Raw genomic sequence first — 72089 nt, forward strand, 5'->3', positions numbered from 1 at the left:
TTTTTTTTTTTTTTTTAATACTGAACACCAAGGGTCACTTAACCACTGAGCCACATCCACAGCCCTTTTTATTGTTTTGAGACAGTATCTCACTAAGTTGCTTAGGGCCTTGCTAAATTGCTGAGACCGGGCTTGAACTTGTGATCCTCGTACCTCAGTCTCCTGTGTTGCTGGGATTACAGGTGTGTGCCACCTCATTTGGCTCATTTTTTTTCTTTTTAAGTAATAAACCACATACTCTCTCTTGAATCTCTGATCCATCAGTATAATAAATTGTAAATGCATATACAGAACTGAAAAGTTTTAAAAAGACCACACAATAACAATATTTTCCATGTATCTCATATGTTCTGGTAATGAACTTTTGCATGCTGGTTAGGACAGAGGTGGATATATACAATGTTCCACATGTTTCCTGGATGGTACTGCCAGGCCACTATATCTGAATTATCATATAAAATATGATGACTCAGTTCTTTCACAAATTTCTCCTTCCAAGTATTGTTCAGCATTTGTTTGTATAGTTTGAGATAAATTAATTTAACTTTCAGATGACCTATGTGCTCATTCCCATGCTAGGTCTGCCTCAACCCTTTCCTCATTAGCCTGCTCCAGCTGAGTGTATTACTGCATGCTGCCATTTTCATGAGACCATGTTTAAACCTCTCAGTTTATTCAGTAACTCAAGAAACTAGTTTTAGACCATGAAAATGTCTTTCAATTCTATCATTGCAAATCTCAATATTTGTCATCTATAATAGTTAAAATAAGTTACTTAAATACAATAGCACATATGGAATGTTAAGCGTATGTCAACTCAAGTGCATCTGCTAGCACATAGAAGTAAAATATTGTCTTTTCAAATGTCAGTTGATTATAATCTGATTACTAACAGCAGTGCAAAAATGCATGCACAGGAATTAGTGATGTTTTGTCAGTATTATCCAGATTGGCCAAGAATATGTCTGTTGTTTCTTTTAAAAAGTATCAATCAGAAACGAATGAAATAGTAAGATAATCTTTCAAGATTTTTAAGGTATTTGAGATCTTACCTCCCTCTCTGACACACACCTGCCATACATCTCTGGATAAAAGCACTTTTCCCAGTTTGAGGACCACTGTGCTCTAGCTCTGTCCTACTTTTCCACACAGGGAACAAAGACAATCTGGATTGGGACTGGGTGGAGAAAACAGTCCTGTTATCCACCTCTTGACGGATCTTTCATCTACTGCTGGCAAGGAATTTGGGGCTGAGCATGGGATCCATGGTCTGTATGTGTTCAGAGCTCTTCATCAACCACATCAGGGAGATGTTTCTCTCTAAGTAAATTCTTTCTGGGGCTTTCCAATCTCCACTTGATTGATACCGACCTTCCAGATTACCTTTCCCCTAGTTCATACTGTGGCTTGAGGCCCTTTTTTTTTTCCTGTTGCAAGATAAAGCTTGCTATAAAAGATAAATGAGAAAGCCATAAGAATGATTGTATTGGGCATGATCTCATAAATGTACTTCCCTGCTGTGTTACTCACCTAGGTGGCAGAAGTGCCAGAAATGTGTTTGTTTCTAGTTATTTCCGTGAGATTCAGTATTGGTATATTGAAGGGATAGTATCCCCTTAAAATACGATTTCTTTTCAAATTAATATATAGTTAGCAAAATGTACACAAAATTAACTTTTTCTTCTTTATCTCTGCCTCTTCTTTTTCTGCTCCTCTTGCTTTTTTCTGTCATGTATCTTTTCAGCTACCTCTTTGACTTGGAAGTGTAATACAGATATGTCCTTCAGCTGGTGAAAACGGTTAGAGGAAGAACTGCGACTGTGTAATTTTAATGGATAAAATTAGTGGGTGACTAGAACCTTAGATTTCTTTATCCTCATGCTCCTATTTATAAAACCCAACTTGGAGATTGTTTCTATGACTGCACTGCTTCCCTTTCCACTCATGGTCACCTGGAGTTAGGTTGTCCCTGGATATTTTTCCTGACACACTTGCACAAAGCAAGTCTTTCTCTTTTTATTTTTGGAGGTTGTTTTGTTTGTTTTGCATTCCAAGTCTGTTTGTCTATACTGTCTGTCGCTCAGTCTTCTTTAAGTTATGCCACACATGCCTCAGTGGATCCATGTTAGGGCTTCTTTAGGCAATGACCCAGTTTGTTGATTCTCTAACTTGAATTTTTTAGGAAATGGAGAAAGAAATTGAAATAAAGCTGTAAGTGATATAAAAAAAAATAGTGGGTGAAAGTTTGAGGAGCAACAGGAGATTAGCATAGGCTCAAAGTGTCTCCCTGAAGGTACTTATCAATTATAAAGGGAGAAACAATACCTATCACTCATTAAAAGTGTTAAGATCATGAAAGACAAGAAAAGACTGAGAATGGTCACAGATTGGAGGAGACTGAGGATACTGTTTCAATGTGGGAAACTGGAACAGAAAAAGAACATTGTGGGAAAAACTAGAGAAACACAAATAAAATCTGTTGTTTAGTCAATAGTGCACCAATATTAGTTTTCTGGTTTTGATAATTATTCTGTGATTATACAGCATGTTGATATTAGAAGAAGCTGGGTATATGGAAATTCTTTTTACTATTTTTGCAACTCATTGTCAAGTCTAAAATTACTCAAAGTTAAAATGTTAAGAAACAGTAAGAGATATACCCAGGACAGATTTTCTCCTCTTAAGAAGAGAGGAAATATTTAAAATCTTTAGGACCAATTTTAAAGGACAAGCTACATCCTCAGGATAAAGCTCTTTGAGAATATGAGGATATTATATTTTGTGTGAGAAATTATATTGATTTTACTTTGCCCTTCCTTTCCCATTCTCTACCAAAATATTTTGCTTTTCCTTGAAAAGAATACTTTGAAAATTGTGTCTTAAGGGGTTTTGTTATAAAAATCTGAGCATACAATATTTCCTTTAGGGAACTCGTTTCCAACTTTATAAGCAGATAAAATGATTCTTGATTCCTACCAGTTTTCTGTGTAGTCTGTATTCAGGGTCTGCATCTTTGGAATGAGTTACTGTTATGCAAAATCTGATCAAATTGACCAATCAGAGAGTATCTACTTACTGCTTACTGAGATCTCAGTACATAGCTTCTATCTCCATAAACACATAATCTCTTTGGAGAAACAGGTGAGCATAGAGAAATCAGGGCAAAATTCGAAGGTTAGCCCTGAATGAAATCATGGTACAAAATTTAAATGCTAAGGGAAGAGAAGGGGTTGGGGAAATTGCATAGTTACAGTAATTTAAGAAATTATTTGAACTCAGTCTTGAATCATGGGCATAATTCCATAGATGATGAGAAAGGAAAAAATTCAGATAAGGAGTAATCAAGCTACTACTTGTGTGGTCAATGACAGGAACAACAAGAATGAACAGAGGGTGTGGACCTGAGATCGAATACATAGAGTGGGGATAGGGGAGACTGGATTATGGAGACTTCTAGCAATTAGTTAAATGATCTTAGACTATAAGCCTGCAGCAGATAAGAGAATCTTTGCAAGCTTGAGAATAGGGAAGATGTTGTGATAATCCAGATAGAACCTGAGTCCTTGCTAAGGTTTGTGTGTTGACAGTAGGGATGGAGAAATGGATATGAAATGGAATATGATAGGAAAAATTCAAGATTTGATAAATATGAGGGAAATGGAGAGAAGTCAAAGAAGACTTGAAGATTTTAAGCTCAAGCGGATAGACGCTGATACCATCAACTGCAGAAGATTCAGGAGGCAAAGAAATTTTGGGAAAAAAATGCATCATTTTGGTCTAAAGTATGAAATGCTGCAAGTGATTCAAATGAAAAGGCCTACTAATAGTTTCATAAACTCATTAACTCAACAAGCATTTATTCCCTGCTTTGTGCTGGGACTGGTGCTAGGTGGATCTTGTTCTGGGGAGTCAGTAGAAGAAGAGCCATGTCTGGCAGATAGCCTGTGATTGGGGGAGGATACAAAGCTTTGGAAACACAAAGGAGGGAAATATTTCCCAGGGGGTTAGGAATATGGGACCACAGGTCAGGCAAATACAGATCTGAAAATTTATGAGTCATTAGCAAAAAGTGGCAGTGGAACCCGTAGGTGATTAAACCCAATTTTAATGAAAGAAAAAAGGCAAGGAAGTCAAGGTGAGAGGATAGGAGGAAGTCAGTGACTGAAAAGAAGAAAGTACAGGACCATAGGAGGAAAACCTGTAGTAATGATGCCACAGACCCTGCAGAGGAGGGGAATTTGCAAGTAACTGTTTGAAACAGTTTCAAGGGGATTGGTTCAGTGGAGTGGAAAGGGCAGGTAACTAGACAGGAAATAAAAGCATTGAGCTTCTGTTTGGAAAGTGTGGTCATGAAAGATGCCCCAAAGTAGGAAGTTAGGAGGGGGCACCAGAAGTGAGTGAAGTAGACTCTTCTCCACTCACTCATTCAATTCAACACACACTGATTCAGTTGCTCTGCACCGTGAAGGGTGCTGCATGCATATTTTCCCAGTGCTCATAACTTTCTGTGTGGTTGTGATTTTTCAGCAAACATTTATTGGGAGCCTAGTCGGTACCAAATAGTGTTTCAGGCAAGGACCATACAATAGCTGGCAAAAAATAAACAATCTCTGCCCTCTTGCTTCTTATCGTCTAAAGGAAGAATTGACATTAATCAAATTATGTCACGTATCATGTAGAATTGTAAGAGGAAGAAAGTGGACTCTTGTGGCATTTGTGATCATTGAAATAGGCCTGTGTTCAAGTCACCTTTGTCCTGTGAAAACAAGTGTTTGATAAGCAAATTAATCAAGGAAAGTTCATGACATTTAATTCAGAACATTCCCATTTGCAAAGAAGCGTGTAAATGGCAGGTGTGCTGGGTGTGCTATAACCTCCAGGGCCACTCTGATTGTGGGCATTGAGTGTACATAACTTCAGGTGGAAACTTGGCTCTGATGCTCCCCTTCAAAGTCCAGAATGATGCCAGAAGTGTGCTCTGTAAGTGTGAGAGCTGGTATTTAGCACTGAACCTGGGGACCTGGCTTAGGTTGCCCAAAAGTCCCCTCCATCCTAACTTCCCTGGGGCAGCTGAGAATTTGGAATCTGCAGACACTTCTGCAGACCATGGAGTTTCCAGACAATTCCCCCCTTCAGCCTCTGTACTTTCCCACTTGGTCTTGACACCCTCTTTCTGTTCACCAGAGCTTCTGGTCATTTTCCCTTTTTGCTCTGCCCCTGCTCTTTGTTTTTAACTGAGACAGATTTGAAATCACCTCTGACTAGTTTCTTGTTTCTAAGGTTGTTTCTTAGAAGGTTAAGAGTCTGATCATTGTGATAAATTTCATGTTTTTCTCTGCCCATCATCTAGGAGGCAGGTAACTTGCAATTTCCAGGGTATTACAGATTGTCTTTAAAACAGATTGACCTTTAAGCTTAGTTTGAGTGACCTGTTATGGTAATTAGCTCAGAGTCATCTTGGAGAGGCTCTGAAGAATTGAGAAGCGCTCCTGTCCTTCCTGACACTTCTTCTGTGAGTGTCTCAGTGTTTTCAAGCCTCATAGGTAAATGTGTCTTACCAGGCTCGTGTCTTTACATGTCTGCAAAATAAAATTACCATCAGAGTCAGGGTAAAAAGTTATTTATTGTAATAAATTTGAAGAGAAAAAAAGATGGCCACTGCATATGGGGGTTGCTGAAGTGCTGAGCCTGGTGCTCAGAGCACCGGCTTTAATCGAGACTTCGCGCAGCTTGTTAGAGCTCCTTTCACCATTAATCTGTAGTGGACCACCCGGCCAAGCAGCAGAAAAAACAAAGAGATTGAAAAAGAGACGCTTGGCTCCCGGACGCTTTCCTGCTCAGAGCCGCGGGCGCTTTGCGCCCATCTGCTTCCTCTTTCACTTCGCTCCCAGCAGAGAAGCTGAATGGGCAATCAGCAGTGGATTGTAAGTACCTGAGGCAAAGAAAGCTCAGTACACCCCGCCTTTTTTTTTTTTTTTTGAATATTGTCTATATAGGGAGAGTTAGTGGATTGGAATTGTTGGCTGGGCTGTGATTTCGGGGCCGAAAATCCACTCCGAGGGAGCCGCCATTTGCTTTCTGCATGCTGTCTTGATGGCCCTGTCTACACGGTCCAGCTGTCGCATCTAGAGACTGGAACTGGGCTGCGTGCCGAGCCCTGTCCTCCAAAGGCTGGACCATGGCCTCAAGTGCCTCGGTTGCCTGTTCCCTGCTGCACCTTGGGGCAGAGCCTGCTCTGGGGTCGTTCGGCATCCCCCTGCGAGGGGACCTGTGCTCCAGAGGATGGGGCTGGAGAGGTGCGGGGCCAGCCGCTTGGGCCCTGGGAGCTAGGCACCGGGCTGAGGAGCAGCGGAGGCCGCAGCGGCACTGCTAAGGTCGCGGACAAGCGCGGCACCCAAGAGCGCAGCCCAGAGGTGGAGGCGACGGCAGCAGGGTTTCAGTTCTAGAAAACTGGACTGGAAACAGAAGCAGCAGTTTGTATAACCCCAAGATCTTGCTTATGCCAGGAAACTGTAAGGGTAACATGAATATCATTGAGGAGGTCTAACATGGCGGCAGGCGCGGAGAGATCAAGTCTCTGACCTCTTCAACTGCGCGGGCATAGGGAGCTGTAAATTATCTAAAGCCTGTTTGCTCAGGATCACTAGGCAATGCTGAGCTGACGTGGAGCTAGGGTGTACACTTTGGGCCCCTCAGAAAACACACACTGAGCACGAATCTGCTGCATTTAAGCCCCGGTTCACCTGCTTCTCATGACTCAGCAAAAACGATCCCGCTGAAATAACTAGTCGGCCCACCTGATCTCACAGAGGTAAAAGCCAACTGAGCACCATAGCCAGACCCAGGGAATCAGGAGTGACGTGGGACTAGTGGTGCAGAACGCCCGGCTATCGCTCCCACCAGGGCTGACAACAGAGGTCCCTTGTACCAGCTACCAGGGGAGTTGCTACCTGAGGGCAAACAAATTCGCTGGGGGTCCTCAGCACCAAGCCCTACAAACTTAAGGTCCAAGGGAGGCAAACAGAAAGGGTGTGCCCAGACATCCATGAAAACAGGGCTCCCAGGAGCAGCAGACCCGGCGTGTAGCCAGTATTGTGATAAGCGTCACAGGTGAGTGGGGCCTGGATTGAGGAACCACAAGAGAAGGACCTAGGCACTCAGGACTGGAGACCCGCACAGTCTGGGAAGAAGAGCTGAGGCACAGTGATTGGTTCCCACCTATCAAGAGGAGAAACCTGGCCCAGTGGGCATAGCTCCACCTACTGGAAGAGAAGTTAATCGAGCTCTATGACTGCATTTATTATTATTATTATCATTTTTTAACGATTATTATTAGTATTTTTTTTATTTTATTCTCACTTTTTGTAGTTGATGTTGTTGTTGTTCTTTAACTTTCTTATTAATGGTTTCAATTTTTTAATTCTTTTTATTCTATTATTATTACTATTATTTTTTAAACTTCAATTTCCATTTTTTATTATCATTATAATTTTTTTTGTTTGTTTTAAATTTTTATTTTTTCGTTTTTTCATTCTTTCTTTTCACTTTTTTTCTTTTGTCTTTTCATTTCTTTTCAATTTTCTTATTCCCCCTTTCTTGAATTCTACCTGCCTACACTCACTCTCTTTAGTGACTTCTTCCCTTCCCTTCTAATACCTCTCCTCCCAAGCATCAAATAAATTTATAAGAGTAAACAGTAACTCAGCAGTCAAACAGAACAAGAAGTATCATGAGCATAAAAAAGCAAGGAAGAAAAGGAGTACAAACAATGAAAGACAGCCTAAATATTCAGGAGGACCTGGAGTCATCAGAAAAATGGCCATATAAAGAACTCAAGGAACACCTTAGACAGATGGAAAGGAACCTTAAAGATCACATTGAAAATGAATTACATAAACAGATAAAAGAAGAAGTTAAGCATCTTTATCAGGAGATAGAGATTAAAAAAAATAAATCAAACAATAATTTTAGAAATGAAGGAAACGATAAACCAAATTAAAAACTCAATCGAGAGTATCACTAACAGAGTGGAGCAAGTATAAGCCAGAACGTCAGATAATGAAGACAAAATATATCATCTTGAAAAGAGTCTAGCCAACTCAGATAGACTGGTAAAAAATCACGAGAAAAACATCCAAGAGATTTGGGATAACTTAAAAAAACCAAACTTACGAGTCATCAGGATAGAGGAAGGCACAGAGATTCATGCCAAGGGAATGAGTAACTTGCTGAAGGAAATAATTACAGAAAACTTTCCAGAAATAAAATAGGAAACAGATATACAAATTGTAGATGCATATAGGACACCGAGCACACAAAATCACAGTAGACCAACGCCAAGACACATTGTCATGAAGCTATCCAATATACAGAAAAAGAGAAAATATTAAAAGCTACAAGAGAAAAGAGGCAGATTACATTTAGGGGTAAACCAATAAGGTTAACAACGGATTTTTCATCATAGACGCTGAAAGCGAGAAGATCCTGGAACAACGTATTTCAAACACTGAAAGACAATGGATGCCAACCAAGAATTCTGTATCCAGCAAAATTAAGCTTCAGATACGTCAACGAAATAAAAATCTTTCATGATAAACAAAAGCTAAAAGAATTTGTAGCCAGAAAACCAGCATTGCAAAGCGTCTTGAGCAAAACTCTACACGAGGAAGAAATGAAAAACAATAACCAAAACCATCAGCGGGAAGTGCCTCGGTAAAGACAGAGGACAGGGGGAAAGCTAATCATGGAGAAACAAACTAAATTAGAAAAAAAAAGAGATAAATAATCAAACATGGCAGGAAGTACAAACCATATATCAATAGTAACTCTAAACGTTAATGGCTTAAACTCTCCAATAAAGCGACATAGGCTGGTAACATGGATTAAAAAAACAAATCCAACAATATGCTGCCTCCAGGAGACACATCTGATTGGAAAAGACATACACAGGCTCAAGGTAAAAGGTTGGGAAAAAATATACCACGCACACGGTCCTCGTAAGCAAGCAGGGGTGGCCATTCTCATATCGAATAAAATCGACGTCAAGACTAAGTTAATCAAAAGGGATAACGAAGGACATTATATACTGTCAAAAGGAACCATTCACCAACAAGACATAACAATTATCAATATTTATGCACCAAATAATGGTGCTGTGACGTTCATAAAACAAACTCTCCTCAAGTTCAAGAATCAAATAGACCACAACATAATAATCATGGGTGACTTCAACACACATCTCTCACCATTGGACAGATCCTCCAAACAAAAGTTGAATAAAGAAACTATTGACCTCAATATCACAATCAATAACCTAGACTTAACTGACATATATAGAATATATCAACCATCATCAAGTGGATATACTTTTTTCTCAGCAGCACATGGAACCTTCTCAAAAATAGACCATATATTATGCCATAGGGCAACCCTCAGTAAATATAAAGGGGTAGAGATAATACCATGCACTTTATCAAATCATAATGGAATGAAACTGGAAATCAATGATAAAAGAAGGAAGGAAAAATCCTACATCACATGGAAAATGAACAATATGTTACTGAATGATCAATGGGTTACAGAAGACATAAAGGAGGAAATCAAAAATTCTTAGAGATAAATGAAAATACAGACACAACATATCTGAATCTATGGGACACAATGAAAGCAGTTTTAAGAGGGAAATTCATCGCCTGGAGGTCATTCCTCAAAAAAAAGGAAAAACCAACAAATAAATGAGCTCACACTTCATCTCAAAGCCCTAGAAAAGGAAGAGCAAAACAATAGCAAATGTAGTAGAAGGCAAGAATTAATTAAAATCAGAGCAGAAATCAATGAAATTGAAACAAAAGAAACTATTGAAAAAATTAACAAAACAAAAAGTTGGTTCTTTGAAAAAATAAATAAGATCGAGAGACCCCTAGCCATACTAACGAAGAGAAGAAGAGAGAGAACTCAAATTACTAACATATGGGATGAAAAAGGCAATATTAAAACAGACGCTTCAGAAATACAGAAAAAAATTAGAAATTATTTTGAAAACCTATATTCCAATAAAATAGAAGATAGTGAAGACATCGATAAATTCCTTAAGTCATATGATTTTCCCAGACTGAGTCAGGAGGAAACTCCCAACTTAAACAGACCAATATCAATAGATGAAATAGAAGAAGCAATCAAAAGACTTCCAACCAAGAAAAGCCCAGGACCGGATGGGTATACAGCGGAGTTCTACAAAACCTTTAAAGAAGAATTAATACCAATACTTTTCAAGTTATTTGAGGAAATAGAAAAAGAGGGAGCTCTTCCAAATTCATTCTATGAGGCCAACATCACCCTGATTCCGAAACCAGACAAAGACACCTCAAAGAAAGAAAACTACAGACCAATATCTCTAATGAACCTAGATGCAAAAATCCTCAATAAAATTCTGGCAAATCGGATACAAAGGCACATCAAAAAAATTGTGCACCATGATCAAGTAGGATTCATTCCTGGGATGCAAGGATGGTTCAATATACGGAAATCAATAAATGTTATTCACCACATCAATAGACTTAAAGATAAGAACCATATGATCATCTCGATAGATGCAGAAAAAGCATTTGACAAAGTACAGCATCCCTTTATGTTCAAAACATTAGAAAAACTAGGGATAACAGGAACTTACCTCGACATTGTAAAAGCTATCTATGCTAAGCCTCAGGCTAGCATCATTCTGAATGGAGAAAAATTGAAGGCATTCCCTCTAAAATCTGGAACAAGACAGGGATGCCCCCTATCACCACTTCTATTCAATATAGTTCTCGAAACACTGGCCAGAGCAATTAGACAGACGAAAGAAATTAAAGGCATAAAAATAGGAAAAGAAGAATTTAAATTATCACTATTTGCGGATGACATGATTCTATACCTAGAAGACCCAAAAGGGTCTACAAAAAAACTACTAGAACTAATAAATGAATTCAGCAAAGTGGCAGGATATAAAATCAACACACATAAATCAAAGGCATTTCTGTATATCAGCGACAAAACTTCTGAAACGGAAATGAGGAAAAACACTCCATTCACAATATCCTCAAAAAAAATAAAATACTTGGGAATCAACCTAACAAAAGAGGTGAAAGACCTATACAATGAAAACTACAGAACCCTAAAGAAAGAAATAGAAGAGGATCTTAGAAGATGGAAAAATATACCTTGTTCATGGATAGGCAGAACTAACATCATCAAAATGGCGATATTACCAAAAGTTCTCTATAGGTTTAATGCAATGCCAATCAAAATCCCAATGGCATTTCTTGTAGAAATAGACAAAGCAATCGTGAAATTCATATGGAAAAATAAAAGACCCAGAATAGCAAAAACAATTCTAAGCAGGAAGTGTGAATCAGGTGGTATAGCGATACCAGATTTCAAACTATATTACAGAGCAATAGTAATAAAAACAGCATGGTACTGGTACCAGAACAGGCGGGTGGACCAATGGTACAGAATAGAGGACACAGAGACTAATCCACAAAGCTACAACTATCTTATATTTGATAAAGGAGCTAAAAACATGCAATGGAGAAAGGATAGCATCTTCAACAAATGGTGTTGGGAAAACTGGAAATCCATATGCAACAAAATGAAACTGAATCCCCTCCTCTTGCCATGCACAAAAGTCAACTCAAAGTGGATCAAGGAGCTTGATATCAAATCAGAGACTCTGTGTCTGATAGAAGAAAAAGTTGGCTCCGATCTACAGATTGTGGGGACGGGCTCAAAATTCCTTAATAGGACACCCATAGCACAAGAGTTAATAACAAGAATCAACAAATGGGACTTTCTTAAACTGAAAAGTTTTTTCTCAGCAAGAGAAACAATAAGAGAGGTAAATAGGGAGCCTACATCCTGGGAACAAATTTTTACTCCTCACACTTCAGATAGAGCCCTAATATCCAGAGTATACAAAGATCTCAAAAAATTAGACAATAAGAAAACAAACAACCCAATCAACAAATGGGCCAAGGACATGAACAGACACTTCTCAGAGGAGGACATACAATCAATCACCAAGTACATGAAAAAATGCTCACCATCTCTAGCAGTCAGAGAAATGCAAATCAAAACCACCCTAAGATACCACCTCACCCCAGTAAGATTGGCAGCCATGATGAAGTCAAACAACAATGAGTGCTGGTGAGGATGTGGGGAAAAGGGTACACTTGTATACTGCTGGTGGGACTGCAAATGGGTGCGGCCAATTTGGAAAGCAGTATGGAGATTCCTGGGAAAGCTGGGAATGGAACCACCATTTGACCCAGCTATTGCCCTTCTCGGACTATTTCCTGAAGACCTTAAAAGAGCACACTACAGGGATACTGCCACATCGATGTTCATAGCAGCACAATTCACAATTGCTAGACTGTGGAATCAACCCAGATGCCCTTCAATAGTTGAATGGATAAAAAAAATGTGGCATTTATACACCATGGAGTATTACACAGCACTAAAAAATGACAAAATCATGGAATTTGCAGGGAAATGGATGGCACTAGAGCAGATTATGCTTAGTGAAGCTAGCCAATCCCTAAAAACAAATACCAAATGTCTTCTTTGATATAATGAGAGCAACTAAGAACAGAACAGGGAGGAAGAGCAGGAAGAAAAGATTAACATTGAACAGAGACATGAGGTGGGAGGGAAAGGGAGAAAAAAAGGGAAATCACATGGAAATGGAGGGAGACCCTCATTGTTATACAAAATTACATATAAGAGGTTATGAGGGGAATGGGATAACAAACATGGAGGGAAATGAATTACAGTAGATGGGGTAGAGAGAGAAGATGGGAGGGGAGGGGTGGGGGGATAGTAGATGATAGGAAAGGTAGCAGAATACAACAGTCACTAATATGGCAGTATGTAAAAATGTGATGTGTAACCGATGTGATTCTGCAATCTGTATTTGGGGTAAAAATGGGAGTTCATAACCCACTTGATTGTAATGTATGAAATATGATTTGTCAAGAGCTTTGTAATGTTGTGAACAACCAATAAAAAAATAAAAATAAAATAAAAAAATAAAAATAAATAAATTTGAAAAAATGTGACTATTAAATAAAAAGTGAGAGCAACCAAACGAAAACAAATAAAAATGGTATTCCAATATAGTTCCCTTTTAATTCTCTCTGATTTTTCTCTTTGCTGAACTATCCTAATATTAGGTCCCGGAGTGTAGAAGTGGAGAATTGTTATTTGTTAAACTCACCAAGACATAGCATCTTTTCTCTCATGTCTTCATGAAGTTATCAACTCATTACCTTTGATTTATAAGAGAGTCTTCACTGTGAAGCTCTTCACTGTGAGAGGAAACTATTTCTCTCAATCTCTTTTGTTCTGAAATATTTCCTTCTTTCCTAAAGAGAATTGCTGAGCTGGAGGTGTAGCTCAGTGGTAGTGTATGCATACATAACATTTGCAAGGCCCTAGGTGTGTGTTTGTTTGTTAGTTTTTATTCCAGGGATTGAACTCAGGGACACTCAACCACTGAGCCACATCCTAGCTCTATTTTGTATTTTATTTAGAGACAGGGTCTCAGTGAATTGCTCAGGCTGGCTTTGAACTTGTGATCCTCCTGTCTCAGTCCCCCCAAACTGCTGGGATTACAGGCATGCGCCACCGAATGTGCCTGGTGAGGCTCTGGGTTTAATCCCTAACTTGCACTTTTTTTTTCTTTCTTCTCTTTATTAAATTAAATTTTTCTTCCCCTTTCTTTAACAACCCAATAACATCATCTGGAAGTGACAATAAAACAAACAATTTACCCCAATTATAGTAAGACTGAACTTTATTTGTTATAGTAGGACTAAACTTTATTTGTGCTGGTAATTTAAAGTTGTTTTTTTTTTTTTTTTCAATTTGGGGCAGGGATGGTCAATTCTATCTACAAATACATACATATATATATTTATATATAGATATATATTTGTATATATATCTATATATGAATATTTTGGGTTTCAAGTAGGATAGCCAATTGCCAGGGGAGTGTTTATGTTTAAGAGCAAACTGATTTTAATGTGGTAATAGCGACTTATCCTTTAAGAAGTAGCACAGGCGTCATTTCATTTAGGAAGCCATCTCTGAATTTCTCTACCCTCATCCTCACAGAAAGGCAAGCTAGGTGGGCAAACCAGGAGATAGACATTCTATGTAGTGTTCTGACAAAATTTCATAGTGTTTACCACATTGGTTGATCTCCTGTAATCACATAATCTCAATGAGTGATGGGATACAAAAGAAGAAAAAAAATGTGAAACAAAGGATGGTTAGTATGGATGTTCAGGAGAAGGTATGAGTTCCTCTAGTGGATAAACACTTTGTATCAGGAGCAGACAGCCTTACTTTAAACCTCAGCTCCCTTACTACTATGTGACCTTCAGCAAGTCACTTAAATAATCTGTGCCTTGGCTTTCTCATCTGTTAAATAGGTATAATAAGGGTTGTGAGGATTAAATAATTACATATGCAAAATGCCTAGAACTGTGCCTAACATAAACTATGTGCCATATAAATATTATTTATTGCTATAACATGTGGTTGTCCTGATAATAAGAGGGAGAATTAGGAGTTAAAGGATAAATGTAACTGGTTTGAGCCAAGCTGAGAGTATATGTGCACACATTTTACACAGCTGTAAAGATTAGCAGTTAAGGTGCTGCAAACAGATATTTTAATTTTCTTTCTATTGATCTCCTGTCACTGCAATGGGTGGGGGAAGAAATTTTATGGTCTTTGACCCAGTGGAACTTAAATTCCACTCCCTTCTCCCTACTTTATGAGAGGCACTGATATGATGATAGTGGAGTGGGCAGATGCAGCCTCAGAATTCTTCATCACTTGACCCTCTAGGGAGCCTCTGTTAGCACTAGAAGAACCAATAAGAGAGAAACACGGATGCCATCCCCAGGTGAGTCCTTCCTTTCACAGCAGAGAAGTTAGAGCCTAGAGAAGTGGCTTGTCTAGGGCCACCCAAAACTGGTCACTCCACTCACTGAATGGTAATCCACTTTCCAATCACATTCATACTTGTGTATCTTGGTTTCAAATTAGAGTGGTTTTGCCACCATTTACATTGGTCAAAAAAGTGTGCACATATGTGTATATTTTGCATTTATATATTTCATTATATATGTGTCCTTGCATATTATATGTATATATGTATACAGTATGCACACAAATTACATTAAAGACATGGCTGCAAGATTAAAATAAAAGTAAGCAAGGTCCAATTATTCATCTGTGAGGTGCCCTAAAATATCATTGTGAAATGCATCAAGTTTCCCATGCTCTGTAGCAGCTGATGGCACTATCTATCAGGCTTAACCAAATTATTGTGACAGGATCTTGTACTCAGGTTGCAAATGAAAAAGCTGAACTAAACTCATCAGCAGCAGACTGAATGTACTTTAGTGCTTCATGCCTGTGAGCATAAATTGTGATATTTTACTGCTCTTAAATGATGCATGATGAAATGATGGAAGACATCGTTATGTGGAACAAAATCCAGCAGGGAGTGTGATGTTAACTATTTAGCATTTCAAGCTCTTATGGGATTGTTAAATACTTTTCCTGAAGAACCATAGGGAAGTGGTATTTGTGATGATCAAGACTACCCAGAGAAACAGTGGTGCTTTGACCTTATCAAAGACTGGTAAGAGAACCCTGCAAGTAAGAGAGAGGAGTGAAGGATCCAGCTCTCTGCTGAATTTCAGTGAATTAACCAGTGTTCACTGATTCTAATAAGTGATTCTTAATCCTGGCCAAATTCTAAAATCACCTGGGAAGCTTTTTTTTTAAACTTTTATTTTTATTTTTCACATTTTTATAGGTATGTGATAGCTGTGCACAATGGTAGGATTTGTTGTTACATTCATGCATGCACAATGTAACAATATGATTTGGCCAGTATCATTCCCACCTGAGAAGCTTTTTAAAATGCCATGATGGAAGCCCCTACTGAAAGGTTTCCACTTAATTTTTTTTTTTTTTGGATGGTAGGTTTTAAAGGTTCCAGATGATTCTATTGTAATCAGAGCTGAGAACAAGTGGCCTAGTACTTGAGCAGCAAAGCAGTCACAAATCTGTACGAATGCATCAATTATTTATTTGTTTTTAAAAATCTCTTCTTTTAAAATAATATTGGGGTGGTTTGATGTGAGAATAAGTGAGAGAAGGAACATCAATCAGAGGAAGAACACAAAGAAGATACAGCAGTCGCTCAAAACCTTCACCTATGTCTTAGATGCTTAAAAATTCTTTTTGTAGGTGAGTCACCCAATCCAAATTATAGTGAAAAATCATGTCTGGAATATGACTCAATGTATCTTACCTGGAAGTGTAAAAAAAACTTCATTAATTAATCAACCCATCCATTTGATGAGCTTTATGAAGAATATGTAGTGCAAATAAATATGGCCTGTGTTTATCAGAAGCAACACCTGGGTTGTTGGCGTAGCTGACACCCCATCCAAGAGGCACAGAGGATGCATCTGAGGGCCATGAGCTTCTGTTTTTGTTCTTCTACCCTTTTGTTGTGCAGCAATTCCTCAGGGCTCAAGTAAATCTAACTCTGGGCTAGGTATTGCGTTTGCACAGTAAGGTGGGAGAGAGAGCTACGGGATTACATTTTGACAGCTGAGCCTTTGGATACTTTACCTATTGGTTACATCAGGACATGAACTGCTCCCCTATTTTCTTCTACTCAGAGCCACCCATTTCTATCCTTCCTCTGTTGTACCCCTGCCTATCCAGTGGTGAAAACTGAGGCTGCAGAGAAAGATGGTAAACCCTTCTGGGGGCTGATGTAGGAGTAGACAGGGTGATGGCCATAAAGAGGTTAAAAGAACTGAGCATATGGGAATGAGAGACAGTGGGTGCAGGGTGTGGGCACCTACTAAAAAAAATGGACTAAATGCCTCCAGGAGCATCTTCCATGAATCCACTGCCATTTGAATTTCTCACCTGAGTCTCACATTAAGGACTGATTGATTCTCTTTGGAATTTTATGTATTTATCTGTTTTTTAACTTATAACTACTTTCCATTTCTCCCCTTACAATAATAGTGCTGAGTAAGGGTCAGGTTCCTATTAGTAACCAGGAAAATCTGCAGAAAGCTGAAACGTTGGGAACACTAAGATTTCATAGAATAGCATTTCTTTTTAATTGAAAGAAACTCTTAGAGCGACATAACTCCAATCCCCATTTTTCTAGATGAGGTTATTGAGCTTCTGGAAGTAAGGGTGGAGTAGGTAGAGAAGGGATGAATCAGAGGGGACCTTACTGGACAGGTTATGGAGTGGGACACAAGACCTAAGGCAGGATGGAGAGACTAACTGCCTGGTTATTCAGAAGATGAATTTTAATCCTGGGGAAAAGTGAATTATTATTTTCTTTGGAAGTGCACAGAGATTTTATTTCAGGTGTGAGAGAAAATAGGAATCAAGATAGAGAAGGCTGGGAGAATTGCCAGACTGGAATTCCAGTTTGACTCCCCATGAAGGAGAGAGTGAGAAGAGGTCAGCTGGAAGTGCCCAAGACTGCCGTGTCAGGAGGCCAGGCCTGCTGGGAATGGTCTGCCTTGTTCACTCATTCACTGTCTGGGAGCAATGGGCAGAGGGTGGCCTTGGAGCACACATGGAGCAGATCCCAAGTGGTCAGTAACATTCCCTGTGGCTGGAGGTTAAAGAGGGGATTTTCATCACGTGAAAAAATGGGCACACATATGTAAATTTATAGACATACATATATAAATTTACATATGTGTAATTTATATGTAAGTTTATAGAATATTCAGAAGGTCAAATGGACCCCTAATGCCATTTGGTCAGGAGGATGATTATGATGTAGCCATAAATAAAGTCACAAATGTTTATCTGTTCTTTTCATCTTGGGCGTGCAATAAGGAATTTTTTTTGTATGTAACACTTTTTAAAATTTTATTTTAATTTTTTTAAAAAATTAAAATTTATTTATTATAATTAGGTATCTATGACAGCAGAATGCATTTTTGATTCATTGTACACAATTGCAACACAACTTTTCATTTCTCTGGTAATACATGATATAGCATCACACCATATGTGCAGTCATACATGTACCTAGGGTATTAATGTCCGTCTCATTCCACCATCTTTCCTGTCCCCATGCGTCCTCTCCTCCCCACCCTCCCCTTTGCCCAATCAAAGTTCCTCCATTTTTCCCATCCCCCCCCCATTGTGGATCAGCATCCACTTATCAGAACATTAGGGCTTTGCTTTTTTGGAGTTGGCTTACTTTGCTTAGCATGATATTCTCCAACTCCATACGTTTACCTGAAAATGCCATAATTTTATTCTCTTTTAAAGCTGAGTAATATTCCATTGTGTTTCTTTATCCATTCATCTATTAAAGGGCATTAGGTTGTTTCCACATTTTAGCTATTTTTAATTGATGTGGTTGTATTACTGTAGTATGCTGATTTTAAGTCATTTGGGTATAGATCAAGGAGTGGGATAGCTGGGTCAAATGGTAGTTCTATTCCAAGTTTTCTAAGGAATCTCCATACTGCTCTCCAGATTGGTTGCACCAATTTGCAGTTCTACCTGCAATATATGAGTGTGCCTTTTCCCCCACATCCTTGCCAACTTATTGTTTGTATTCTAGATAACTGCCATTCTGACTGGTGTGAGATGAAATCTTAAAGAAGTTTTGATTTGGATTTCTCTAATTACTAGAGATGTTGAACATTTTTTTCATATATTTGTTGATCAATTGTATATCTTCTTCTGAGAAGTGTCTGTTCAGCTCCTTAGCCCATTTATTGAGTGGGTTGTTTGGTTTTTTTGTTTTTTGAGTTCTTTATATATCCTGGAAATTAGTGCTCTGACATGTGAGTGGCAAAAATTTGCTCCCAAAATGTAGGCTCTCTTTTCACTTCTTGGTTGTTTATTTTGTTGAGAAGAAGCTTTTTAGTTTGAATCCATCCTATTTATTGATTCTTGATTTTATTTCTTGGACTTTAGGAATCTTGTTAAAGAAGTCTGGACCTAATCTGATGTAATGAAGATTTGGGCCTACTTTTTTTTTCCTATTAGACGCAGAGTTTCTGGTCTAATTCCTAGGTCCTCCATCCACTTTGAGTTGAGTTTTGTGCATGGTGAGAGATAGGGGTTTAGTTTCATTTTGCTGCATAATGGCTTTCAGCACTGTTAGTTGAAGAAGCTATTTTTTCTCCACTGTATATTTTTGGAACCTTTGTCTAGTATGAGATAACTATTTATGTAGGTTTGTCTCTATGTCTTCTATTCTGTATCATTGGTCTACTTGTCTATTTTGGTGCCAATACCATGTTACTATAGCTTTGTAGTATAGTTTAAGGTCTGGTATTGTGATGCCTCCTGCTTCACTCTTCTTGCTAAGGATTGCTTTGTCTATTCTGAGTCTCTTATTTTTCCAAATGAACTTCATGATTGCTTTTTCTATTTCTATGAGAAATGATGTTGGGATTTTAATTGGAATCACATTGAATCTGTACAGTGCTTTGAGTAGTATGGCCATTTTGACAATTTTGCCTGCCTAAGAGTATGGGAGATCTTTTCATCTTCTAGGGTCTTCTTCAAATTCTTTCTTTAGTGTTTTATAGTTTTTATTGTAGAGGTTTTTCACTTCTTTTCTTAAATTGATTCCCAAGTATTTTATTTTTTTAAGGCTATTGTGAATGGGGTGGTTTTCCTAATTTCTCTTTCAGAAGATTCATCACTGATGTATAGAAATGCATTTAACTTAAGGGTATTGATTTTATATCCTGCTAATTTGCTGGATTCATTTATTAATTCTAGAAGTTTTCTGGTGGAGTTTTTTGGACCCTCTAAGTATAGAATCATGTCATCAGCAAATAATGATAGTTTGAGTTCTTCTTTTCCTGTTAATATTTCTTTAATTTCTTTTGTCTGCCTAATTGCTCTGGCTAGAGTTTCCAGGACTATGTTGAATAGAAATGGTGAAAGAGGGCATCCCTGTCTTGTTCCAGTTTTTAGTGGGAATGCTTCCAATTTTTCTCCATTTAGAATGATGTTGGCCTTGGGTTTAGTATAGATAGCTTTTACAAATGTTGAGGTATTGTTCCTACTATCTCTAGTTTTTTTTTTTTTTAGTGTTTTGAACATAAAAGTGTGCTGTATTTTGTCAAATGTTTTCTCTTCATCAATTGATATAATCATATGATTCTTATCTTTAAGTGTATTGATGTGATGAATTATATTTATTGATTTCCATATGTTGAAACACCCTTTCATTCCTGGAATGAACCCTACTCTATCATGGTGCACTACTCTTTGAAATATGTTTTTGTATACAATTTACCAGAATTTTATTGAGAATTTTTGCATCTATGTTCATCAGGGATATTAGTCTGAAATTTTCTTTCCTTTAATGAGTCTCTGCCTGGTTTTGGTATCAGGATGATACTAGCTTCACAGAATGAGTTTGGAAGGGTTCCCTCCTTTTCTATTTCATGAAATAATTTGAGGAGAATTAGTATTAATTCTTCTTTGTAGGTCTTATAGAACTCTGCTGTGATTTGGTCTGGTCCTGGGCTTTTCTTGGTTTGTGGGCATTTGATGGTGTCTTCTATTTCCTTGCTTGAAATTGATCTGTTTAAATTGTGTATGTCCTCTTGACCCAGTTTGGGTTAATCACATGCCTCTAGAAATCTGTCAGTGTCTTCAATATTTTCTATTTTATTGGAGTATAAATTTTCAAAATAGTTTCTAATTGTCCTCTGTACTTCAATAGTGTCTGTCAAGATATTTCCTTTTTCATCATGAATTTTAGTAATTTGAGTTTTCTCTCTTCTTCTTTTTGTTAGGAGCTAAGGGTTTGTCAATTTCATTTATTTTTTTTTCAAAAAACCCAGCTTTTTGTTTTGTCAATTTTTTGAATAGTTTCTTTTGTGTCAATTTCATTGATGTCTGCCCTGATTTTAATTATTTTCTGTGTTCTACTACTTTTGGTATTGGTTTGTTCTTCTTTGTCTAGGGCTTTGAGATGTAATGTCAGGTCATTTATGTGTTGTCTGTTTCTTCTTTTAATGAATGAGCTTAATGGAATGAACTTTCCTCTTAGCACTACCTTCATGGTGTCCTAGAGGTTTTGATAAATTGTATCAGAGTTCTCATTTACCTTTTAAGATTTTTTTAAAGCTCCTCCCTAATGTCTTCTGTTATCCATGCATCATTCAATAGCATATTGTTTAGTCTCCAGGTGTTGGAGTATCTTCCATTTTAATTTAATTTAATCATGATTTGTAATTTCATTCCATTATGGTCACATAGAATATAGGGTAGTATCTCTGCCTTTTTGGAGTTGCTATGACTTGCCTTGTGGCATAATATGTGGTCTGTTTTGGAGAAGGATCCATGTGCTGCTGAGAAGAATGTGTATTTGCTTGTTGATGGATGGAATATTCTATATATTCCTGTTAATTCTAAATTATTGATTGTTTTATTGAGTTCTATAGTTTTTTTTTGTTTAGTTTTTGTTTGGAAGATCTACCCAGTGGTGAGAGAGGTGTATTAAAATCACCCAGAGTTATTGTGTTGTTGTCTTTTTGGTTCTTGTAGTTGATATAAATAGATGCCCCTTTGTTTGGGGCATAGATATTTATTATTGTTATGTCTTGTTGATGTATAAATCCCTTAAACAGTATGAAATATCCTTCTTATCCCTTTTCACTAGCTTTTGTGTCCACTTTATCTGATATGAGAATGGAAACCCTTGCTTGTTTATGTGGTCCATGTGTGAGTGGTACGTCTTTTCCCACCCTTTCACCTTCAGTCTGTGGGTGTTTTTTTCCTGTGAGATGAGTCTCTTGAAGGTAGCATATTGTTGAGTCTTTTTTAAAAATATTTTTTAGTTGTTGAAGGACCTTTATTTTATTCACTTACTTATATGCTATGCTGAGAATCAAACCCAGTGTCTCACACATGTGAGGCAAGTGCTCTACACTGAGCCACAGCACCAGCACTATTGGATCTTTTTTTTTTTTTAATCTAATCTGTAAGTCTATGTCTTTTAACGAATGAGTTTAGGCCATTCACATTCAGGGTTGTTATTGAAATGTGATTTGTATTCCTGGACATTTTGATATATTTTTGGTTTTTAACTTGACTTGGTTTCTCCTTTGGCCTTTCCTTTAGTGTTTTTCCTCCCTTTGCTGATTTTCATTATTGCTTTTTATTTCCTCCTCATGGAATATTTTGCTGAGAATGTTCTGTAGTGCAGGCTTTCTCACTGTATATTCTTTTTTAAACTTTTGTTTATCATGAAAGGCCTTTATTTAGTCATCAAATCTGAACTCAGTTTTGCTGCATATAAGATTCTTGTTTGGCATCCATTTTCTTTCAAAGCTTGGTATATGTTATTCCAGGATCTCCTGGCTTTGAGGGTCTGGGTTAGAAATTCTGCTGAGACCTAAATTGATCTTCCCCTATATGTGATCTGATTCCTCTCTCTTGAAGCCTTTAAGATTCTATCTTTATTCTGTAAGCTAGGCATTTTCATTGTAATGTGTTTTGGTGTGGCTCTGTTGTATTTTCTATATTTGGTGTCCTGTAGGCCTCTTTTATTTTATTTTTCCAATTCATTCTTCATGTTTGGGAAATTTTCTGATATTATTTCATTAAAGAGATTGTGCATCCCTTTGGTTTGAATCTCTGTGCCTTTCTCTTTCCCAATAAATCTTAGATTTGTTTTTCTGATGCTATCCCATAATTCCTGGATGTTCTGTTCATGGCTTCTTACCATCTTCACTGTGTGGTCAACTTTATTTTCAAGATTGTATATTTTGTCTTCATTATCTGACATTCTGTCTTCCAAGTGATGTAGTCTGTTGGTGATGCTTTCTATTGAGTTTTTTATTTGGTTTGTTGTTTCTTTCATTTCAATGATTTCTAATAATTTTTTTCTCTCTCCAGAATTTCTATCTCTTTCTTGAAGTAATCTTTTATTATCTGTATTTTCTCTTTGTTGGTGTTATCAATGGAAAGTGAATTATTTTAACAAAAGAAATGGAAATATTAATATAAACAAAGGCATAAAACATTTCGATATGTCTCATTTTAGGAAAGATGTGAGATTAAGGAAGTTCTTTGATGAATGTGGTCCAAGAGGAATTACAATTTACTTGAGTTAAATAAAGTTCATGGGAGCCAATTGTTGTGGATTAATCTCCAGCTTTAGGACTTAACATACCAGACCAAATCAAAATGCAGTCACTAGGTGCCACCAAATCAAACTAAACTTTGGAATGGTCCAATTAAAAAACAAAAATGAAAACAAAGTCAACAGGGAAGTCATAGCAATTATACAAAGAGCCAGTTTGTATAATTTTTATCATGAACTAGCATGATAAAAAAGTCTTTTCTGTTTTGACTCTGTAAGGAAAGTAATTTTGAAACAATGGATCTGCTTTGTATTCCTATAGCTATTCTGTTTAGCTTTCTTCCACCCTCTCTGCTCAGCTTATTGGAATGCCTATTCTATTTTATAGAATGAGGTGTTGCCCAATCCCGAATCCACTAATAAAAGCCAATTTGATTTTTGAACTAAATATGTTGTAATTTTGTCTTTTGATGCTTGTGAGACCTTCCCAGTTTAAATTTAGAAAACAAATCCTTCCCATCTCCTTTACCCTTCTTTCTTCCTCTTTCTCTCTCTCTTCCTCTCCTTTATCTCCAATCTCTCCCTCTTCTCCTTCCTTTCTTCTGCTCTCCCTCTATCCCCTTCTGTGTGTCTCATGACAATCCAAGCATGGATGCTTCTGAGTTCAATGACATGGAACTCTCCTCAGTGATGACATCCCTAGCCATAAAGACAGCCATCCAGGAAATTCACTTGTTTCCTGTATGGTGTGATTCCAGGAAGAAGCCTTGTGAATGGAACATGAGGTATTCACCTCTCTATTTTGCAGTCTGTAGAGATTTCCCCCCTTGTATCCCTCCAATCAGACATCTGGATTAAGTGCTACCTCAATTAGGTCTATCCAACAGAACACAACAAAAATGTAATAATAAAAATGAGCAATTAGAATGTTGAATATCCAGTGGAAGAGATTAGAAGTGTTAATACTGTAAGTGGGATACATCTTAATTGCTCACAAAGGCTTACGAAAAAGCTACAGAAATTAGCTTTGTCGTTATAGTAAAGGCAACTGTAAACTGTAATTTTATATTAGAACTCCTTCTGTCTCCCATTTCCTTAGAATTTTTAAGTGATAATTAAAATTAAAAGTTGGTCAACCCTGTTCCTAGCTTTGCCATTAAATCATCCTAATGTCATTACTTTCGTTATTATCAACGTAATAATTCAGGAATGAATCAAAGAAAGCCCAAAGCCTGATGTTTATTCTCAGAGTTCTTTAAAACTCTAGAATAATTTAATTCTGTAAAACATCCATGTTATAGATATTTTGGTTAGTCAGTTTTGATGAAGAAAAGTACCTAGAGAATTTCATTCTGTTTCATGATGGAAAATCAGTGTCCTTTCTTCCAATCATATGTATAAGGACTTTCAATGAGATACAGCAAAGCTTTTAAAAACTAGAAAAGTAGTAGAATTGAATGAAGTTTTTCCTTCAACCTCTAAAAAAAATTCTATCCTCTCTTACAGACAGCTGAATCAGCTCTGGAAACAATTTTTCCAGAATGACAAGAAAGTTCCTTTGGGCAGATTAGAGTTCCTTTTTCTCTTTCTTTTCTTTTCTTTTTTTTCTTTTTTTTCTTCTTTTTTTTTTTTTTTTTTGGTACTGAGGATTGAATTCAGGGACACTTGACCACTGAGCCACATCCCCAGCCCTATTTTGTATGTTATTTAGAGACAGGGTCTCACTGAATTGCTTAGCACCTCGCCGTTGCTGAGGCTGAGGCTTTGAACTCATGATCCTCCTGTCTCAACCTCCTGAGCTGCTGAGATTACAGGCATGTGCCACCGCATCCAGCCCAGATTAGACTTTTTTTTACAAGTGTATTAAATGGGATTACACCCTTTGAACTCAGCCATTGGTGAAACCTGTTGACTTTCTAGCTTCAAAAATTATCCCTACTGATGCCCCTGTCCTATCTGCTCCTACACAACAACCAGTCCCATTCCACTTGCAGAGTAAGTGATGTCACAACTCTTCCACCTTGTCCTGCAATGAGGGTTTGGATTTTATTTAATGCAGCCAGAAGAGATACATAGCTTGTGCCCCAAGTGCTCCACTGTTTTAACTACCATGGCACTCTGCTGTTCTTTCATGATATCTTACCAAAATTCATACATATCTTAAATATTGTGTTTGCTTTTTGCTTTATTGTTGTTTTGCCTAATTGGTCATATGATTCATAAGTTCAGAGATTTTGTTTTCGTTTCATCTTCGTTTTCTCAATATAAAGTTCAATGACTACTGTATTGATAGACTTTTTTTCCTTTTTTTCTGAGGATAGAAACAACTTAGTACTCAATGCCATATAATAAGGATTATCCTCTTAGGGAAAAATATGAGCAAAACAAAAGTCCAAGGGTTGATGAGAGGAATTTAAATGATTTAATCAAAATTGAGGATATTATTTTAAAAATCAATAGCAGCTTGTGACAACGAAAATAATACTTGTAGGTATAAATATTTCCATTTCAGTGAACTTTGTTCAATTCCATTTTCTCAGTTTTATAACCTTGAAATTCATTCAGGAAAGCTGAATTATAGGGTACAGAGGTATGAATACAGGTTGTTTATGGAACACTGAGATTTGTCTGGAGAACTGAGGACATCCTCAGATTTAGAGAGGAGGAAAATAGTTCTATATTGGTAAGGTATTTAGAGCAAATGGTACCTTAAGTAAAGACATTATGCTTTTTAAGAAGGTGTAACATGGTGAAAATGCCATTTAAGGAAGATTAATTAGGCAAGTTTGTAGAGGGTAAATTCAATATGACTATGGGAACAGGACAGGAGAGCTAAAGGAATGAATTAGGAAAAGAAGAATCACAAGTTAGGTTTCAACCTGAAGATTCTGAAGTGTTAGCCAGTAAAATGAAAAGGGAAACAACTGGATCCTTAGAAAAGATCTGACAGTTAAATTTGATAGTGTATGTCAAAAAGCCTTAAGCATGAAAACTTTAGAACTTTCTAAGTACCTATCAGAAAGACATATTCAAACTTAATACCAGTTAGGTATTGCAAACAGAAAGTCTTTGGTTTGAGTTCTATTGTATAGCATAATGGTCATAATAATAATGTATCATGTACTTCCAAATGCTAAGAGAGTAAATTTCAAATGTCTCACCAAAAAAAAAAAAAAAAGTGAGGTGACAAATATGTTAATAGCTTGTTTTAATCAGTTCACATTGCATATATATATATATATATATATATATATATATATATATATATATATCAAACATCATATTGTACCCCATAAATATGATTTTTGTCTGTCAATTTAAAAAATAATAATAAAATTATAACTTTAGTTGGTAAAGCAGAAATCAGAACATTCTTCAACTTTACAAATAGGGCCTAGAACCATTTTAGTGTGTCCAGGAGAAAAAATCCTGAAACCATTTACTCCAAATAAATCAGGAAGTCATGCAATATGAGTCCCTAGGCACTTTTTATTTATTTATTTTATTTTTTATTTTATTTATTTATTTTTTACTTAGCAATAGTTCATGTTTTATTTTTTTGTCTGTGATCTTTTTTTTTAATTGGTTGTTCAAAACATTACAAAGCTCTTGACATATCATATTTTGTACATTAGATTCAAGTGGGTTATGAACTCCCATTTTTACCCCAAATACAGATTGCAGAATCACATCGGTTACACATCCACATTTTTACATAATGCCCTATTAGTGACTGTTGTATTCTGCTACCTTTCCTATCCTCTACTATCCCCCCTCCCCTCCCCTCCCATCTTCTCTCTCTACCCCATCTACTTTAATTCATTTCTCTCCTTGTTTTTTCCCACCCCCCTCACAACCTCTTATATGTAATTTTGTATAATAATGAGGGTCTCCTTCCATTTCCATGCAATTTCCCTTTTCTCTCCCTTTCTCTCCCACCTCATGTCTCTGTTTAATGTTAATCTTTTCCTCCTGCTCTTCCTCCCTGTTCTGTTCTTAGTTGCTCTCATTTATATCAAAGAAGACATTTGGCATTTGTTTTTTAGGGATTGGCTAGCTTCACTTAGCATAATCTGCTCTAGTGCCATCCATTTCCCTGCAAATTCCATGATTTTGTCATTTTTTAGTGCTGTGTAGTACTCCATTGTGTATAAATGCCACATTTTTTTTTATCCATTCATCTATTGAAGGGCATCTGGGTTGGTTCCACAGTCTAGCTATTGTGAATTGTGCAAGGCACTTTTTATAAAAAGACAGAGTAATTCTTTACCATCCTGGGCTACAGAAATAGATGCAATGTCCAAAGATGGCTGCAAAGGGCACCTGGTACATTTTTTCCTGGGGACTCTATCTGGACTCTTTTTCCACTCTAGACTGTGAACTTGACCCATCTTACATTGAGAAAGAACATAGAGCCTGGTGCAGATACACTAAATGCCACATGTTTCAGTGACTGTCTTATTCTGGAAGGGAAATAGGTCCCACTCTTCCAATATGCCGTGTAACCTTGCAGTAGCCTCTTGCGGTGACTCTACAGTTCCACAGAAATCTTCCATAAGAGATGCAACATAACTGGAAACCTTAAAGAGCTAAGGAGATCTAGAGGGACAACTTAGCTAAGCATACATCTGAGTCATTTTAAGAGACCAATCCCTTCCCTGTTTATCTTCAGAAATTGAGAATGTGTCCAACAGTTTTAAAAACGGTTCAAAGTCTTTTCAAATTCTAACCAGAATACTCGGTTCTTTTGAATAAAAATCCCCCAACTTCAATGTATGAAATCATATAAGGACCTTTCAATAATTTGAGATTTCTGAATCTCCCCTAAAACATTTCTGTTTGGGTGACCCTGGCATAGCTTAAGCCACTGTCTCTCAGAACCTGTTTTTTTTTTTTTAATTTTATTTTAAAATTTGTTCTAATTAGTTATTTTTAGTTTTTAGTTGTAGATGGACACAAGATCTTCACTTTATTTATTTTTTTATGTGGTGCTGAGAACCGAACCCAGTGCCTCACGCATTCAAGGCAAGCACTCAACCACTGAGCTACAACCCCAGTCCTAGAATGCATTTTGACACATTGTACACAAATGAAACACAATTTCTCCTTCCTCTGACTGAACATGGTGTAGAGTCACACCGGTAGTGTGATCATACATGTATATAGGGTAATAATGTCCATCTCATTCCACTGTCCTTCCCGTCCCTACCTTCCCTCCCATCCCCTCACTCCCCTCTGTACAATCCATTGTTCCTTCTTGTTCCCTGACCCCCATCATGGATTAGCATCTGCTTGTCAGAGGAAGCATTTGGCCTTTGGTTTTGGGGGGGTTTGGCTTATTTTTGTTATTTTTTTTAATAGAATTTTTCAAATGTACCAAGAGAATTTTTATAAATAATGCCTGAATACCTATCACTTAGTTTCTGCTATATTTTCCTCACACATTTATTCATTTTTCTATCCTTCTATCTATCCATCCATACTTGATTGACTTTTAATACATTTGTTGAATGAGTGAATGGGTGCTACTGTTTTGGTACATAGGCAGAAGTGGTCCATTCTGAGGTTGGCCTAAAACATATACTGATCTTCCTTGTTTTTGTGTGAGCCCAGGATATGGGCAGCTACATAATATTCCCTAAAGTATATTTCTGCTAAGTTCTGTAAGAACCACTGGGCTAGATGGGATTCAGAAATAAGGACAAATCTCTGTCTTCCAGGAGCATACTTGAATATGTTAGTGATAGGAAAAGAAAAAAAGTAGAAAAAAAGTGGGCTAGTAATTGCTTTTTTCACAATAATAAATACTGATCAGTGATATCATTACATTAACATTATCTGATTTCGTGGCATTTCATGATTTAGTTGCATGAGTAGCTAAAAGAAATTGATGCTTTTGCCAATACCAGGAAAAGAGTATTTTATGATTCCTTGTTCAGTCAGTGACAATTGCAAGCTCACTGAAACCATGGAAATTTTGGCTTTTTAAAAAATTCTGCACATACCATGAGATATCCAAGTAATAGAAGCAAAAGAATAGCACATAAAAAGCATTTGTAATCTAGCCTAACTGCGGTCAAGGTTAAGGGCACCTCTGCCTAGTCTAGAAACTCAGCAGAGCAGGCTGTCCAAGTTCAGCTTTCTTTTCTCCTCCACTGTTTACCGACAGGTTCCCCTGCCCACCTATATTTGATTATACTTTTTGGACCCTGCATTTATTATTTTTGATTGCTCTGAAGTGATGTTTGCCTTCAAAGTGACATCCCAGGGCAGTGCTTTGCCATAATCTTTTATTAACCTTAACTGTGTCTCTTCATGTTTATTTTAACTCTCTTATTTTTAGAAGGAGGATTTGGAGAAGGTCAATGCAGTGTCTTTGTGATTGAATTCCAAAAGTAGTTAGCAGGGGTCCACGTATATAAGGGTATTGGATCATTGTGAACTGGGAATGCATCCAAGTTCATGCTCAACTGAGAATCCTCTGTTAAATATTTAAAAGTGAAAACAGTCTTTCAAAGTAGGCATGTGGGTCTGGGAAGCATAAAAATGGGTGAACACAGTACCCAGGTAGAATAGCAAAGGTGGCAGTTGGAGAGCAGGCTTGTTGTTCTTCCAATCTTGACTGTCTCTTCATGCTCTTACCCTTCTTACTTGGTAGAATTCTGCTTTCTGACATATTGGTGAACCTTGTCCCATCAGCTTTCATGTTGTTCTCCCATGGGCTTCCATGTGGCAATAATTGGCACAGCCCAGTGTGGACCTGACCTAGATTTGCATCCTTGCTCTTGTGCTAGTGACTAACTGACCTTGAACAAGAAACGTAACTTTTCTAAGCACCAGTCTCCTTACCTGTAGTAGGGAGACCTTAATGCTACCTTAAGATGTAAAAGGGGTCCAGCATGATAAGTCCTTTGGTAATGGTACTCTACCATTTAAATCAGCTGCCATATTGGATTAGCAAGAAATAAATTGGGGAGATAACGGTGTCCCATTTAGTGCAATTTGAGAGGAAAAAAAAACCTGCAGTGGACAGTTTACTTATAAAATTAAGCTTAATTTTATTTTGCAAAAAACAAGAAATGCATATTCAGTTATGATTTCTCTTTAAAACACGTGTTTGCTTTTTTACTAACATGCAAGTTAATTTGGCATGCTAATCATCTTTCTTTTTAGCTTTCCTTGGAATTTTTTCCCCAGCACAAACGAGGGTGCAAATATTGTCAAAAACCTATTTACATTTTTACCTTCCAGAATTACTAACATTAATATTTATTGGGAGGAAAGAAAAGCAGCAAGGCTTGGTCTTTGGCATTAACATTTGATTCAGCAATATAATTAAAAACTTATATTTGCTTTTAAAATACACATTTTGAATGAAATTTAATAAATCTTGTTTCTGCTCTACAAAGGAGCCACTACATCAAAGCATTTAACTGGAGCTGTCGAGTTCCTGCTGGTGGAATATTACTTCCAGCCTATTTATTAGCTTTTCTTCCTGTAGCTCCACACATGCCTTTTTTTTTCTTCCAGTGAGTGAAAGCACAGAAAAGAAAATAATTTCTTTTCTCTTTCCTCCCCAGCATCATGCAAGACAAGGGACATCAAAAGTCTTAATATCTGCATTATCTGAATTTACTTTGATTATATTTTGTTTCTTATACTTAATATGATTATGTATTATAATACTTACTTGTTTATTTAAAATCAACATTGTTGATTTCAAACTGACTTTTAGAGACATTTGAAATAATTCATGAACCATTTTGAAAGAAAATAATTGCCTCCAGCCTATTCTTTTGCATTTGAAGTAAAAGAATTTCAGGTATTAGCAGTTTACTAGAAAATACAACTTTAGGGAGTCCATATAATTTATTCACATCTTTTTATACATTGTAAACAAGGATAGGATACTTTTGAGAGTAGCCTATGAAGGTTTTTTTCTTGTAATCTATCTTTCAGCATAGGATAGGTATTAAGGGATCATTTTAAGTATGATTATGGTAAATCTCTTATGAACATATTTTCCAGGAAAATTTTATATGAAATTGTCCTGATTTAAAAACAAATTCCAAAGTCATAGATTTGCATTGAGTGAACATGGTATATGAGGTAAAGACATCATATTTTCTATGGTATGATGCACAATGTAGTATGTACAAAAGAAACTAGAGACATCCATCTCAAACTCCAGGCAGGACACAAGAGTGCATAGAGAAGAGTGATTTTTCAGGTCAGAGAATGAAAGACACAGTAGTCACCTAAATCAACACGTTGTAAGCAACATAAATGTGCAATGCTATTTCACAGAATGCAAAAGAGATCAATTAGAAATTGTACTGTGATAGCCACATATTTTTGAGAAAAATTCCCAAGCCAGGCGAATGTGGATTGGGATGAAGACATAGGCAGTGTACACCACCATAGCAAAAATGGTTAGTAAGATGGTATTGAACATAGATCGCTCCCAGGGCTCCAAGACAGCACAGCAGCTAATGATTTGGTATTGATAGTAGAGCCAGGAGAAATACTCCTTCACACGCCTGAAATCCATGGTCAGCTCCTTCAAGCTGCAGAAAGTTTGTCCTGTTGAAGAAGATAACAGAGTAGAAGAAAAATGAAATAAGGAACAAAACATAGATTATCCTTAAATTTTCATAATCTTGACAGGTTAAAATCAAAGAATGTTAAGGATCACTGAATGGATTATTAACATGAACATTACATAGAAATAATACTTAACATATTGATAATAGAAAATAATTATCACTACCAAAAATTATTACTAAAATATTATTAGTAATATCTAAAAATGATAATTGTTAGTAATAACTCTCATTGTAACCATCCCTGAAAATTAAGGTCAACCACATTTTCTTTAGCTGTGTACACAAAGAGAGATAAATGAGAACTTTTCCGTTTCCAACAACATATATCTGGCAGAAGACTTAAGGAATAGTGTGCAGAAAAGTTTATATGGCAAACCTGGGGCTGCTATCTTCAGAAGGGCCTGCGTACAAGTTTGGCCCTTGGCTTGCATTTGAGAACTTGGCTTTTTGGAATGTTCTTTCTATTCTATAAAAATACTAAACTTTAAAAACCATGTAATTTGTAGTGAATACCCACAGTATTCTGGTAGTCTGAAATTTTGAAAATTTCTAGGCAAAGGATGACCACATTGCCAGCCCCAATAGAAACCTTGGGCGCTGAGCATAGCTTCCCTGGGCAAAAACATGGCATATACAGATACTTTCCAAGCAATGGAGTTACATCCCAATAAACATATTTTAAGTTGAAAGTATGGTAAGTTAAAAAATGCATTTAATATACATAATCTATCGACCATCAAAGCTTAGCAACATAGTACATAATTGAGTATGGTTGTCTATCTTTATAATCATGTGGCTGACAGGGATCTGTAGCTCCCTGATGCAGTCCAGCCTTACCAGGGTGTATATTGTGCCATGTATTATTGGCTCAGGAAAGGAACAAAATACAAAATTAAATGTATATTTTATATGAAGGTTCTATTGCTTTTACACCATCATAACCATTAAAAAATTCTAGGTAGAACCACAGTAGGTTGGAGATGGAGGAGGTATTACCACACTTTTTTGCTAGTACAGAAGGGAACACATCCACGGGAGTGTCATATCCTGTTGATCCTGTTGTGTATAGTTTTGCTGTGTATCTTGGATGAATCTTTATGGTGATTTTCTGAATATATGAGTGGTCTGGGTAACACCCCAAACAAATGGAAGGCCCAAAGGATACCTTCAGATGATCATTGGTTTGGGGCACAGAACTTATCAAAACTATATAAACAAGTTTTTCTGGCTTTCAGATAGCACCACAGTTATAACCACATGTAAAACTTTACAGAAAGAAGAGCTCCCACAGTTTCTTAAAAAGATCCCTTGGATGATTTTACAGACCTGTATAAACACGGAAGTGGGTACCTATAGGAATTAGGCTCATTCCTATACCTCTTCTGCTTATTCCTAAGAATGTGACACATCATCAAAGTCTGCTTTGATAACTTTTACTATCCACTCACAGGAAAAAAAATTTGAGGATGATTTCTATTTTCTGGTCTGAAAATATCTCCTTTTTCTTTCTTTTTCTCTTTTTTTCTTCTTTTCTTTCTCCCTCCCCAACCCTTCTTTTTCTTTTTTTTTCTCTCCCCCCAACCTTTTGATACTGGGATTAAACCCAGGGATACTTAACCACTGAGCAACATCACCAGTAAACCCTCCACCCCTTTTCTTTTAGACAAGTTCTCACTAAGTTGTTTAGGGCTTGGCTAAGTTGCTGAGGCTGGCCTTGAACTTGTGATCCTCCTGCCTCTGCTTCCCTAGTTGCTGGGATTTCAGTCATGTACCACCATGCCCAGCTTTTTTCCTTTTTCTTTAACCCTCTTTTGAGTAAAAACAAGATGCTTTTGCTAAGACCATGAACTTCTCAGGCTATAGGGAGATACTGATCCTTGTACACAGGATCCTAGGACAATTCCTGGCATAAAGAGGTCATCAGTAAATATTTCCTGAATGAATAAAAAAAAATAAGTGAATGAGAAGTAATCAATTTAAAAATAACTATAGAAATACGTCCCAATGTAAGTGGGACATAGTTAGCTATTATTGATTTTAATATGGCTTAGCTTTGATAAGAAGTAATATATTTGATAAAGGATCATTTCCACAAAAACTTAAGATGGAAAGTCCACGTGTGATGAGGTCATAGTTATCTGTAATAATGGCCAAAATTATCCAGATAAATGGATAATTTTTACTTTTCTTTGAAAAGAAAAGTTAGTCTCCCACTTTTCTTAGAAGACAGGCATGAGAACTAAGCAATTACATTTAAATGCAGGTGATCTTGGGAAGATATTACTGCTAATGTTCTTTTTTCCTCCCAATTCTGACTGCAGAGAAGAAGCAAAAGTGAATAAGGTTAGGTCTGGAAGAAAATGAGTGACAGAAGGAGGGTGTTTTCATCTGTTTGTGTTGTTATAATAGAGACTCTCATAGTTCTAGAGGGTGGGTAGCCCAAGATGTAGGTGCTAGCAGGTTTGGTGTCTGGTGAGGACCCTGTATCTGCTTCCAAGATGGTGCCTTGAAGGCCATGTTCTTACATGGAAGAGAGGATAGAAGGGCAAAAGCTGAATGATGTGTGAAGCCTTTAAAAAAATAAATAAATAAAAGACTATATCCTGTTTACAAAGGAGGAGTCCTCATGATCACCTACAGGCCTTCCCTCAATACTACTGCATTGGCGATCAAGCTTCAACATGAATTTCAGAAGGGATACAAACATTCAAATTGTACCAGAGTGGTTATTTTTAATAAGTGGCATTATCCCAGCCACTGAGATTTCCCACATTATAGAATGAAATAGTAAATATCAGGAGTTATCATTATTTGAGCTTTTAGCCTGCCTATAAGACAACTTTTAAACATCTTATTCATGACTACCCATATTGGCTTTCTTCTAATTATTCAGAGTTTGAGGCAGTGCCAGGTAGCTGATCATGAGCCTGGAGTCTAGTCTGTTGATTAGGTATCTAGTGCCAGGATATGCTAGAGGAAGGTGCATTACTCAGAGTCAACTGTGTACTGAGAATCAGTTTAAAATATTCTTAATACTCTTTTCAATTTTATAATGAGATAATATTGCTCATTTAGAAATACCATTCTCCTTTTCTCTTTATATTCTAGATTTTTAAAGTGCACTAATTAATCTACTGGTGATTGCTTTCTCTTTTAAAATTAATTCCTTGCTTGGGCAGTCTTGGTGGTTATTGATTACAATCTGTGAGAGACCCTGAGCCAGAGATACCCAGCTAAGCTGCATCCAGATTCCTGAGCCATAGAATCTGTGAGGTAACCAATGTTTATTTGTAAAATTCTGGAAGGTAATCAATCAATTAATCAATCACTCAAAGAAATTACCAATAAAAAGCATAGAAACATATATTACACCAAAGACAGAGTAAGACCTTGGTCACAAATACCCCAAATCTGCTATGATCTGAAATATGGTCATTTCAAATACATTTTCATATTGCTAACAATTAAAGAAGTTAAGATTTAATTTTTTTCCTAGACTGTTTCTACAATCTGTCATTTCTTAGCCCTCTGAGCAGTCACCTCTGACATGGGAAAAGTGCTTTTATTGTTAACTCTCACTTTAATCTTATGAAGTCTAAAAGTCATTCCACAAAAAAAAAAAAAATTGATTGTCCCCCTTTCTTTGATTCTGTTTCCCCCTATTGATTATAAGCAATTTTAAAGATTGTTTATTCATTGTTTCTTATGATGAAAAGGTGAGAAGACAGAGAGAGTTCGTTATTATTGGTAGGCCATCTGGTACAATCTATTGTTAGAATGTGCCCTATTTTTAGATTCTACATTTGCTTAGGTAATATAATTCTTCTTCCTTGTGAGTCCATTTTATTAACCCCTTATGGGACTATATGCATGATTTATAAAAAAAAAAAACCCACTTTAGACAATTTGATGAATAACATGGGTAGGAGAATTCATTTTTCACTGAACAAACACCATTTTGGTATAACTATGTGCCTCTGGATAGTAATGGTCCCAGAAGGACTCTGTTCCAAAAAGCATTGCAGGCAGGAAATGCTGCTCTGGAACACATAACAAGCAATGAATGAGGGGCCAGGAATGAGCAATAAATAGAGGCAAAGAAGACAGAATATGCTAAGAAGGACGTTGGGAAAAGAGGCTGAATTTAGGCAAATAACTTGATTAAATGTAGGCAACCTAGAACCAGATGAGAGCAAACGTCTTAGTCTGGAGTTTTCACAATGAAATGTTAAATTTGCTTACCTACTTCTTTAAAGACTTAATGCCATATCCCAGTGAAGGGCTTGAAATATTTACTTTATTCAAGCACACCAGGAGTCTCCTTGTTTTTAGCTATGTGCTTTTTAAAAAATGATTTACCATGTTTGGAAATATTCTTTAAAATATTTCCTCTAAACTGGATGACTTTTAAAACCCACTTAGACCTTTAATGAGATTGTACATTTAAAAGTGGCACCGCCTAAGCAGGTGGTGGTGGCATGTCTTCATGGGTGCAGTGCCTGGGATGCACTTTAATATGGTTTTGACTCTGACATGCTGAATTATTTGATGATACCTGCTTTAGACTGAATGTTTTCCCCCAAATACTATCTTGAAATCCTAAACCCCCAAATGATAGTACTAGGAGGTGGGGCCTCAGGAAAATGATTAGGTTGTTAGGGCAGAGCCCTCATGAATGGAAATAGTGCCCTTATAAAAGAGATACCAGAGAGCTCTCTGGCTCCATCTGCTTCATGAGGACACAGGGAGATACAGCTTTCTATGAACTAGGAAGACGCTCTCACTAGACACTGACTCTTGGGGAGCCTCAGTCTTGGATTCCCCAGCCTTGAGAGCCATGAAAAGTGAAATCCTATTGTAGGCGAGCCGCCTAGAACATGATATTGATATAGCTGCCAGAACAGACTCAAACAACATTCTCTGGTAAAGAGGAGGGCAGTCGATTTTTAAAGGGGTCATCATACTGCCACCTGGGCTTCTCAGGAGGCCCTGTTGAAACACAAAGCAGTTGAAGCTCCCAGTCAGAACGGGGGAGGGGAGTCACACAAAGTCGTCACTGTCACCTGGAGTGAACAGATTGTCAATCAGGGAGAAAAGCCCTCTCTGAGCCTTTTTTTTTTTTTTTTTAAATAATGAGAAAGTCTCCTTCAGACAGGACTAGAGCAGTATACATTTCAACATTACCTAGAGGATTCGATTGATCAGAATCTCCCTAATGAATAATAAGACAATTTACATTTTCATCGGATTACTTGTAGTTTAGAAAGCATTTCTATTTTACTTGCAAAGCCCAGAGTATGTATTTGGGAATAAAGATAGTGGTTCGAATTCTGACTCCTTTACTTACTGGCTATGTGACCTTGGGCCAGTTACTTAATTGTCCTTGGCCTCGATTTTGTCACCTGTAAAATGGAAATAATAATCCCTATTGTTTAGGGCTGCTGTGAGGAACAGCAATAATGCAAATACAGCATCAATCCCAGGGGCTCGAATGTGGAAGAAATGCTTAGGTAGGGAGACAGAATCTAACTATAAGAAGACTTTCCTTTCTCCTCTACTTCCATTTATCCATTGAAAATAATTATCAGCATCCTGGAAGTTGCTTTCAGAATATTCCACTGAATTTTTTATGGATATTGCACTGAATATTCCATGGTGAACAAGACAGGCATGGCCATTCCATGGTCTAGTCTACCAATACATAGTTCAAACAATACTTAGCTCCTGTACTGGGTAGCTAAAATGGAATCTTAGAGTGCTAGTGGACTGTAGAGATCCCCTAAGGTGAATCACTCATTTTAAAGAAAAGGACCAAGCCTGTGAGTTAGTATTAAATTGATATTAAATTGGTTGACATTAGTTTGTCAAGACAAATTCCAGTTATTGAACCATGGATTGGCATGGATTTATATACCATCAATTAACAATGAAATCAGAAGTAGAAATTCCAATGAAGATTTTCTGTGTTCTTCTCAAAGCCAAGCAAAGATAAGGGACTTGGGTGTGAAGGATATCAGGGAGGCCTCAGTCCCATACTCTCTCAGTTTCCCCAGATCCTATCCTTTCCTTACATAAGATTTTTTTTTTCTGACATTGGATAGTTCAGATTCTGGTCTAGCAACTGAGGGTTTGAATGATCACTTATTGCAAATGTAATTGGGAACCAGTGAAACCTAAGGTTTTTATTGGTAATGTACTCATGAGCATGGATGAAAGAACCATAGCCAGACTACAGGAAAGAGAGGGAGGATTGTTAAGAATCAGAGTGAGGGACTGGCTTCTAGAAAGAATTCACTGAATGAATAGGGACACTGGAAAATAATCAAGGACTTTGAAGTCCCCTAAGAGATTATTGCGTAATTGAATGAAGAATTAGTTGCTCTCTTACTCTCTCTCTTTTTAAAATTTGTAATGTTACTACCCTTTGATCAATAGGTGAAGATTCTTTTTTATTACTATAGTTATGTGCAGTGAGGAAGGAGATAAAGTTTCATCTCTCTTCCAGACTGAAAGTGAAAAGACCTGGGATACTTGATTCAGGGTCAGGACTCCCTTCTGGCTGAATGGATAAGAAAATGAACAAGTCCAACAATTATAAAAATCCAGGTGGTAACATGAACTGTGAGGGGAGCTTGCAAGAGAAGTGGTGTCTGGGCTTGCTCAAAAAGTTTATTGTTGTTTTCTGCTCTGGGGAATAGGAGTGGTAGAAAGTTAGGTAATTGTGATGCAAGATGAGTTGCCGGTAATTTAGGATGGTGGCATCTACCTTGGGAGTATTGCAGAAGAAGTGATCTTGCAGTTCCTCCTCTGCCAAAAAAAAAAAAAAAAAAAAAAGGAGTACGTCACATTATTAGACTTTTTCTGTCAGGGATTTCCTTTTCTAAAAATTAGGTTCCCTCCTGGGTTAAAAAAAAAAGGCAGGGGGCTAACATGTTTTAGGTGACATTTACTTATACAACATTAGAATCAGGAACTAAAAAATTAGGACCAGCAATTAATTTGTGGCTAACTCTTTCCCAACTCATTTTGAAATTCTATATCAATTACCCAGCTGTTTCTGTGCTTCACATTCAGAAGTTGAAATCTGAGAAGTGAGTGATAAAAGTTTTCTGCCTATTGAGGAGATGCTCTCTCTAAAAAGAGACTATGCTTGTATTCAGAAGTAGCTTTCTTTGAAAATAACTCAGTATAACTTATGCAAATACAAGCCTTCCTTTAGTTAAGTAATTCACTTATTAAAAGGAAAAAGAAAAAAGAAAAAAAGAATGGCAGTGATTTCCTTCTGAATAGTACAGTACAGAACAGGAAGATAAAGAAGAGTAAGTTTACAAGGAAGACGAATAAGCACTGCTCAGTTGTTTTAGGTCAGCCTCAGCAGTGAGTGCTCACATTGGTAGTATGTATCCATGATGTAATCTCATGAAAATGGCTTCCTACCTCTACAGTCTTTCTGTAAATAACCCACAGGACTAATCATTAAAAAAATAATAAATAAATAAATAAATAAGTTCCAGTAGAAGATACATGACCAGCACTCCTCAAAATTCTCAGTCATCAAAAACAAAAAACAACCCCCCCCCAAAAAAAAAAGTGTGAAAAATGGTCACAGCTCAGAGGAGCTCAAGGAAATATAATGACTAATTGTAATGTGGTGCCCCAGATGGAGTCCTGCATCAGAAAAATGATATTAGGTAAAAACTAAGGAAATCTGAGTAAAGTAGGGAATTTAGTTAATAATAGTGTATCACTATTGTCTCATCAGTTGTAACAAATATAACGTACTGAGGTAAGATTTGAATAGGGGAAATTAGGTTTAGGATATGTGGGAACTCTCTGTAGCATCTTCTTGATTTTTCTGAAAATTGTTCTAAAAAATTAAGATTGTTCTAAAAAATTAAGTCTATTTTAAAATTTCAAAGAAAAAGAATCAAGAAGTTCTTGAAAGGTCTGGAGTTATCTTTGTTCTAAACTCTAGTGAATTTTGCTTATGTTAGTTATCTTTGCCTTATGAAAATCTTTTCCCAATAACTCTAGTAGGTAGGTTAAACAATTCCTCCTACAAGGGACTGGCTTTAAATATTTTAAAATATAATAGGAAAAAATGTAGTTTGCATTGTGATCCAGTGTATGTACATGATCATGTAACTGAAACAAACACTCTCTAAATAATACTATCTTTGAGATGGATGCTAATATTTTATGTTCTATTCTCTTCCATTATATTATTATAGTATATTCTACTCTATTCTGTTATTCTCTCTTTTCATTAAAAATATCCTAGTTGTGATATACCACATAGATTTCTTAGCCCACTGATTGCAACTTACAATTGGAAAACTATTTTAAGGACTTAACTCAAGAGCTAGCTTCTCTAAGATATCTCTGTACTGTTCAATAGAGCAGCCACTAGGCACATGTGGAAATTTAAATTTCAAGTGTGAATAGCATTTATGTAGAATATCTCCATTACTGCAGAAAGTTTTATTGTACTTTACTGCAGAATCTCTCCATCTCTTGGGCTAATGAAACAGCTTACCAACTTGTCTCCCTTTGAGATTACAATCTTCCATGCTGCTGTTATAATTAACTTTCTAAACATAGAGTTCATTTCTCTGCTTGAAAACCTCCAATAGTTCGCCATTCTTATGAAATGAAACATTTAAGGCCCTGAACAATTTGATTCCTTCACCTCTCCAGCTTCCTCTCTCAACTCTCATGCTAAATACCATTGATTCTAAATCTTCCATATTTTAGTTCTCACTCTTTTCTTTCCTAGAAATTCTCTTGTGCCCCTTCTCTGCCAAATAAAATCCTATATATTTTCAAGGCCCACTTCTTATATTGTCTCCACTACGAAAGATTCTCTGAAGACCCTCCCTGTCTGCCAAAGAAATATATTGCTTTCTACGTGTTACCATTGTAGCAACATTTCAACATTATACTGTATTAAAATTAGCTATGTACAACCGATTTCCCCACTAGCCTGTGAGGTCTTCAAACATGTGGAATGTGTAGCATTTAATTCTGCAGTATCTGGCAGGTAAGTTGGTTGATTGACTGACTGACTGAATAACCAAAAGTTGTAAGGTTATTGAGGGGAGAACCATACTTGGGCTTATTTAATAACTCAGGATGATGGGGGAGCCCATACAAGTTGCTTATGAATTCACATTGCCTGCTTTCAGGCAATGAGTTTAGACAGATTATTTTCTGCAAATTCAGTACCATCTGTCTTTTTGAAGGATGGAAGAGAGATAGTACTATTTTTTTTAAGAAACATATAACAAATGCTTTTTTAGTTTCTCATAATGTTAAAAGTTCATGGACTCTGTGGAGAATAAGAAACTCGTGTGAGGTGGATTTAAATCCCTCTAATGTGGTTTTTACAAGTGCTTATCCTAACTGAGTAATAATTTAAGATTAGCAGGTAGAAAGTGGTTCTAAAGGAAGTAATCCCAGGCTGGAGCACTGGGAGAACTGAACACATTGCAGCTTTCTCATCTCATAATGTATCTTTGTAAGAATTAGGCACAACAGGAGCTTGCTGGTTTTTTAGTGTCTGTATATCTGGCTCTAATTTTTCTGTTGGTGACCCCAATGTTTTTGATGCCCTACAGAAAGTTCCTTTCCTTTTCTTCTCCTTGCTCTTTTTCTATTTATTTATCTATTTTACTTCATATCCTTGGGCATGTTGTGAGATCTTTCTGTGTCATAGTTTCTCCACATGTAAAAGATAATTGATAATTGAAGATAGTTGATAATTGCCTGTAAGTCTGTCTCAGTGATGTGGTAAGGAGTGTAGGGATGGGTTTTGGCTCTGAAAGTGATAATAAGAGTAATAGCAACTGCAGTGTCTTATATTGGTGGAGGAGCCTTAAACTGTTTGAACGACTTTGCTAAATTATAGACTCAGAGAGTTTTTGTGGACTATCCTATAATGGTTACTTCAACATGGAGTGGTTTGTCTAATCTATAGGGAAAAACAAAACAAACAAACAAACAAACCCCCCCAAAAAGCCCAGCCCTGTTTGTGTTTGCTAATTGAATTGCCCAGTATATTAAATATAAATAAATAACTCAAAGCATATATATAGCCATTATTGCAAACCACGACTTAAAAGGCATTGCAATCTCTAAAGAAATTTTCAAAAGTGTCTTGGGCAGGGCCACTACATTCTGTTGTGTGGGCTATGCACTGCACAACCTTATGTGATGGTTCTTGTCCTGGGGGGCCTAATACAAGCTGGTTATTCATGTAAGCACAATCTGATTCACAGAGATAAAGACCCTTCCTTCCTTCTTTCTTTCTTTTCTTCCTTCCTTCCTTCCTTCTTTTCTCCTTCCCTTCCTCTCTCCCTTCCTCCCTTTTCTAGTAGAGATTGAACCCAGGGCTTTACCACTGAGCTACAATCCCTAGCCCAAGACTCAATTTCTTATCAGAGACACAAATATGGTTTATATTTGTATGGCAGATATATGCCATGTATGACTCATGGCAGCATCTCATAATGTATCTTTGTAAGAATTAGGCACAACAGGAGCTTGCTGGCTTTTTAGTATCTGTATATCTGGCTCTAATTTTTCTGTTGGTGACCCCAGTGTTTTTCATGCCCTACAGAAAGTTCCATCTTTCATCCTTCCTAATATCTTCTGGGAATTCCCTTTCCAGGTTAGGGTGCTCTCCAGCCTTCCTTTGGCAACTAGTTTCTCATGTTGACAGAAGAGTGAATACTTGAAGTCAGACTAGAGAGCTAAAAAGACAAAGTAAATTTGTGATGATCAAAGCCAAGAAACAAAATTAAACAACCATGGGACAATTAAGGGACTTTCTTTACACTTTCAGGAGGAGTGGGATAATTCTATGGATTCCCCAGAGAGGAAGAAACCATTGTAAGTCAAAGGTATGTATTGCTTTTAGGCAACTCAGTTACTCTAATTAAATTTTGTAACCTTGTACTTAAATTGAGTTGCTATTATTAGAAGTGAGTTCATTATTAGTAAAATAATATATTAAATGGAAAAAAATTTACCAACAATGTAGCTAAGTTTTTGGCATAGAGTGTTTTGTGGCATGTGAACTAAACTTACTGCCTCTAATTTTCATTAACACTAACAAAAGCAGAATAGAAAACACGGTTTTCCAGTCAATCAAGGGATGCCATTATGTGATAAGACCAGTGTCGAGTAACTGTGATTTCAAAATAGACTTTGGTTTTTGGCATATTCTGGCAGACTCCAGAGGAATTTATGAATGAAGGACTTCTGGCTAGGAAAGAAAATTTGGAATTTGACTTTAATGATTATAATAATTTAGGACTTACTAAATTCAACTGGTTCTGTTTTAATGTTATGTGGTTTTCAAAAGGTTTGTTTTGAAACTAAAATGAGTAGCAAGTATATAGAGACTGAGATGTTATGAATGGAAAGAGAATTTTGTAATGGGATGGAGGACAATAGAGTTTGTCTTGTTTCTGATATCCTTTCATGTACTACATAGAAACAGAGCAGTGTCCTTGTTTACTTCTGAAAGTACTGGAATGGAGGGTGGGCATCTGGGCAAAGGTTTAGCCAAAATGTGTTTCTTAAGACAATCTTCTTGATTACAATTAAAAAAAACTGTTATTCTATGGGGCTGGGTTGTGGCTCAGTGGTAGCGCGCTCACCTAGCATGCATGAGGCACTGGGTTCGATCTTCAGCACCACATAAAAACAAAATAATGTGTCTGCCTAAAACTAAAGATACATAAATAAATAAATGTTAAAAAAACCCTGTTATTCCATAAAGAAGAAAAGAGGAAAGTGTATAACTTCTGAGTAACTTTTCATTTCTGAAGACATTGTGTCCAAAGGTTGCCAAATTGCTTTTAGAGGTAAAACAATGAACAAAACTACAATACTATCATGAATTTAAGTCACTTGAAGTTATTTTTGAAAAGTCATTAAATCTAAATTCAAAGAAGCATAATTGTAGTAGTCAAAAGGTAGAAGCAACCCAAATATCCTCCATAAAATGAATCAATAAAGGATGAGATCACACACACACACACACACACACACACATACACACACACAGAGGAATATATTCAACCTTGAAAAAGAAGGAAATTCCATCACATGTTACAACATGGATAAATCTTATTGAAGTGAAATAAACTACTCACAAAAGAAAAATGCTATGTGACTTTACTTTCATGAGGTATCGAGAGTTGCTAAACCCATGGACACAGAAAGTAGAATGGTGGTTACCTGGGGCTGAGTTTGGGGAAATATAGAGTTGTCATTTAATAGGATGGAATTTGGGTTCTGCACAACGATGAAGTTCTAGAGACTGGTTGCACAGCAATGCGAATATACTTAACACTCCTGAACTGTACACCTGGAGATGGTTAAGATGGCAAATTTTATGCTATATGTTTTTTTTTTAAATGTCAATGAATAAATCCTAACATCAAGAAGGCCATAAATTTAAAAATAAACTTTAAAATAGTCTGAGCAACATTTCAAAAAAAGAGTCATGAACATTGAGAGTCTCAAGCTGAAGTGGAGCATTACAAGATTAATGAAATCACGTGGATATGCCATCCACAGCTGATTAAACACTCCCAAAGTCTTCAATAATAGTTGTCAAGTCCCAATTGGGGTTCCTTTCTTGGCTGTCAGAAGGTGAGGAAAACTCAAAACTGTAAAACTCCATAGAACCTTCTGAGAAGAGTTGACATGTTTACGTTTATTTTTGGCATAAGAGAAATTTTAGTAACTGTATCTCCTACATTGTACATTCTTAAATAGGAATGTACATTCTAAAATAGGCTCCTCTGCTTTTGAAAAGTGGGTTCCTCAGATCTCAACACCTAGAGCACTTAATCTTTCAGCTCAAGCTATTGTCCATCCTACTATCCTCGCAAATCCCTTACCAGCTGAGCGTCAGGACACTTCTGCCCTTTTCTTCTTTTCCCCAGCTCTTCCATTGCCATCAAACCCAGACTTACGTCAAGAACCCAGTTACTGTTTGTTTCCAAGGACTCTGTCTGTCTTAGTAGCTAGAAACTTGACCATGAAAAATAAAGCCTTTACCTCATCCTTACCAATCATTATTACAATTGAGGACTCTTCAGAAGCTGAACGATTATCCAAGGAACAATTTGAGGGTGAAGGCACATTATTGCAATATCGATTTGTCAAGAGTATAGTCACTCAACACTAGTTACAAGAGTTCTGCGAAAGGGAAACTGATTGTGTAGGTAGCTGGTCAGTTGAGACCTTTCCAGTAAGATTTTCTATACTGATAGTGTGTTTTCTTTGGACATTTTTTTTTTTTTTTTGGCAGAGGTAATACTGAACAGGTGTGCTTATAAAACATTTTTTTATTTTTGCTTTCTGGTCTCTTCCCCCACCTCCCTCTTCCCCTGCTTCTTCTTTTGCCTTCTTTATTTCTTATTACATAGTCTGGAAAGCTTTGGAGAATGAGTTCAGTGATTTTCTTATTATGGTGGAAAGCAACATTGAATTTTCATAGATTTGATTTTTGCTCCAGTAATGATATATCCTGCTGCCCTCACACTGCCCTTGGTGACCCAAGTTTGCATCTCAGTTGTTACTGCTTTTTAGAAAGTAGAGTAATAAATGGAAAGCCAGGCTGACTCCAAAGGTCATGGTGATAGACACAGTGCTGTTGAGGTTCTCTCTCAGCCAATCCCCAGACAGTTCCTGGTTACATTGGTGACACTGTGGGGTGAAGGTGAGAAGGGAAAAAGGCAGGAATTTATAAATTAGGCCAAAACATCTTGCTGCTTTTAGACAACAGAATTATACTAATTAGATTTTTATAGTTTTGTACTGAGAAGTGAGTTATTGAAAAGATATATAAAAAAGAAGTCTTGCTAATAATTTAGCCAGTGTCTTTCTCTTTTTCCTGGGGAGAGCAGTGTGGATTATCAATGCAGCTTTACCCTCCTCCTTGAGTTCCCCAGTGTGTGGCTGTTTACATTTTCCTAGTGAAAAGGGGAAGGCTAGTGAGCTCAAGTTTTTTCTTCTTTAAAATAGTTAACAATTATTCATTTCCAAAGAACTCTGTTGATTCTCAGAGAAATGTGATGAAGGCTAAGGACAACTGGGCATTTAAAAAATATATGTATTTTCAATGAACATATTTTGTAGGTACTTTAACTATAAGCCTACACTGTGTAAGAGGAAGCATTCTACTCTCTGAAGAAATGTGGGTTTGATGTCAGGAAAAATACCAGAAGAATCTCTCCCAGACTTAAACATATTTGGATTAAAGATATTGTAGTAGGGTGGATGGTGGCCACCAAAGAGATATGTCTATGTCCTGAAAGCAGCAAATGTGACTTTATGTAGAAGGAGGGTCTAAAAATGTAATTAAGGATCTTGACCAGAGCGTATCCTGGATTACCCAGGTTGGCTTTAAATCTAATGATGACCGTCCTAGAAGAGACACAGAGAGAGGGCCATGTGAAGACAGAGTCAGAGTCATGCCACTACAAGCCAAGGAACTAGTGAAGCTGCCATAAGCTGGCAAGGAAGAATTCTCCCAATGGCCTTTGGAGGAAGCACAACCCTGCCAACACCTTGATTTCAGGCTTCTGCTTCCAGAACTGTCATCTTGGAGTCCAGTGCGCAGGCTGTGCCTAGAGTCTTAAATCATGCCTATTTCAAAGGTGAAGGAATTAATGTCCAAGGTCTTGTGGTGGTCACATGGGAACTGGAAGAGAATCCTGCTGAGGGCTGGAGTGGTAGAGTGGTTGCATACTTGGGTACTAGGTCTTGTCTGGGGTTGAATGCTACCCTCTGTCCTTACAAACTGTGTTGCCCTTGCTAAGGTACCCAACTGCTCTTAACCTCCTTTTCTTTAATTGGAAAACAGAAATGATAATAGAACTTTACATACACTTTCTGGGAAAATTGTAAAGGATAAAAAATTTAGACTGGGCATAGTATGCATGCCTATAATCCCAGTTACTCAGGAGGCTGAGGTAGGAGGATTGTCAAATTTGAGGCCAGCCTGGGCAATTTAGCAAGACTCTGTCTCATAAATAAATAAATAAATAAATAAATAAATAAATAAATAAAGGCTGGTTTGAAGAGTTCAATCTCCAGTACCAACAACAACAACAACAAAAAGGAAGAGGTAAATGAATATTAGCTATTATGATTATGACTGCCTTATACTGATACATGATTGCCAGGTTAGGAAGACCAGACAAAGAATAAAAGAGAATGAGATAATTTTCTAAGGTAGAGCATGTGACCTTTATCACCTACTAAATCAGAAGCCAGGTTTGGAAAGATTATTCTTGAGAATGTTCAATTTGGGCATGGCAGCCAGAAGGGAGAACAGAGGCCTCAGCTACCTCTATAACCTCTGTTATTTGCTGAGCACCTCACATGTGCAACTAACTATTCTGAGCATTTTCAATGAACTACTTCATTTCAAAGATGAGGAAACCGAGGCATGAAAAGTTTTGTGCCTTGCTTATTTTCAGAAGCCAAGTTGGAAACCACATTGGGAGGCTATCTAGGATTCTCTTGCTCCAAAGTGTTCCTTCTGTCCCATCAACTATCCCTAACAAATGCTAAGCTTCCAACAAGTATTTTTTTTGAATAGGCAAAATCAAGCTTCATTATCAATACCTTTATAGTAATACTGGAGTTCCTCATAACATTGTAAAATAAGGAAATGGAGATTTCAGCACCATAAATCTTCTGAAACATCATAGCAAAAAGGAAAGGTTTAGGGAACAACCATTTACAAGATAAATCTATTTCTCTTTGTCCACATTTTTACCCCTTTTCCACTAGCTGATAGGGTGCCCTTACTGTAGATGAAATAAGAGTGGGCAGACAGCTGCCAGGCATGGTGGTACACCCTGTAATCCCAAGTGACTATGGAGACTGAGGCAGGAGGAGTGCAAGATCAAGGCCAGCCTGGGCAATTCAGTGAGACCTCATCTCAAAACAGAAAATAAGGGCTGGGACGTACCTCTGTGGTAGAGCACCTCTGTGTTCAATCCCCAGTATCACATAAAAATATTAATAATAATAAAGAAAAGTGGGCAGGCAGCTAGTGAGCTAGTGGTGGTCTAGGTTTCTTATCATTCTACTTCTTGTTCTTTCTAAAGAATTAGAATAAACAAAACAAAAAAACTAGAAAGAAAATAAAATGTCCTGATATGAACACTGACCATCCTTACTGTTTTAGTTAACATTTTTGCAAGAGAATGCATTCATTTTACTGTACTTTTCTCTCAAATTGTCCTACTTAGTTAATTAAATGCTTATTTAAACACATATTCTTCTCTGGTACCAAAGGCCTTCCAGGATAAGAAGCTGTTCCATCTAAATAAAAGATGAAGGATGTCGAAACAAGAGCAGTCTTTAAAAGCAGACCCATAAATAAGGCAGTAGCTGGTGCTATGTGATTCTTGCCTTGGCACTTGTGCTGGGATTGGCTTCTAGGTCAAGGGATTCTTCACCCAGAGGCCAAGGACTTGGTTGGGGGAGGGTGGCATGTATGAAACCCCAGCAATTTATACAAAGTTTGCATTGATGAACATTTTTCTGCATGTTTCAAAGGACACTTTGAAATTCATGTCTGTAAGCTGAGAACCAGTATTTTGAAGCCTTGTTCTAAAGCTGATCGCCACATTTTGCTCCTTTATATCCTCGTCAGTGCCAATATAATGCCCAGTATATTATACATGTTTGTTGGTAGCTTACAAGAGAACTAGAAGCTTCATCTTGTTAAAAATGTCATTTCATAGTCAAAAGGGTCGGATTTCTAAAAGCGAGATTCCATGATATAGAGGAGTTTACCTTCTCAGGAGCAGCCAGGTCTGGTTCTCAGCTTTTCTCCTCTTTGGATTGATCCTGTGAAGGTTACTTCTCCTCTCTGGGTTACTGTTTCTTCATCTGTGAAATAAAGATTTAAAAAAATAAAGATGCCTTCAAACTTTAAAAACAATTCTGTTCCAAGTAAAATATCATTAAACCATTGGGCCAGATAATCTCCCACAAGAGTCTAGAATGTATTATAAAAAAAAGAGATAAGCTGGCCTTACTTTAAAAATCATTTTTAGAGAAGTCACCAGCCAATGCCATGTCCTAACTAAGGACATGGCATTGGCTGGTGATTTCCCAGTTGTAGTCTGAGAAGTATAAGATGTCACAGGTTCCGGGTTGAAGGGAGGCCCAAGGGAGGCCTACAAGAGAGAGTCTGTAAACACCCTCTCCCTACTTCTGTCAGGACCGCCTGCTTTCTTACTCTACATAGTGCATTTGGCTTCTGGGTTTATTTGTAGAAAATATTTCTTGATTGTAATTGTCTATATTAATGTCATGTGACAAAAGAAGGAAAAAGAGAACTGGGTGTGATGGTGCACACCTGTAATCCTAGCAGTTTGGGAAGCTGAGGCAAGAGGATTGCAAGGTCAAAGCCAACCTCAGCAATTTATCGAGGCCCTAAACAGGTTAGAGAGACCCTGCCTCAGAATTAAAAAAAAAAAAAAATTAAAAAAATATAAAAGGCTGGGGATGTGGCTCAATGGTTAAGCACCTCTGGGTTTAACCCTCAGTACTGGAAAAAAAAAAAAAAAGGCAAAAGCGATTAGGTAAATTTTTGCATTTAAAAATCTGTCCTTGGGGACTGGGGGCATAGCTCAGTGGTAGCATATGTGCAAAGGCCCTGTGTTCAATCCCCAGCATCAAAAATAAATAAGAAAAAATTAATAAAAATCTCTTTGAAAACTCACTGGAAACAGAAGCCCTAAGTCTTGTTTCCTATTTGGTCATTTATTAGCTCTTTCACATCAGGCAGGTCATATAGTTTTTTTTTTTTTTTTTTTTTAAGTCTTCCTCTTCACATGTAGTACAATAATTGCATTGGTAATTGGGATAATTAAAAGAGATAACATTAGGGAAAGTGTTTTGTAATTGACGAGGCACCATAAAGATGGTTAATGATTCTTCAATAGTGTGCCCAGGGCTTGACATTTTTCTTAACCATTATAGCAATTGTTTTCCCCACTTGAATTAAGTCATAGAGAGCATGGATGATCAAATTTGCAGATGACTTCAGGTTATGGGACAGAAGTATCAGAGACAGAAGTCTGCAGTGTTCAAGAACATCTAAGGGTAAAACTTGGAGAAAAAGAAAAGGTCTTGTTCTTTAGTCCAAAAAATTAATTGCTCAAGACTAAGATGGGGGGAAAATTTGGCTTCAGCAGTTCAAGTAAAAAAAAAAGATAAGGAATTTTTCTGGAATTCAAGTTTATGATGAGCCAACAGTCTTGTGCTATGATTGATAAGTAAATAAATAGGTGATTCAATATGCTTGGAGAAGGCCTAGAAGGTTTCATATGGGAAGCTTTGAAACAATTTCAGGGGAGGAACCTGAGGACTTAAAAGACCCAATGTTCTCAAATAAAGTTACAGACTCTCATGGAGGAGGTTTAGAGTTCGTTCATTGTCGTCAGAGGTGAATCTCAGAAAAAAAATTAGACAATAATTGTTGCCTATAGAAGGATCGGGGTGTAGCTCAGTGGTAGCATGGTTGTCTGGCATGTGCCAGGCCCTGGGCTCAATCCCTAAACCCACTAAATAAATAAATAATAAAGGAATGGGTTTGTTGGAGAGACACTGAAAGCTTCATTAGGAAAATAGTTCAAATAGAGACTAGATAAGGCTTTCCTGCGGCTTGCCATGAATCAGGAGGAAGATTTAAAAAATTTTTTACCAACTTCAAGATCATATTTCTACAGTAAAATTAAGTGTCTCATGGGAAGGATAGTTCAATTTATTAAAAGCTTTTTTTGTTTTGCCTTACTAAAAGGGTGTGGATTTTGAAATTGGCAAACTGGAACTTGCTCTTGTGTGATTTTCAAGATGCTATCTAACCTTTCTGAACATCATCAGTTATGTCATCAGTAATCTGGAGGTGACTCATTGTCTCTGCACTGTTGTAAAGAGGAAGCCACACAACATTGGCAAAGGATGTTTAATTGTGCCTGATCTAAGTAAGGACTCAGAGATAGTAATTTTTTATCCCAATTATTATGTTTCTCCTATTTTTTTCATGTATTTTATTTCCTCCCCACCCCTGATAAGAGATTCTCAATAGGTGACTATTGAACCCCTCAGAGACATGATGTAAGTGAGTAAAGTGGTGACTTTCATGAGTCTGGAAGGAGCAATTTACTTGGAAGAAGTTAGTAGGTCAGATGGTACAGAATCTTGTTTCATGTCTGCACCATGTTTGTTTCTTCCTAAATGGAGGGAACCTGTAGAACCACTTTTTTTTTGTTTTAATTATAACCTGATTTTCTTGCCCATCAAAACCAGAACTGGGCCAACCTGTTTCATTTTCTTCTTAGTTCAGAATTTTAGGCAATAAAACACCCTATTAAAATGTTAAAGCCCAATTTCACAACTGTGTAGCAGATGTGGTATCTGTAGTCTCAAAGGAGTGAGAAGGGGAGGTAATTGGAGTACTGTGGTGAGTAATGTCTTCTTTCTAGGCCTCCTTTTTCTGGCCCTAAGTTAGTAAATTATTCTTCAATAATAAGTTAATAAAGGAGGAGCAGTTTGCTATTTTTGGGAGATAAAAACACATGGGATCCTATTCTCTCCTGCCCAATATTAAATGAGACTCTTCTACCCTAGATGCACTGTGTGAGAGTTAGTGTGCTAGGCTTTTATTTATTTATAAATTTTGTGTTTACTATAGTTGTAGGCAATATGCTTAGCTTAAGAGCTTTTAGGAGAGAACAAATATGAAATTTTTAGGAAAAAACACTTCTTTATCATTTAACCTTACCAAAGAGATATAGGTCTTCATTATGTGACAAATAATGCTTCTCCCTCAACAGTAATACTTTAAAAAATTACTCTATTTAATAAGACTTTCACAACTGACAAATATTAAATTTTATATATAACTTCAATATTAGTGAAGGTAGGTAAAATAAAGATAGTAGATAAGTTGGAAGAGTTTGTTGACAACTTTAAGAGAAATTTTGTTGCTATACAAATAGTCTTTGGTTTTAAGCAAAAGGAAGAATGTGCTTTTTTATTAATGTTCTTGACCACTGTTGAAACCATATTTGCTGTTATGAAAATAAAATATCCCCCTGAAATGTCCCAATAAAAACTTATAAAATAATAATATAAAAAATAGACATCCATGATTTTACCATCTTAAAAATGTGTATGTATAGTTAGCATTTGGATTTTTCTTTGCATTTTAAACATTTGATTGTAATCATAGTATGTGTTTAATTCTGTATTCTGATCTTTAAAAAATTAATTGTTATATAGTTTTTTTAAAATCACCTTTCTAATGATTGCATTAGCCTAATTTTAAGTTACCAAGATTTATTCAATGCTTACCACAAATATTTGTTGAGCTGGACCATGCTAGGCACTGACAAATACCTATGCAGACTAGGGAGAATGGCAGAAGATGGAGCATATAGTGTATGAAAAAAATTGAAATCTTGGTACCCTAGAATCGAGCACTTAGGTGTGTTGTTCATTTGGTTGCTAATTATCAGCTGAGGCAGGTAAGGGAATATGTCTATGTATTTGTGTAGATACTATGCCAGGTTTAAATCTATTAAAGTTAAAATAGCTTTTTAAAAATTCTCTTTCCAAACAGATATGTAGTGGTCAAGTCCTAGTGATAACAACAGAAAATTTTGAGACAAAAGAAAGTTTCTTCCTAGTCAATCAGAAGAGCTTCCATTTATTGTGGACCTGGGCATGTATGCCAGGATCAATTCTGGATACTGACACACTTTCTGTCATATCTGTTGCTGCCAACTTGAGCTCCCAGAGCCATCAGAAGCTTCAGTCTGAGTAATTTATTATTATTATTATTATTATTATTATTATTATTATTATTATTATTTTAGTAAGACATTCCCTATAGCATACCTTTACCTTTAGCTAGGGAGGAACCTAAGGGTATTGTCTCTGACAGAAGTATAGGGAAGCATTAAAGGTACTAGATTTTCATAGGTTGACCACAGGTTAGCTTTTCATGTCATTTAGAAGGTAATAGATGGGTCTATATAAGGAGTCACATGATAATTCTGACTAAAGGTCTTACACAGGGAAGATTATTAGATTTTCAAAAGAAACAAGAAGGCAATTTAATACCTTTAGTTTTGGATAAGTCTCAATTTCAAATAGGATTTGTTTTCCCTTCACTTTCTTCTACATCAGTGAACATTCACTGACGTTTATTGGGCATGACATTCTATGAGGCACAGTGAGTATGTTCCAGAACTTAAGCACGAATTGGTGCTTAGTATATCCATGGGGGCGGGGGATAGATGTGAGAGCAATCAGGGTTTTATTGCCCCAGAAAAGTTGCTTTGGACATATCATCTTGAGTTTTTTCCTTTCTTGTCCTTTTAATTTTCTTGTTCAATATTCTGCTTTTATTTATTCCCCAAATTTCTTTTAATCTTTTCACAGATCTTGAACCCAATGTGATGACTTTAGCTTAGAATTACTGACATCCCTTTGATCTTATAATGGAGCTGAAAGAGCTGAGATGTAATACTTGAATAGCAAATTGTCACCCTGGAAGCTGTTATTCTATACTGATAATAGTGTAGATATTTATTGAGCCATTTATGTTCCAGAACTTTGCAAGGCACTTTGTAGGTATTTCCTCATGTAGTCCACTTAAAAGAAGGATCATTTCCATACTTACTTTATCAATAAAGAAACTGAGGCATTGGGAAATTTTTTTAAATGCCCCAAAGTTTCATAATAAATACAGAGCACACATCGTTAACAATCTGCCAGGCTGCTTTTCTCTGCAAAGAATTCTGACCACAACCTGGCAGATCATCCATCTGTCTGTCTATCTGTTTATCTTTTCATCTCTCCATCCATCCATCCATCCATCCATCCATCCATCCATCCAGATACTTGGACATCTAGCCATTCAATCAAGTATTCAGCAAAGATGATGGAGGGATATAAATTTTAGTAAAACAGACCGTCACTGTCCTCAGGCCACTTTCTAGAGGAGAAAGGATAATTAAGTGGGCATCCCTGTATAGTTAGTGCCATGACAGGGAATTTCTGGGTACTCTGAGGGCATAGAAGAAGGCTTGTATAGAAGAAGGAGGTGTCAGGACCAGGATAGCAGGTTAGAGAGTTTTTACTCATCCCCATCTTCTTCAGCTATTTTGTAGCAAGGGCATATTATGTAACCTCTAAAAAAAAGTCTTTGGAACTCAATCTTTTGTCTTGTTCCCCCAGTGTCTGGCACATAGCTGCTTATTTAAAATTTGTTGAATAAATGAATGAGAATCCTACTGCTCCACTGTAACAGTGGGTCTTTTGACTTCTTCTATTTTTGCTTTGAACATTCTTAAGCACTTCTCTTCCAGCCTTGAAATGAATACTCCCTTTGGACTTAAAACGTAGTCCCTGCTTCTTTTAAGCCATTATCTAAAAAACTGTATTCCAGGAAAGCGGCCACACCCATTATATTTTACTAGGACAAGGCCTCGTTGGGTACCTTTTAAATCAGGTGCCGAGTAGAAACTCTGGGGCCATCTGGTGAAGTGGAGAGTCTCTGGTTGCTTTTCTCCCTCATTCCCCACTCCATTTGTTCTGCTCACTCTGTAGTTCTGAAAGATTTGTTCTCCTTTCACCTTTCCCACGTGGCTCTTACATTTTTCTTCTCAATTTCTCTCTCATTCTCAAAAGATGTTAGCTTTGGAGAATCAGATTTTAATTGTTTACACACAATCCCTTGGAAGACTCCAAGAATCCATGGAAAAGTTGGAGAAAAAGGCCAAAAGGAAACTGAAAGCCTAGACTGATTTCCCTGAGTGAGAATATTTGTTCTCATGAGGTAGTCTTTTATTTAGGTTGTAATTCTTCAGAGCAGGTGTTAGGTAGGCTAGGGCTTCCTTGTGTCTGCTTGGAATGTTTTGGAGATAACATTATGTTTTACTTAATGAAACCATGGGATATCTAGGGAGAAAAATAATGCTGGAAGTTGAAGCCAATGGGAAGGGAACACTGAAGCTTTGGGGGAAGACAGAAGTTCATTTGGAAGTGGCAATCCTTGTCGCCTGAGACACAGAGGCCAGGTTTGTGCATGATCTTCACATTAGATTATTATAGAATTTTATTTTCTAGCCTGATTCCACAGTTCAAAATTGTACCTCATTCTCTTTTCTCTTTTATTGGTTCCAGAGTTCTTATTTCTTTCTCATATACTTATATTCACTTATTATTATTATTATTATTATTATTATTATTATTATTATTGATGTCTGAAGCCTCTGCTCTCATTTAAGTTCCTTCAAGTAAGGAGTTTTTGTCTATTATATGTATATTACATACCCAGGGCCTAAAACTATCCTGGTACAGTGTAGATAAGCAATAAATATTTGTTAAATAAATAAATTATTAATCCCCACGATGAAGGCAATATCAGCATGGTACACTCTTCAGAGCATAGGTATAGAAGGATAAGCCTGAGCTGGTGAGAATGGAAAACCCTTGAAGTTTCCTGAAGTAGGTAGACTGAATCCCTAAAGCTAAGGGCATGGTTTGATTCAGTTTACTCCTAACTATTCTGCAAACATGCTTCCCACCTCCGTGGGACTCTGAGATATACTGACTTTATACTGCTATTTCTGAACAAAGCCTTACCATCCAATTTGATGATTTTTAATGCAAGATCAGGAAGCTTGGGGAAACTCAAAACATAAGGGATGTACAGAAGAATGGATTAATTATTTAGAGGCTTCCCCTGTATTTGAGATTGTCATGATCACAGCAGATACTTTCCAGCAGGGACATGGCAAAGTGGATGCTCCCCTGGCTCTTCCAAGATTCCAGCTTTCAAGATCAATCTAGTGTAAGCAAAACTGGGCTCATTCGCATGGAAGATAAGTTCACTTTCTGCTGAGATTCAGGTAACTCACTCTCTCACACAACACAACGTGGGCCATAACAAACTCAACAATAGACTTAAAGAACTGATAAAGGACTAGAGTTTTCTAAAAGCAGGAGGAGCAACTGGCTTCACAGGTCCTAGATTAATATAATGAATGGGTGAGTCCAAAAAGATTTGACATTGCAAGCAAATTCTCTATAGGAATAAATTAATGACATCTGACTTATTTCCAAATAGAAGAAAACTTGGGCAGGTGTGTAAACATAAGCAAATCATATAGCTATGCAACACCTGTGCTACTTTTAATTATTTCATATATTTTAATGTGGCCCTTTGAGGGGAAAGAAATCCTCAAGTAACCTATTGGTCTAGTAGTGCACAAAGATTTATGAACTTCAAGTTTAAACTATTGGTCTAGTAGTACACACAGATTTATGAACTTCAAGTTATAAACTTATTTGTTCTTTTAATTTCCTGGACAAATTTTTAAAACTGCTTTATTGAGATATAATCTACCTAAACTCAATGGTTTTTAGTAGTATGGCATTCACAATTACACAAACCATCACCATAGTCGATCTTAGATCATTTGCATCATCCCCAAAACACACCCTGTACCCTTTAGTAGTCACTTCCCATTCTCCCCAACACTGGAGTGGGAGGAATCAAAACCACAATGAAATAACATTTTGAAGTGGTAAAAGTGGTATTTCATTGTGGTTTTGATTTTCTTTGGATTTCTCCCCCCTGGAGTGGGAGGAATCCCACTCTAGCCCTCGGCAATAAGTAATCTACTTTTTATCTCTATAGATTTACTGAATTTGAATGTGTTATGTAAATTAAATATACAATATGTGATCTTCCTTCACTTAGCATAATCTTTTCACTATTTATCTATGCAGCAGCATGAATCAGCTACATCTTTTTTATTGCTGAATAATATTCCATCGTTCCATTCCATACCACATTTCATTTATCTATTCATCACTCAATGGATGCTAGATGTGTTTCCACTTTCTGTCCTACTATGAATAATGCTGATGTGAGCATTTGTGTACTAGTAATTCTTGTATAGATACAACTTTTCAGTTCTCTTGCATATATGCTGGGGAGAGGAATTGCTGTGTTATTTGATAAATCTATGTGCAACTTTTTGAGGAACTACTGAACTATCTTCCACAGAAACTGTCATTTTACATTCCCACCAGCAATATATGACAGCTCATTTTCTTTACATTTTTTAAAAAATTTTTATTTTCCCCCCCTTGTACAAAGGGTTGAACCCATGCCCCTGTATATACTGGGCATGTGGTCTACCTTTGAGCTATATTCCTAGCCCCAATTTCTCTAACACTTGCTTTTACATATCTTTTTGATTATAACCATTCTGTTTGGTGTGAAGTGGTATTTAGTTGTGGTTTTGATTTTCATTTTCCTAACAACTAATGATAGTAAGGACCTTTTCATAAATTTATTGGCCATTTGTATATCTTCTTTAGGGAAATATTGATTTGAATCCTTCACCCATTTTAAAATGGGTTATTTGCCTTTCTGTTGTTGAGTTCTTTGTCTTCTGCTATAAGAGTGGGGTGGGAAGAAAGAAAGTCTCAGACTTCTTAGTTTGTCTTGCCTGAAATAAATATTGTGCAACACAACTGCCGAGAGGAATGCATATGGCCTGCTTCTCCTTGGGATGTACTGCAGTTCTAGGCTTGGTTCTAGGTTGTGAGAGAGCCCTGTGTTCTTGGCTCTACCTACCAGAGTAAAGCACCATCCAGCCAGGGTGGAGCACCTTCAAACCCAGCTGGAGGAGGATAGGGAAATGGGCTGACAATGGGCTCTGCTTCAGATGTTATAAATGCTTGTCTTTCTTACTGAAATGCTAGAGATTGTCTTGAATGGTTATTTCTTTATTTTCTATTTTCCCTCAGGCTAATGCTGAGATAATTTTTATCAGTTATTTTATAAGGAGTGGGTTCACATAGCTTTTCACACCACTATTCTGGAGATTGAGTCTCATTTTGATTCTTTTAAATGAAGATTCTGCTTCTTGTATACCTGGTGATCAAACAGATATAGTAGAAACAAAATTTGCTATAGAATGATAAAGGACAGTTTTTATAAAATATTTGAAAATTTATAAATAGCAGATTAGGAAAACCTATGGAAGTTGAGGACTTGTTGACTTTCAGCTTCATATACACTAAAGTTTTAAACTGTCTATGCATTTGGCTTGACAAACCATTCTTAATTTGTGGTTATTGAATAGTTGTAGAGAAGTATTTGAATAAGGAGACCATATGCATTTCATACTAAAGTTTGTTGGTGGTGGTCTAATGATCTACGTACAAAGTCATCATGGCTGTTGAAAGTCATGAACATGAAAGTTATCTTCACAAGCATAGGAATAATTAAGATGCATAAATTGAGTCATTAAAACTTCAAGATTGGGCTGGAGTTGTGGCTCAGCTGTAGAGCTCTCACCTAGCATGTGTGAGGTGCTGGGTTAGATCCTCAGCACCACATAAAAACAAATAAATAAAATAAAGGTATTGTGTCTACCTACAAATTAAAATATATATATATATATATATATGTATATATATATATATATATATATTAAAAAAAAATCAAGATTCATATAAAAATTTTAAAAACTCACAAAAATATCATGCATTTCTTAATTCTTGTTTAATTTAAAATAACTACTGCACCATAAAGTCTTTTATAAAAATGACCTTCCTCACTTCCCTGATGCATTTATTTGGACTTTGGAGACTAAGATGTAGATGTTACATTTAACAATTTCTCAAATGCTTTCTTTGAACATGGACTGGGCTCATCTGTGAATTGACAACCAGGTGAATGCCAGTTTAGTTGAAACCAGTCTAGAAACTTGTTCATATTTAAAACTCTTCTCTGTCTAGCCTCATCCCATTTTCCCACCCTAAGGCAAAGTTAACCATATAGTTCTTCCTGGGCTTTGAAGTTTGTTTACTTATGAATGCTTACTTATGCATCTTTGAGACAATATAATACTGCTTGAAAATCATAAGAAAAATGTTAAAATGCATTCCTTCTTGGAAATTCTTCACCGTTTGACAGTTGACTTGTTTGTGCTATTGCCTAAAGTAGCTTACTGGCCAAAAAAAAAAAAAAAAGTAGTATATAAGAGCATGAAACTAGAAAGATGAATATTTAAGAAGGAAACTGCACATCCCAAAGATATTTCCCTGAATCGTTACTAATGAATCAGGCAAAGATAAATAATGAAAACCATTTTATTTAGGCTGGGAAAGTTTCAGTATTAAAGTTTAGCTTCTGTTGAGTGACACATCTTAGTTGCCAACATAGTGAAAGGCAAGTGGAAAAACCCATTCGATTCTTAAAATCGTAATGATGTTAAATAATAAACTGATAAACTGCATTAAAACTCACTATTACGTCCCCGCTCCCCGCAATAAAGACAGAATTTCTATCCTACTAACTACTTTCCAGTCCAAGTAGATATTTTGGAAGATGCTTACCTCCCAGTCCCCAGTCGGGTGTACCTCCCTGCGGCTTTAGGTGAGCTTGGATGCTTTGGCTCCTCCCCAGCTGCTGCGAGCTTCCCTGTGCGCGGGGCGCCGCGGAGGCTCCAGGAGTTAGGTGTTCAGCCCCGCCCTCTGCACTATTGCTAAAACTCCAATTGTGCCAGACTGATTCCGGTGATTAATTATTGACAAAAGGAAAACACTCTTACGCAAACTTAGGTCCAACCGCACGGCTCCCAGCGACTCCTTCCAGAAGAGAATGCCGGTTGCACCACTCCCCTCCCCCCCTTGCTCTATGGTCCCAACTTCCCAAACGCTGCCACTCTGTCCTGGGAGATTAGGCTCGTCCTCGGAGGAATGCAACCCAGAGATTTCTACATTTTATAATTTGGTTTTCTGTAGCTCTTTCGCACTTCTCCCGGGACTAGCCTCTCAGGAGAGGGCGCTTTCCCAGCGCAGGGGAAACCCGGGCTCCGAGAGCAACAGAGGAGGCTAAGGCGTCGCTGTCACCTCCCGGCTGCTGCAGTAAAACCCCGAGCTGAGGCAGGGATGGGGAGGAGGGGATTGGGAGGCGCCCTCCCCCTCGCTCGGTCCGGGAGCCCCGACACTACCAAAGGGGCACGTCCTTCGGTGGTGGTGGTGGGGTGGTGATGGTGGTGGAGAAGGGTGGGGAGTGATGGGCAAGAGGAGGAGGAGGAAGATAAACGGGAGATGCAAAGGTGAGAGCTCTGGGGCTTTTTAACCTAAGGCCACGTTAAATCCTTCTGGGAAAAGCCTGCGCCCCGCATCCACCCGTCTGCAGACTTCGACAGGAGGTCGAAGAACCCCGGGTATCCGTTCAGCAGGACTGCGGTCTGAAACTCTGCATCAGGCTGTGAAGTGAGCCCAGGACTTGGGCCGGGGAAGCAGTAGGCATCCCATTGCATCTGTTTGTCAAAAACGAGAAAAAGAGAAACCCTTTTAGAATTGGCAGCTAATTTTGGTGCCTTTGAACTGGCAAAACGCCTCTCCCCGCCCCACTCGCTCCATCCTGCCACCTTCCCCCAGGTGGCTGGGAGGTTAATGGTTGAAAAGCTCCCCCCGCCTCCAACCTCCCCGGGGAAATGGAAGGATCGTGCCTGGGGAACTTGTGTGTGCTCACTCACAAGTGCAGGGAATTAATTTGGGCCCGACTGCGGCAGGAGGGCAAATTGATAAAGAGGGCCCGGAGCTGCGGGGTGGTGCAGAGACGCTCGGCGCCAGCTCCCGTGGCTCCCGGGGCTGGCATGCTCTGAGCTTAGCTGGGCGCTCAATTATCTTCCCAAGGGGCCGCAGAACCCGGAGGAGCATCTTCCCTGGAAATCCGCATCCAGAACACCATCGATTCCTTCTGTACCGAGGGCAATGCTTAAATTTGACCCCGCGGCTGCCTCCTATGGGCTCAGAGGACGTGGAGACTCCTCATCCTATATTTCCGGGGGCCGAAATTCTTTCTGTCCAAGGCCTAGAGGGGTCTGGGGGCGAAAGCCTCCTTTGATTAATGAGCATTTGGGTAGCGTCTGCCATTCAGCCTCCACTGCTGAAGGAGGAGGCATTGCACATGCTCCGCCGGGGGGCTGATTGTGATGAAGCGCAAATTTGAGCTGCTGGCAGTTTTTTTTTTTTGCTGGTTCTCAGAATACACTTTCATCAGGTTCCAAGCTGCCAGTGCTACGAAGAGGGAGGCTCACGGTATAGGACGGTGGTGTCTCAGTGCTGGAGGGAGGGTGTTCCCAAAGGGAGCTGAAGGTGGTTGGAGCAGGGAAGGAAGCCAATAGAAAGAGCACCTGCTTGGAGCCTGGGTTAGCCATTTTACATAATTATCGTTTTTCTTCAGCTCCTATGTATGTTAGCAACCACTGCTCCTTTTTTTAAAAAAAAAAATTTATTTCTTTATCACTTTATGTTGGCCACATTCCTTATCTCTTGGCTTCCCTGACACACCTTGGAATGTTGGCAGAGCAGATATGACTACCCAGGGCATTTGATAGAGGAGGAAATAAAAACACTGAAAAACGACTTGCCTAGGGTCACCAAGCCCATCTGTGGTAAGGCCAATACAATTTATACTAGTTTCTAGATCTTATTATTCATTATCTAGTTTCTCCACTGGATTATGACATATACCCCACCCCCAACTGTGATTGTACATCTGTGGAATGCACTAATCAGAAGTAGATCTTCCTGCTAAAGGTTTGTGAAATGGGTAGGAGATCTTGCAACTACTCCAACTAGAGGTTGGAGGAAACTGTATTTCGACGATTCAACATAACCTTATATGAGATTTAAAAACACATAGGCATACCTTTATGTATATATTTGCACCCCCAAATGGAGAATAGATGCTATTTGTTTTTCATACAAAAAACTAAGTCACAAAATAAAGGTCAACACAACTTAAAAGGCAGAATCATACTACATTACTCATCAAAATATTATGATAAAATTAACAACAAAATTTATGCTCATTGCAATACAGTTGGAAATTTTAAAATGCTTTAAATATGGATTAAACAGCCAGGTGAGGTGGTACAAACTTGTAATACCAGTGACTTGGGAGGCTGAGCAGGAGAATCACAAGTTTGAGGCCAACTTTGGCAAGTTAGCAACATCCTGACTCAAAAATAAAAAGGGCTGGGGATGTAGCTCAGTGGTAGAGCATCCTGGGGTTTAATCTGCGCTATAAGCAAAAACAAAAACCCAAACCAAACCAAACAAACAAACAGACAAAAAAACACCACACACAAATGGGAAATTACAAATACTTTTGAAAATCAATATTTTTTAAAAGATTTTTGTATTTATTTTTTAGTTGTAGTTGGACACAATACCTTTATTTTGTTTATGTTTATGTGGTGCTGAGGATCGAACCCAGGGCCATGCATGTGCTAGGCGAGTGGTAGAGTGCTGAGCCACAACCCCAGCCCAAAAAATATTATTTTAATTGTACAATTTTATAATTTGATTCATATATACAGTGTGTTAAGATCAAATTAGGGTGGTTGACATTTCCATCTCCTTAAACAATTAAAAAAATCTTTGATTAACACATAATTGCACATATTTATGGGGAATAGGAATGCACACTCTTTAGGGGAAAAAAAAGCAAAAAATTCCTACATGACAAAATTGTGAAACTGAACAGTTTAGAAAAACTGAATCCGTAAAATCTTTTTTTTGGGGGGGTACCGAGGTTTGAACTTAGGGGCGCTCAACCACTGATTCACATCCCCAACCCTATTTCATATTTTACTTAGAGACAGAGTCTCACTGAGTTACTTAGTGCCTCACTGAGGCTGAAGCTGGCTTTGAACTTGCCAGCTTCTTGTCTCAGCCTTCTGTGCTGCTGGGATTACCGGCGTGAGCTAGGGTGCCCTGCTGAATCCATAAAATTTTATATCTATTTATAATACAATTATTGCTGGCCAGGTGCAGTAGGGCACACAGCTCAGTAGGCTGAGTGAGGCAGGAGGATCCTGAGTTCAAAGCCAGCCTCAGCAACAGGCAAGGCACTAAGCAATTTGCAGGGAGTTGAGGGAAGGCAGAATTTCCCCCACACATAAAAACAGTTCCATTAGGGGGACAGAGGGCTGGAGTGGGTGAGGAATAATTCTTCACCGTTGAGCAGTTCCCATAGGAGGTCACTCCAACATCCACATCATAGGTATTGTTTTGCATCATACCCAGAAGGCATATTGTAAAGACACCCATGGGCTGGACCTTGAAAGGCAATCCGGGCTGGCAAGTATCATTACTATGCATGGTGACATTAATAGGGACCGCTATGGGCATAACCGCCCCTGTTGTCATGCAGAGCCAGCAATCATTAGCAAGCGTGGGATTAGAGTTGTTAAGTAAGAAAAGGGTGGTTTTTAAGATATCCCATGTATTGGCATAGAGATCTGGGAGCTGAGACTTAGGCAGCACCAAGGGGTGGTATAGGAGGTCAGGGACCTGTGGTTTCAAGAGCCTGATGATTTGAAGATGTTTAACAGAATCCGTGCCCCCCCCCTCAGAGATCCCTGTGGGGGCTTCAGTGGGCCAACAGGAGGGCTTACCAATTGACCCTGGCACCCAGCTGACCGAAGTTTACATTCAACTCCCCCTTGGCCGAAAAGAAACGGAGTGAAGTGAAAAGCCACTCCCACCCCCTCCCCCGACCGGTCTCGGTCAATCTGGTCTCAAAATACTGTCGTCCCTTGTGTACACAAATCGAGACCATCTCATAGCAAGAGACATGAACTGCTGAAGTATAAGTGCAAGTTGTGGAGCAGTTACTGAGGGTTTTTTTCGGGACCAGGGGGTTAATCTTTGGTTTGTTCACGCATACCCACTCAGGGTGGTGAAATCCCCCAATTTGTTGATGAACTTCGGGCCGGAGGTAGGCTACCTTGGTTACACAATAGGCCTTCTGAATCCAGCTACTGGGGGCCTGATTCCAATTCCCTGAATCCCAAATTTAGATAGTTTTAGAATTTTGCACTTAGCATGTAAAAAGGGGGGCTTAGAAGTTCACAGTCTGCAGAAGTTCACAAAAAGCAGTTTTTTTTTTTTTGGTTCTGGGCAAGTTAACCCTTCAAGGACACTTGAGAGGGGGAGAGCTTTTTCTTCCTTTTCTTTTTTTTGCCATCGGTTACCATGGAGCCCAGTTAGTAACTCCCTTATCTTAGAAATGTAGTCAGCACTGTGAAGCCCAGCTCAAGGCCAGAGGCCTTGTTTACATATTTTTGTGAAAAACTAGTAAGGGGGTGACCAGCACCTGGAGTGCTGATTTTTTCGGACAGTGGCCAAGTAAAACAGGGCAACATGAAAAGTGGAAGTTTGTCTACATTAAAGTCTTTTGTAAAGATTTTTTTGCTTATACTTTGGAACAATTTCTGAAAACCTTAGAATCTATAAACAAATTATTATACTTTGATAAGAAATATCAATGAAAATATAGTTAAAACCCTTAGATATTTTGTAGAAATAATTATAATTATTTATCATCTTATGAGTTTAAACAGTAACTTTGAGAATTAGAAACTACTTGATTGTATTTTCACTTAAAAGCAAATTTATAGTAAACACATTTATCTCAAATATCTGTAACTGAAAAGGCAGAGTATCTGATAAATGTAAATATAAAACATAAATTATGGGTTTTCTGCTGAAGAAAAACAATTAGGCAAATATATATTAACTAATCAATTAGGCATGTGCTAATTAATTTATAGATTAACAAATATAGGTTATCTAAATATCTAAAAAATATATATATTAAGAATAAGAACTTAACTTATAATTGTATTAACTTTATGTAACCACGTGGTCTTAAAATATTTGGATCCATTTTAATTTATTTTTAACTAGGAGTGCACTCTTCTATGTGATGTCACTTGATGTAACTGAAATAAGATCCTTGAGTATACATTTTTATTTTTATAGTTAGCAATGAGAATAAGGATTTTTTGGTCATCACAGGAACTTTGCCGGCTTGTTCCTGTGGCGAGCAAATGCATCCTCATAACCTCCAAAATTAAAAGTAAAATATAAAGAAGCATATTTGATATCTCTCATCAATAGAACATTATTTAGTAACACAACTATAGAGAAAAGTCAGGTTATTTAACTTAGAACTAACTTAAATTTAGGACTGTAACATAGAAACCTGTGGAATTAAATTTTGTCTGAAAAAGATATCTTTCGTTAGCATTTACAGGTAGGCATTTTTTAAAAATACAGGCTCTAAGCAGCTCCGGTAGAAATCTGAAACACAGTAGTACAGGTTAGTGGCTGGAAGGTGGGACTAGAAGTCCTGTCTGAGTGACTGTGGAAGAACCAATCGGAAGCCCGCAAAAGTGTGGGAGGTAGGACCAGGAAGCCGATCTTCCGGCCAGGCACCCCATGGTTACCATGGTGATGCAAACAACATGGAGTCCGCTGCCCATTTTTGGGGCAAAAGTTCCCCAAGTTTTCCTAGCCGATTGCATTTTGTTTGATTTTGTCTGCATTTTCCCCCGCCTGGCCAAGATCTTACTGCGGTAGCAGCTTGTTCTGTCTCTGCGACCTGAGGTTGCAGCTCGTGTACATCCTACATTTCCTGGCGTTCCCCTGGGGAGTCTACAGATAGAAAGGGGTTGGTCCGTGGGAGGTGACGAAGTCGCCCACTCCCCGGGGCACCATTCTGTCCCTGGATTGCCTCGTACACTCTGGCTTCCGGGGCCCAGGGCGGGCCCCTGTTCCCGTTTCCTGGCTGCTGTGGCTATCTGAGCATAGATCCCAGGATCATAATTAATTTGCTGATTTATGGCAGCATACTGTCCCGAGCCTGCTAACATTTCAAGGTTACGCCGTGGGAAGCCGGCGTTCAGATTGACCTGGGCTAGCTTGCGACACTTCTCTTGATTTTCACTTTTCCACAACAAAAAATCCCCTCTGGACAACACAGCCCTGCAAAGCTGTTGCCAATCACTGTTATTGAGAAAGCCTCCTGTCAGAAACCAAGGACAAGCCTGGGCTATAGTTTCAACGAATTCGGTTGCTGTCTTGGTTTTTATTCCTGTTCCTTGTTTGCTTAACAGTTCTTTAACTTCGTTGGCCAGACGAAGCTTCACTGTTGAGTTACCCATGGTACGTACCCTGTCTCTTTAAATTGTCTTTAAACCAATCCTCCCCCTTCTTCCTTAGAAGGTGAGCCCCATGCACTTACCCCTACTTTCCCGACCTCAGTGGGAACCTCCAGATGCCGCGTCTGCCTGTGTTTTTTTTTTTTAAACCTTGACGTCCCTCGCCGGACTCGGTTCCTGAGGACGGACGCGGCATTAATAAATAAAGATAAAAGCAGAAACTAGCCAAATAGGAAAACTTATAAACTCAGGCAACTTGATAAATTTAAAAAACAAAAATTAAAAAAAATAAAGTAACCAAAACTTTACTCTCTGAAGAGACCAAGAAACAAATCAAGAAAAGATCGTGAAACAGAGAAGACACATACATTAGAAAGGAAAGATGACATACAGCCACAGATAAGGAGGATATTTAAAAAATGATAACCCTCAACTATTCATTTTTGCCCATGAAAAATATTCTCCCTTGATTCTGGTTACTAGAACTTGTGAGATATCCAAAGATTAATACCATGGCTTTGAGGAGGGGAATATGATTTGAAGAATCTGGTGGAATCATTTGGAGTATAATAGTATAAGAATATAAAATAATGATAATTGCATCAATTGAACATTTTGAGCCAAGTCTTTCATCATCATTATCCCAGAGCAGCTGTTGAATAAAGGACACATGCTACTGGAGTAGGAAACTTTTAAAAGTCATAATCACTAGAAAGATATTCCTTCAGGTAAACTGAACTTTGGGAGCAGACATTACAGGAAAGGGAATGGGAATGCTTTGTAAAGCTATTTTAGGACCCAGAAAGATTGTTTGGAATTCCTTTGGAGCTTAGAATTCCAGGAAAGGGAAAGGAGTTGATGTGAAAATCCATTTGAAATGACCTAAGGTCATGAACTGGTCTTATAAGCTTCTGATAAGGATGGTCTTACTCCTACGGGACCAATGTCTGAGCAATGTGAGTTTTCTACAGGCTTCTAGACTTGTCAATGTTTGTATGGTGAAAAGAATGTAGACTCTGGGGCCACAGCTCTGGTTTCAAGTATCAGTTCTTTCTCCTGTTCGTTCCTGTACTTGGTTTTCTCAATCATAAAGAAGGGAAAATATTGACATAATAGGGTTCATTTGAAGATTAAATGAAATACCATTTACTATTTGTAGTGTTTTCTCTCCTTCTTCTTCACTGTTTCTTCCTCATTATGTCTTCCCCAAATACCAACTTTTGAAGGAACTTCTGTCCATTCACATTTCTCCTATTTTGTCAATAGAACTCTACCTTCCTTCCCTTCCTTAAAGTCACCTACAACCTACTGATACTGCTGGTCACCCCCACATGTTGAAGTATAACATTAGAGAAGCACGTTGAAAGAGCATATAAAGCAGGGTTTCTTTAAAAAGGGGTAACATAAAGTTCTCCCGGGAGGGAGAACGGGGCCATAGTTGGTATCCTGGTATTACAAGAAGCAAGGCGTTCTGTTTTTTTTTTTTTTTTTAATGTCTTAGACTTCCTTTGTTCCCTGCTCTCTTCCCCTTTTCCCACTACCTGACTAGGCCCAGGAGAGGCTGGATGGGATGGCCAAAAGGTGAGAAGCAGATGGACTGGGGAAGAGCCTGATGGAGCAGCCCAGGACACATTAATTAACAACTTTATAACTCTCTGTAGGGAGGGGCAAAATCCTGGGACAGGTTATTTTAGAAACACATTGGCACAGGGCAGTTTATCTTGATTGGGAAGGGCTCTGAAGGAATTAACATTTCAATTCCTCCATTCTCTGGATCTGACCCATGCCTATCTGCCTATCTGCCTATCTAATTCTGGCTACATTATCCTGACACTTTTCAAGAATCAGAGAAACCCATGCTTCAAAACTGAATACTGAAAGGACACTCACAAAGTCCACGCAAAGTCCAAGGACCCCACCACACACCAGATCCCATTCGAGAGATTTGTTGTCAGAGCATGGAGCAAACCCATGAAGCTGTCCCTCCAAGGAGACACTCATAGAGCAGCTTTATAGCCCACAAGAGGAATTTCATAAGCATGGTTAGGGGTTACATCACGGGCTGGGGTGAGGTCAGCCCTTTAGCAGCCACATGTTCTTACAGGAGGATAAACAGCATTGACTCAGGATCTCAGATATAATGACTCCTAAAAAAAAAAAAAAAAAAAAAAAAACTGAGAGTCCCTGAACAAAATGGCTCCTAATTCTAAACTTAGGAGTTCCTAGATAAAAATGGCTCCTGAACTAAAATAGTGGATCTGATATCAAAATTGATCTGATGCCAATAAATACTCCTGGGATGCTTTGGAAAGACCCCCCTCCCCTTCAAAAAGTAACTCAGTGCCTCAATTATAATGTGATAGATGGCAAAATCAGGCCTACCTCTTTCTCCTTCCCTTCTCCCCATCTTCCTTCCTTCTTCCTTCCTCCCTTCTTTACCTAACAGATATTTTGAGTTCCTATGAGGCTATTCATGAATAACATTTCTCTAATGCTTTGATTCCAATTTCACAGATATGCATAAATTTAGGATGAAGTCTTTCATTGGATGTAAGCCCTAACCCTTAAACATTCCAAAATTTAATGTTAGAATAAAGATCATACTAATAATGAGAGTAGTAGTTTGTCCTAAAATAGGAAAACCAGCATTCCATTAAGAGACTAATGTGACTGTCTCTTGTTAATCATTTATAGTCATGAAAGATTGTCATAATAGCACAATTCTTGCCCTTAAATGACTACTCCCATTTTAGCAATAGAGACCCCAGGAACAGCAAAAAGACCAGTTTAACAAGAGATTTCCTGAAGCATAAATTATGAAGTAACCTCTAAAACTATCTTTATATACAACATCAATTTTTGAGTAGCCATGTCTATATAGGCAAGCTAAGGAAGACAAATGGGAAGTCAACAAAATACAAGAAAAGAATGAAGATCCTCTTAACTATATCACCAACACCTCCCCTTACTCATAAACTTTTATTGTTTTATTGTCAGAAAAAAAAGAAAACTAGTAATAGGTGTGGATATTAAAAAGGCAAATTTTATTCTTTCTGGTTTGTCTTCTTGATGTGGAGATTAACCCTTTCTTTTTTCTTTAAAACCTTGATGTATCTGTACCATTTATATTTGTGATGGCTTAAAGATACCATTACTCTTTCAAATAATAGAATTCTCCATAGCACTTAGAGGAATTCTAAAGGTATCTGAAGGGATTGTAATCTGTTAAACTTTCAATCTTCTTCGAGTCACTAACTGGTTATGCACCACTGATGCAAACAGTTAATGATGAACCCAACCTAATTCTATCCTAAGATTGGGAGCCATCTTGTCACAAAGTTATGAAAAGTTCATTTCTGTTTTATTAAGATTTCTATTTGGCCTGACCACACTCTGAGGGCTAATCTTGTTGGAATTCCTGCTGGTGCGCTAAACTCATCCACGCCTGGCTCTCCTTGACCAGATAATAACCCTCCCTAAAACCTTAGCAGCCCCTCATAAATTCTGATATTGGAATCTCAATTTACTCCCTATCTTGAAATGTTAAGCCATGTAGATTGTTAACCTGCTATCTGCCTTTGTATTATGCTTGCCAGAACCTGTTAGCTGTAAGTTCCCAAGACACCCCTCTTTGTAACTTTTTGTGCTATAGAAAACCTTTTTCCTGGAGACTGGGGTGCTATTCTCCAGCCCGGCTTTGGGTGAGACCACCCACCGCTGGCCAGCTCTCTTGTGTACACAATATAAGCATGCTTTAATTTGCCTTAAAATTGAAGTCGGTGGTCTTTTCTTTGCATTGTTCGACACTAACTTCTCTAAGTCTGGTTTTTGGTGATTGCACTGGTTTCTAACTTTCTGTAATCCCCCTATTACCATATCCACTAATGATCTTTATATTACATATATTTCTGCCAATCTAAAATCACCTGTAGTACACATGTGCTACTCTTTCATAAAAGAGTATCCAAAGCCACCAGATAAATATATTATACCTCTTGTTGGACTCTCAATCTTGCTATATGATCTGGAGACTAAAACACAAACTACTTCACATTTGAATCATGTAAAACATTACATATATACTTAGCAATTACATTGTATTATGAAGTATTCATTCGTTTATTCTAGACAGATTACTTAAGCATCTCCCATGTACCAGGCATGTTGTTAAATACTCTGACAAATTATAATGATTACCATAACTTTTGTGATTAAAAATTTAGAAAATAAAAGGATTTTGACCTGGAGAAGGCTGCTTCCAAGTCCTTTTGATAGTATTTGATTAAGTCAATGAAAATGTCAAAGGTAGAATATTTTTCCAAAGGTAGAAAATTTTCCATATTTTCCATTGCAACATGGAAATTCTGAATATGTTGTGAATACATTCTGAATATGTTTGTCCTTATGGCTGATTTTGTTATAGCTTTAGTTTTAACTTTGTTTTATTCATCCCTCCATGCTTGACTAATGATATCCACCTTTCCCAGTCATTGACAAAAAGTAACTGGAATTAGAGTCTGAGCTGTTAGAAATGTGAAAGATTTCTTGAATAGATCTTTATGATTGAATTGTTGAAGCTTGAAAATAAATACAGGCATAGAACATTTCCTCACTAATTTGGAATTCATATTCAGGTTTGACTTCCTGAAGAGCAGAAGAGTAAAATACCCATCTTGACAACAAAAAATGTTGAAACCATATTTTACTCCTAAATTATATTTTTTCTTTATTGAAACAGATAGTACCATTACTCCAATGTCAATGTGATTTAAATAAATAAATTATTTCTGATTATTAAAATAACATAAAATTTGAGAACAATAGAAATATTTTGAAAGAAAATAAGTGAGTCGTAACTTTACCATTCAGAGAGAATCATTGTTAATGATCAAATATACTATTTTTTACATAAAGGAGATCATGCTTTACATAAAATTTTATATCTTGCCTTGTTATTTCAGCATCGTTTGAATGGTTGTGTGGGATTCTATCAAAGTGTTATGGTAATTTACCTACTCATTCCCATATGGTTGCAAGTATTAAAGGTGTTTACTTTTTCTCTATTATAAATCATGCAATATTAAATTTTGGAACCAACCTAGATGCCCTTCAATAGATGAATGGATAAAGAAACTGTGGTATATATAAACACAATGGAATATTGCTCAGCAATAAGAGATAATAAAATTATGGCATTTACAAGTAAATGGATGGAGTTGGAGAATATCATGTTAAACGAAGTAAACCAATCCCCAAAAAAACCAAAGGCCGAATGTTTTCTCTGAAGAGTGGATGCTAATCTATAAGGGGGGACATGGAATGAGTAAAGGAACTTTGGATTGGGCAAAGGAGAGGGAGGGAATGGGAGGTTCATGTGGAAAGGAAAGATGGTGGAATGAGACAGCCATCATTACCGTAGGTACATGTATGATCACATGAATGGTGTGACCCTACTTTGTTTACAACCAGGGAAGTGAAAATTTGTGCTCTATTTGTGGACAATGAATCAAAGATCATTCTGTTGTCATGTATAACTGATTAGAACAAATAAATTTAAAAAAAATTTTAAAAGGATCAAATGATAATTTAAAACTGAAATGGAGATGTACGATTTGATTCAATTTAAGTTTTAAGTGGATAACAACACATAAACTATTAATCTGTTCTGTGTATCAATAATTGGATATCAAATTGATATTGCTTCTCTTACTGTATTGAATAGAATCCCTTTACTAAACAAATCAATTTTCTCCATGTCCTCTGAAATACTGATTAACGGTTGCAACACACTTAGGGCCCACTGGTTATCCTTAACATATTTAAAAACTCATCTTGTTTAGTTACCAGAAACTCATAAATAAAAGTCTATCTCCTTCCCTAGAAAACAAAAACAAAAAACAAAAAGTACTGAAACATGAGGGAGATATAATTTCATATTAACAAACATCTAATTTCATACTTGACAAACATCTGAAAATGATTTACTATAGAAATCAGAAGAAAATGTTACTTTCCCATTGCTGTAAAATGAAGGTGGGCCTTAGAGGAGATTTGAATTGCAAATCCTCAAAATCAAAGCAGTTGATTTTTCTGCTTTTTCTTCTGTGCAGAAGCATAAACTTCGTTCTGCTTCTCTTTTTATGTCTACTTCATTCATTCTCTTTTCTGCTTTATGAAACTTATACATAT

General features: G+C 37.5%; 1 protein-coding gene across 2 annotated transcripts; it reads right to left on the reverse strand.

Moving 5' to 3' along the window:
* Positions 1 to 31431: 31431 nt before the first annotated feature.
* SPTSSB (serine palmitoyltransferase small subunit B) lies at positions 31432 to 59461 on the reverse strand. Of its 2 annotated transcripts, none has more exons than XM_081301836.1 (3): positions 59269 to 59461; positions 48625 to 48720; positions 31432 to 31768 (listed from the first exon to the last, which is right to left on the reverse strand). In XM_081301836.1, exon 3 carries the CDS (start codon positions 31734 to 31736, stop codon positions 31506 to 31508), a length of 231 nt encoding a protein of 76 aa, XP_081157962.1. In that variant the 5' UTR covers positions 31737 to 31768; positions 48625 to 48720; positions 59269 to 59461; the 3' UTR covers positions 31432 to 31505. The 2 variants fall into 2 exon arrangements, 1 of the variants encoding a protein (XP_081157962.1); XR_014023029.1 differs by lacking the exon at positions 31432 to 31768 and adding an exon at positions 45295 to 45516.
* Between the last annotated feature and the right edge of the window lie 12628 nt (positions 59462 to 72089).

The sequence above is a fragment of the Spermophilus citellus genome (assembly GCF_964194105.1).
Source record: "Spermophilus citellus genome assembly, chromosome: 7".
Lineage (NCBI taxonomy): Eukaryota > Metazoa > Chordata > Mammalia > Rodentia > Sciuridae > Spermophilus > Spermophilus citellus.

Excerpts from the sequence above, each read along its gene's own strand:
- SPTSSB (XM_081301836.1), bottom strand. The coding sequence starts at position 31,736 with ATGGATTTCAGGCGTGTGAAGGAGTATTTCTCCTGGCTCTACTATCAA.